Genomic DNA, 52,907 nt, shown 5'->3' with positions numbered 1-52,907 from the left:
ACACAGTTTGCACCCCAGGTGGGCAGATATATATGAGAATGAGTATTTTTTACTTGCCTAAATCCATGATCTCATAATTTTGCCATATGTTAACCAGTTACATATGGTTTTTAATGGAAAAACAGATTTTGATTTTAGTAGTAAACTTATGGTATTTGATGTAATCTTTGCAATTAATAGCTAGACACAGATAACAATTCTTGAATTCCAAAGCAGACAGTAGAATAGTCAAAAGATTCCCCACACAGCTCTGATAATTTATTTGAGTCCTGTTCCTTTTATTTTTTATTGAATAAGTTGACTTTTCAGCGAAGGGTCCCAGTGCTTGAAGTTTTCTAGATTTAAAATGGATTTTATTTTATTTTATATTTTTTTTGGTTTGTTTTCTAAAGATGTCTATGTGCAATTGAGGTAAAATTCTCTAAAAAATTGTTTTAATATTGTGGAAAAGTGTCGCTTTTCTTCCCTTTGCTGATCATATTGAAGGACTATCTAAAATTGATCAAAACCAACACAAACTAAAATTGGTTCCTGAGAAAACATACATTTATTGAGTTAGTGTTAATTTCTTCTTTAGATTATGTTTGGTATAGGTATGTGCCGTTTCTGCGGTGGTACCTTTTTTAAAGATACCCTAATTAATAGTCTTCCTATTCCCCCGACCCTCAACAGAATTTGTAGATTCGGTGCTAGAACCAACTAAAGTGCCACAGCATGCTTTGCCTAATTTTTCTGTTAAATTCTCCAAGCATGGCCTGTTCTTTGTCCCTGTTCATGGAATGGCACAACTCATGTACTTCCTTTCACTGGCAGGATGGGCACAGATTTACTCTGGAATAAGCCAACCTGGTCTAGTTGGCAGGGTTTTTTTTAACAGTTCATGTTGTATGTTTTGTTTTTTCACTCAGATTCTCTCTCAGCCTAACCTGGTCCCTCCATTGGTAAGAGCCCCACATACTAACACCTTCCCAGCGCCGGCTCAGAGGCCACCCGTGGCACTGGCCAGCCAGATGCCTCCTCCGCTGACCACAGGCCTCGTGAGCCATGCTCGTTTGCCACATGTGGCCAGGGGTCCTTGTGGATCACTCTCTGGAGTCAGAGGTAATCAGGCCCAGGCTGCGTTGAAGGCCGAACAAGACATGAAGGTTAGTACAGTGGTAACAGCCAGCAGAGCAAAGCTCTGTCTCTGAACCATGTCTTCAGTGCCTCTGGACCCATAGCCCTACATCCAGGCATTCATTGTCTTAGCAGGCTTACCCAAGCTAACTACTCATATTCATTCCTGGGCTTTTATGTATTTATTTGTCTGTTTTTGTTTTTGTTCTCCCTATTTCCCTACCACTACCACCACTCTTTTTCCATTTTTTTTCTTTTTTTTTTTTTTTTAATCCTTTTTGTAATTATAGTCAGGCAATAAATTAACATTTTAAACTCTGTGGCCAAATGAATTGCTTATAAAATGAATATTTGAGGGAGATCTGAGTTTAGATACTACATTTTTTGGAATAACAAAAAAGGAATATGGATCATTATAAGCTTCCCCACTTTCATTTGTTTGTTTGTTTTTTTTGTTTTGTTTTGTTTTTCTTCTTTATCTCTCTCCCCTCCCTGCCCTCTCTACCTGTCAGCTTAAGTTATAAATCATGGTTATGTAAAAACTGGAATGGGTAAGACTATATTGCCTGTCTTGATTTTTATTCTCTTATGAGTCATCCGAGTACAGTTTTCTTCTCAATCTTTTTATACCCATTTTTTGCCTGCCAGTTAAGGTAGCTGTATTTCACAATGGATTATACAGTTGTAGATTAAGAACTCACAAAAGCACTTTGGGATCCTTCATGATGAAAGGCACTGATAAACATGAGGTTTGCTAATGCAGAAGAGTGCCTTTAGGAGTCTGTGTGGGGACAGTTCTTATAGCATAAACCTTACCCGTCTGCCTGTACAGCCAGTTGAACCAGTTTATTTCTGTATTTACTCAAGGTTTTGCCTTAGAGATGTTAGTTATTTTGCCTATTTTTGTCACTACATAAATCAGATCAGACTACAGCAAAGAAAACTTAACTTCTTGAAACAGAGATATGTGCACAGTAATGATTTACTCTGAATTAGAAACATGCTTATTATGATAATTATCTTAGAGAATTGGAGTGACTGCTGAAGTTTCTTTCCGAGTTGACATCCCTTGTGTTTCTGATCCTGAGTAATCAAAGTAACACTCTTAGGCTGCTTGCCTAGGATTTCCATCTGTTTGTCACTATTACAAATACTGGTATTTGAAAATTGTGGGGGATTATTTGGCCTTGGATTCCAGTTCTGCTCTTGGCTCCTCGGCACTTGATTTTCACACATTCCCACGTTGGAAGTGACATTAGCGTTTGATCATCTTAACAGGGTGGAGAAAAGTATACATTTCTTGAAAATGGCTTCCAATTTTTGGGTAGTGCAGGTTACTGTGTAGAACATGGAGGATTTTTTTGGTGTAATTAAGACATAGAAATTTAAGTTCGATTGTGTATGCTACAGTGGTATCATTTACAGATTGGCGTAAGTATGTTCTTTGGGGCACATAGTCAATAAAACTAAAGAATTATTTTACCAGCTCAGAATGTGGTAGGAGCTATCAGAACTTAGTGATCAAGTGAAGTTGTAGTTACTAATTTCTGATGCTCTTCCCCTGCAGAAGAGAGCTGTGGGAAGAGGACTCAGCCACAAGACATTTGGTCCTAGGTGTTGGTAATGCCACAATATAAGTGCTTCCTTTTCATTTTATTGTAGACCACATGTTAATAACTAGAAGTTTAAGTGTTACATGTATGTTTTCAGATTTGTAAGCAGGCTCCCTAATAAAACTGATTATCAATAAGCTTTGTTCCAGAAAAGATACAAATCAGCAGCAGTTTATATTTTATTATTTATAAGAGGGCAGGCTTCGAAAAAATGGTGGGAGGTGGTCCTGTTATTTCTTTTTGTTTGTTTGTTTGTTTGGTTTTTGGTTTTTTGTTTTTTTTTTGTTTTTTTTTTTTTGTCACATGAAATGTTTTCAAAGATAGGAAGGAATCTATGTATTAAAGGCTGGAAGATCAATGAGATGCTTTTGGCTTGTGCCAAAACAACGTGGGGAAACTGATTTGTGATTGGTGAAAGAATGTGAACTGAGATTAATTTGACAGGCCTTGGTAACGCTGCAGCATTTTCAGTTGTTGTTTCTTATTTTTTAAGGCAAAACAAAGAGCAGAGGTTCTTCAGTCCACGCAACGGTTCTTCTCTGAACAGCAACAGAGCAAACAGATAGGAGGCAAAGCCCAGAAGGTGGACAGTGATTCAAGTAAACCTCCTGAAACACTGACTGACCCTCCTGGTGTCTGTCAGGAGAAAGTAGAAGAAAAGCCACCCCCTGCACCTACCATAGCCACCAAACCTGTTAGAACTGGACCAATCAAACCTCAGGCGATCAAAACTGAAGAAACAAAATCTTAAAAGCTGTGGTTTATTACAGGGAGCTAGGGGAGGGGAAGGGGAAACAGAGAGAATGAAGTCAGGTGATGCCAATGGCCAAAGGGTAAGATGGTCTGACATTATCCTGTCCAGAGCTTGGAGATGCACAGGGGACATAGGAGCGATGTACACTGACACACAGCTGCTGCACCGTAAAAATGAGGCTTTGCGAGCTTGCACCTGCTCTGTAACTTGCACTCGATTGATGGCTGTTGCATCTTCGGTCAGAGTTTATATACAAATTGTGCACACATTCCTTGAGTGCATATACTTTAGACTTAAAAATCTTTATGGTTACATGAAACACCAGAAATAGAGGAAGATAGCACCACAGAGGAATAGCTCAGCCTGACAACATGGTGGTCCAGCTAATCCATCAGACATGGTTTCTTTGCTCCCTCGTGTTCTTTGGATATGGTTATGGCATTTGTAGGCTTGGGGGTGAAGAACTGAAGACAACTGGTGCTGGGTAGAGGAGCCTTATTTTTTATTATGGCAGCTTGCTATTTTTATAACATAGTGATGGAATTGAACACAATCATAGTACAACAGTAACTGATCTCCCCTTTTTCCTGGATGAGTGAGTGAGCAGATGGTTCAGTATTGCTGTCAGCACCCTTGAACATATCCAAGTGGGCAGTGTGACTCCTGCTTCTGTTTGAAATGATTCTGTGTTCTGGTTGTGGTCTGAAGCTTCAAGCACTACTTGGCGTCTCCTTTGTTCCACGGAGCTCTCACCATTCAAACATGACAGATTTGGTAAAATACTAGTTAGGTTGAGTCTTGCTAGCCTCTGCTTGGTCATCTTCGTATGAATCCAATGGTTTGTTGGTGGATTTTTTGATTGAATATTTTTTGTTTCTTTTTCTTTTTCTTTTTTTTTTTTTTAATGGTTTTTAGCTGATAGTCATGAAGAGCAGTGAGTACCTAGAACTGTGCCACTAATGAAAGGAATCCTATCTAAGAAAGTTCATTTCTTTACAGAGCTGTGTCATACCATCCTTGGGCCCTCTGCTGGAAAAGTAGAATCAAGTCTCAAATAATGCCTTTTTAATTATATCCTCTAGTATTATAGATGTAGGACAGTACTGTATCATACCTCTGTGAATGTAAAATACCTTGTACCTGCTTTATGATACGTAGTAGTGACCGTGCTTTATCAGAGCTGTTTTTAATGATGTTGTTCTAGAATGTTTTCTTTCCAGATGATGATTCAGAAGCTAATTAAAAAACAAAAATGGTGCCAGGTACCACAACAGTAACAGAACTTTTCTGTTTTCTGGGGGGGTGTTTTGTTTTGTTTTTTATCTTTTTTTTTTTTCTTTTTTCTTTTTTTTTTTAAATAGAGTGTGCCGGATGTCTCTATAATTTTGTTCAGATGACTGCAGAACCTGGAAAAGCTGTTGCTGCTATTGATGCATAACATACTGCTATTATTGGTCTTTTTATATAAATATATATGTATATATATATATATACATATACATATATATATAATTTGAATTTTTGGAAACTTTAGCTGTGCTGTCAACTTTGGAAAAAGTATCCCAGTTTACTGTGTTGAGTTGGCATTGTACAGAAATTAACAGCCATATTGGTCTAGAAACGTTAAACTTAATTTTTTTCCATTTGTACAGGGGTAACGCACTGTATTAAATATGTAAGGTCTTATCTACATGGGTTTGATTACAAAAACTAATAAAGTATTCTCTAAATAATGAATCTTGGCATTTCTAATCCATTCCTAAAATCTGAAGTAAAAAGGTTTGTCAGTGTACCAAAAAGGATGGTCAGGAGTACATTATGCTCTTGGAAAAACTTATCATCTGAAGATGGGATTTCTGGTCATCTAAATTGTATTCAATCTAAGAACTGATGTAGAGAATAATAGTCATGGCCCCTGTTTTCAGAGTAGCCAAATTGTTACTGCAACACAGTCTGCCAAGGAAGGGAGAAAAGTCTAATTTTGCCCATAGGATGCATATACTCACCAGAGACAGACACAAGAACACAAGGGGAAATCACTGGTATGTTTCTCAAATTGCTGGGTCTGAGACTCGAGCCATGCATTTGGCCATGTGGGATCCAGCTGCCCTTAACCTCTGTGCCACCAGCTGGCCTAAGAAAAGTTCTTGATGGTGCAGATTACAGAGTGTGGAAGAGAGTTTCACCATTCTTCTGGGAAGAAAATAAAGGGCCAGAAATACATCTTCATATTATTTACATTTGTATTTTTCATAATTTTGGTAAGACATTCGTAGAGTTTACCACTACAGCTTTCTCATTTCCTCAATTTGTTAAGTGAAATACTGAGATGTTTTAGTTATTTATTCCAGAATTCTGCACCCAGGACACAGGGCTTTAGATGCAGCTCTAGGAGAATAAGTCAGCCAGTCACTGTTGGAACAGGTGCTTTCTTGACCCATGGGTCTGAGATGCTTTTGTTTGTTTTGCCCTTTTTTTTTTTTTTCCTGCCATAGGACACATGGGCTCACTAGAGAGATGGAAAATAACCCCTCAAGAGGGATAGCCATGGTGCAGTCCCTTCTCCTCTGTTCTCTAAGGATTTGGGGTACATGTGTGCATGTGTATGTCCATGGTCAACCACGTGGGAATCCAGTGCCTTAATGACCACGCTACCTGCTGACCCATAGGCTCTTAAACACTTAAAATTCTCAGATTCTAGAATCTGAGAGTTGTCACCACTTCTATACTTGCCTTCTTGCCAAGTCACCTCCATTACTACTATTTTTCATAGTCTCGTCCTTAAGTGTCAGCCTCCTAAATGTTAGGACCTAAAGAGTGACCAGCTAGCTATATAGCTTGCATTTTTCATGTGCAAGGCAGGTGGGTGTTGCTTTGTTGGTTATATTAATATGTTACTAATAACTTGGAGTCTTTGTAGGATCTGTGATGGAAAATGGCAACAAACGTCTTCAGTAAAAGTAAACTATTTGTGTCAGTGTTCCTTCATGGTTTGGTCATCACAACTTGTCTCTGGCTTTACTGGCACTTGGCAAGATAACCCAAGAAATGTCTCAGTTAATAGTTAACAATAGGGACCAGCAGTTAGCATAATGTCTGTGTCGCTGGACTTCCATGTAGTCTACCACGGTTTCAAGTCCTGGACCCGGTGGCTTAGACTCACGCCTGTTGCATGTGTGTGCGTGCCCAAGATCCCGAGAAGAGAAGGAATTGCGGCGTGGCCATCCTCCCTTGGGGGGTGATTTCTCACTTTCTGTCTCTCTGTCTCTTTCTGGCGAGCGCACGTGCCCTATAGCAAAAAGCTCTCCAAAAACAAACAAAATAGTTGACAGTAGATTTGGTCACATAAATTTAAGAACTTTCTCTGTTCCCTTGAGCTACTCTGGTAAGTAGAGGAGGAAGGGAGCCCGGGTTTGTTTTTAGTTAATAGCAAATTATGCCCACGATGAACTAAGTAATTGGAGATAAGGATGGTTTTGGGAATGAGAGGAGTATGTAGTTTGAAAACTGTTTTACCTGTTTTTATAATACAAAGTACAGAAAGTACAACTCCAACAGACTCTTGGCTGGAGGCAAGATATGGAAGGTAGAATAAGAAGGTATCATAGGTTAAAGAGTTAAGAGTGGGCTGTCAGAACCTAGGTGCCGGCAGGTGGTGTGGTAGTTAAAGGTGCTAGACTCCCGCATGGCTGACTGTGGTTCAAGTCTCAGAACTGGTGGCTTGCTTTCTCACTTTCCCTCTCTCTCTCTGTCTCTCTCTCTGATCAAATTGGGAAATAATAAATAAAGGTAAATAATAATTCTTAAAAAAAAAAAAGAAAGAAAGACTGTCAGAACCTAAATATATTGAGGATGTCTTTTTCTAACAGGTTATTAGTGATTTTTCGTGCAGCCCTTTTTCCTCCCATGTGGTTAAATATAAAGCTTTAAAAATGCATCTTAATTTACCAGACTTGAGAATTTTTTTTAGATGCTTTAAGAAATTTCAGCTAAAACCAGCCTGTGGCTGGACCAGACAGCTGGATCCCAAATGGCCGGCTCTGTGGTTGGAGTCACAGACCTGGCAGCTTGAGAACTGTGCCAAGTATGTGTGCACAAGTGTCCAAAGAAGGGGAAAGTGGATGTGAGAAGGGCTTGTAGTGCAGCCATGCTGGGGGTGGAGTCGGGTAGGATTGGGGCAGATAGCTTTCTTACTTTCCCTCCTTGAAAGCACATGTGCCCTCTGGGAAATTTTTAAAAACAACCATGAAATGTCTACTTGTGAAATGAAAAGAGGAGGAAAAGGGCTTTAATGTTACAGTGGCCCACCTTAGGATTTACGTGTTGTAGGCCCCTTTCCTTCTTGTGCTTTATCTTCATTTGTACTGTCTGGTTTCGGGCTGTCTGTTTTTAAAGGCCAGAGCCGTGGCCCTGTATGATGGTCTCAAATATCCAAAAGACAGTGACAGCCGATTTCAAGCCAGAGAGGTACTGATTTTTAGTGTTTCTTAAAACTCATTTCATAGCATGAACCTGACGATGTATCACTTGGGTTCCTGTGGATGTCCTCAGATCTTTCTGGACTGGTGGTTGATCAGTTAAAGTGGGCAACAATGTGTAGACACCCTATTGCCTGAATTGAGAGTTCTGCTAACCAGTATCTTGAAAATACATGATCTGTGGTTTTCCATTTTGTATTTTTAATTTTTTCCTTATTCATGATAGATGATTTGCAGGTACACATGAGGAAAGGAGACACAAGCCCCCTGCCCAGGGGCTGGTTATGTTGCAGTCTCCTTCATTCGTTCCTCTAGCCTCTCGGATCTTAGGCACTCACACCCATGCCCAGTGTGTCTCAGACTGACCAGGCTGGGGATCTGACTCCTGACTTCTCTAGAGTAATGTGGGCCCCATGAATTTTTGGTTTTTAGATGTTTGCCAGAAGGTACATGCACTCACCAACGAGAGGGAGAAAGCCCCCTACAGTGGGGCCTGGTTATGTTGCAATCCCATTTCTGTTTCTCCAACCTGTTGGGATTTTTGTCACACATGCACATGCCCATCATGCACACTTTCTTAAGCTGCTCGGGCTGAGATTTGATCCATTCATTTGGCCACATGCAATCCTGTTTCATAGCCATGAGACCGTGGAACCAGCCCAGTTTTGTTTTAGGGCTCATGATAGTGAAACGATCTGAAGTAGAGAATTCCTTTGGGCTTTTATAGATGTTATCTCTCAATTTTCCCCATATCTCATTTGACAGGCTTTACAGTAGAAACTAGAAATAGAAACCAAGCTAAGTAATAGACTAAAGCACTTAGCAGTTACAGACATCAGTCAGTATTTGTTACCTAGCGAGTGGTTAAAGCTCGGTTAATACCACTAGTTTAGTCCATATTCCAGTGGGATAATTATGGGGTGGGCAGAAAAGTCATGACACTTTTTTTTATAGAAAAACCTCATGACTTTTCTGATGACCCAATATTTTTAAATAAAGTTGTCCTTGACAGGACAACGGGCTATAGGAGGAAAACCAAGCTGAGTTTGAGTAAGCACTAGATGAGGCTGGGTCTCGCTAGGCAAGGTATCAGGTGTGAACTGTACATCAGCTCCCTGTCTCTGAATGTGGTCTGCTCAGGGAGGTCAAGATACATGTGGCACTTGAGATCTTTCAGGTTTCCATCACTGTCGGCTGGCCTCCTGTCTAGTCCAAACCTCTCCCTACTCCACTGCTTAGCTTATGCTGGGTATACTTTTTTTTTCTCTTTTAAAGAATTATTCAGCAGATTGCATAGTGGTTATGCTGCTGGACTCCTGTGGCTGACCACGATTCGGGTCCTGGACCGGGTGGCTTCAAAATCACGCCAGGCACACATGTGTGTGCCCACGCTCCCAAGAGGAGAATGGAAGAGGAGGGATTGTGGCGAGGCCATCCCCCTGGGGGGTGATTGTCTCTCCCCAGCAACCACATGCACCCTGAGGCAAGAACCTCTTCAAAAAAGGAAAAAGCATCATTTCATTTTGTTTATTTATTTTTTAATTCACCAGTGAAAGAGAGGACAGAACGTGAGAAAGCAAGCTGCCAGATCCAGGACTCAATCACGCTTGGCCCTGTGGGAGTTCAGTACCATAACCAGCTGTGCCACCTGCAGGCCCCGGCTCTGTGTCCTTTCTAAACATTGAACTCTTCCAGAGGCTTTTTGGCCATCCTGATTTCACCTTGTTTCCCACCACTTGCTGACACACTGGCTAATTAGTAGAGACAATGCAAACTTAGATTGTATTCATTTTTGAGCAAAAAAAGCAGAAGTCAAAAGAGTTTCCTCATCTGAATTGGAAAGAGAGTTTCCAAATGAGCTCATATTTTGTGGAGAATAGAAGGAAGAGATTTCTTTCAGCAGAGCCTGGGGTTGTATGCCTTGGGTTCAAGAATAGTGTGGAGAGACAGAGATGTATTCCAGCCTTCCAGAGTTGGGTTTGCCAAGAGGCAGAATGCCTCATTTCAGCTCATTTCAGAAAGTTTTGTGTGGAACTTTGTCACATAGTTTAAGTGTGGTTTTCAAATAGGAAGTACACATACTATTTGAATTGGTTTTGCTTGACTGAAGGATTCATAGAGTTTATTGATTCTACTCAAAAAATAAAAAGGAAAAAAATAGGACCAGGAGGTGACATAATGGTTATGGCACTGGACTCATATGTAGTCAACTGCAGTTCGAGTCCTAGACCCAGTGACTTAAAACTCAGGCTGGGCATATGAGCGTGTGTGCCCAAGATCCCAGGAGAAGAATGGAGGAAAATGGGTTGTGGTGTGGCCATCCCCCTGGAGAGTGATTTATTTCTTTCTGTCTCTCCAGCAAGTGCACACACCCTATAGCAAAAATCTCTCTCTCAAAAATAAAGGGGAGGGGGGGCTTATGGGTTCCAGGGAGAAACTGCACTCAGTGTGTAGTATGAGATGCAGAAGAGAACATTGCACCTGACGTAAAGCCAGGCTCTTCACAAGCTGATGATACCCATTGAGGGGATTGATCGGCTCTTGTATGTCTACAGCCTGATAATGCACGTGGGTGTTACAGGGTTTCCTGGTGCATGGCTCCATTACCAGAATTTTATTTCCAGCTTACAGTTTCAGAGGGAAACAGATTTACTTCCCTCTCCTCCCACACCCAGCAGCCCAGAGTCCGGGTGGTTCTGGTGCTTGAATTTTTGCCTTCCTCACCAAGATGCAGTGAGATGAAATCAAGAAATGGGATGGCTACTAACTGGGTCTCCCGCTTTGGCAGTCACACTCCTTCCACAGAACAAGTCCACATACTCCTAGAGCATTTGCTTAGCCCCTCACAGGGCAGCATTGTGCATGCTGGGTCCTAAATGATTAAAGCCAAGCCACAAAAGATCCTCCACCTACAAGAGCTTGGAGTTTATTCAAAAAGAAGACTGGAAAGGTGCCTTCCATGCTCTGGTAGTTTCAGGTACTGAGAGGAATGGGACCCGGTCCCTAGCGCTGGACTGTGTTTGCACTCCATGAGTTCCTGACCACACAAAGGCATCTCCTAGGTGTGTGTTGAGCACAGATCACAGGGAGGTAGCCAGTGAAAGTGCAGCAGCACAGGGAGATACTGTTGGGCCTGGCATATCCAAAATCACCTTCTTTAGTCCTGCCATTTCTGCATTAAAATAGCAAATACTTAGGACAGTTTGCCAAGCACTGTCTTTAGAGGTTTTTGCTATAGGGCGCGTGGGCTCCCCAGAGAGATGGAAAATGAGAAATCACCCCCCAGGGGGGATGGCCATGCCACAATCCCTTCTCCATTCTCCTCTTGGGATCTTGGGCACACACACACAGAAAGCGAGAAATCAGCTCCCGGGGGGATGGCCATGCCACAATCCCTTCTCCATTCTCCTCTCGGGATCTTCGGCACACACGCACACATGCCTGCTGTGAGTTTAAGCCACCGGTTCTGGAACTCAAACTGTGGTCGACTACACGGGAGTCCAGCAACATAGCCATTACGCTAACTGCTGGTCCCCACCAAGCACTGTTCTAATGGGCATGTTTCAACTGACTCTCAACACCCTTGCAAGATGGATAATGTCTTCATTTTCCTTTACTCATGAGAATGAGACAGATAACTTGCCCAAGGAGACATAGTAAGTGGAGAAGGCAGGATTTGGTCCAGGCCACGTGGAGAACAAACTCTAACTACTGAAGTACTCTGGCCTTGAAATCACTAAGTAGCTAACCTAAGTATCACTCAATGTTTATGTCTCAATTTTCCTAGCTCCAAAATGGAAATGATTCTGTCTCCCTCAGGGTTTTAACGAGTAAGTGAAATACAATTAAGGTTTTTTTTTTTTTTTTAAAATTTTTTATTTTCTTTTATTTAGTAGTTTTTAGTAGTATTTTTTAAATTTGACCAGAGAAAGGGAAAGTGAGAAAGCAAGTTGTCAGGTCCAGGACTTGAACCATGGTTAGCCATGTGGGAGCCCAGTGCTTTAACCACCATGCTACCTACTGGTCTTGCTTAACTGTCTTGTTAAATATGTATACCTTAGTCTACATTTGTGTCCTTCAAGAAGCTGGAGTGTCCTAGAGTTAACTTCTGTAAACATGAGGTATGTTTCTCTTTCCCATTTAAAATTATACTGAGGAGTCCTAGGTCCCTCAGAAGTCTTACTGTGAAAGAAAAGCCATGCTGGTAGATAACTATAGGCCCTGTCTCCACTTCCATCTATGTTTTGAGGTACAGCAGAAAGTCTAACTTCAAAAATGTATTTTACACAAAGGCTTAAAACTATTGATATCCCTTCCTGTTCTCTGACTTTTAACTTCTTTCTCTTTCCAAGGGGCCGACTATGCCCAAATTCGGCCCTGGGTTGTTCCCTGCCATCCAACATCTGACATCTCTGGACTCTGGTCAGCAGCCAACATGTTTGTCTTGGGTCAGGTCCCACTGGAAGCCGTGCAAGACAAGTGTGTACAGGAGCTTCACTGGGGCCTGCACTTGGTACTAGCACCATGAGGGAGCGAAAGACAGGCTGAGGCAGAGAGGAGCTGAAGTGAAACTGATGAACTGCTCTGGAATAGGATGCTCCTTCAGAATGACCTCACCTTGAGGCAACCCTCCTATTGTCCAGTTATTGCCCCAGAGTGGAGGACAAGGGAGCACACTCAGGTGAGGCATTCTCACCCAAGGGCAGTTCTTGGAAAGACACAGACTCAGAGCCAACACTGCCTGCAGCTGGGAGTCCAGAAGGACATCTAGGTGGTGCTACAGCCTCCGCTATAGCACCCTCTGACCAGTCAGGTGCACCAGCTTCATAAAATAAGCTCAGAATAGCTCCTGCAGATTCTGCTTGGGCTCTTCCTGGAAAAACTTGGTTAGTGGGTAGAGTAGGGTCCCAGCCATTGTAGTTGGTCTCCAGGCCACAGCTAATGTCCTGTCTCTTTAGATCTAGACCTACTCTAGATCTCCCTCACCCTCAGCTCACACCTGTGCTGGTCTACACAGACACAGACCATAGTCCCTGAAAGAATCTGAACTTTGGTCACCGTGCCTTTTCTACAACTGGCAGGTGCATTCGTCTGTCTTCTGTTGAAATTGGACATGCAAGTACCATGGTCATCCATAGATAACCTGAGTGTCATTCTTCTCAGGCCCAACTGTCTAAGAGCAGCCCTGTCTCCTGGTGACTAGAGTCAAGTATTCCTGTTCTCGGATGACTTCTTTCTTACCTGCTCATCTCTTGACAAGATAAGCCCAAGGTGACCAAGTGGGCATTGTCATTTAAAGCTTAACAGGGTTCCTCCTGTGTTGGGCGCATGTATCCCCTGTCTGTCAATAGAAACCTCTAACCTACAGGACCTGAGTTGGCAGGGCTGAAACAAATTCTCAAGTGGTCACTGAGAGTAGTGATAAAACAATCACCTCAGGTTCCTATTCCTGTATAATAAGCTACCCCCAAACAGTACGTCAATACAGGTACTTATCTCAGTTTCTGTGGGTCTAGTATGCCTTTGGCTTAAGGTCTCCTGAGTTTGCAGCTGAGCTGTTGAGTAAGACCAGTATGGGGGCCGGCAGGTGGTGTGGTGGGTGGTTAAGGATGCTGAACTCCCATTTGGCCGACTGTGGTTCAAGTCCTAGACCTGGCAGCTTGCTTTCTCATTCTCTCTTTCCCCCTCCCTCTTTGGTCAAATAAATAAATAAATAAAGTTAAATAAAATAATTCTTTACGGGACCAGCAGGTGGCATGGTGATTAAGGTGCTGGACACTCCCACATGGCTGACCACGGTTCGAGTACTGGACCTGGTGGCTTGCTTTCTCACTTCCCCTCTTTCTCTCACCATCCCTGTGTCTCCCTCTGTCAAATTAAAAATCCTCCCTCTTTGGTCAAATCAATAAATAAATAAAGTTAAATAAAATAATTCTTTACGGGACCAGCAGGTGGCATGGTGATTAAGGTGCTGGACACTCCCACATGGCTGACCACGGTTCGAGTACTGGACCTGGTGGCTTGCTTTCTCACTTCCCCTCTTTCTCTCACCATCCCTGTGTCTCCCTCTGTCAAATTAAAAATAAATGAATGAATAAATAAATAAAATTGAATAAGTAATTTTTTTAAAATAAGAAAGAAAAAAAAAAAGAATGAGGAACTTGGACCAGCAGTTAGCATAATGGCTATGTCACAACTCCCACATAGCTGACCGCGGTTCGCATCCTGGACCCAGTGACTTAAACTCATGCCAGGTGCGTGTGCATATGTGCCCAAGATCCCGAGAGGAGGATGGAGGAGAAGGGATTGCTGTGTGGCTGTGCCCCCTGGGGAGTGATTTCTTGCTTTCTGTCTCTCTGTCTGTCTCTGTCTGGTGAGCGCACGCGACCTATAGCAAAAACCTCTCAAAAAAAAAAGAATGAGGAATTTGATAACCTAATTGCACTCGCCCAATGCAAGCCAGGTTGCTCCAATTAGACTGCCCAATTACTCCACCCCCCTAATGGGAATTAGGGCATTGACCAAAACGCTTGCTTTGGTCTTTCGATAAGAGAAAAATCTATGAATCATCCCTGTGTGCTTCCCTCAGGCTCCAAGGAAGGAAGATGGCAAATTGCCTCGCCCAACTTGATAACCTAATTGCACTCGCCCAATGCAAGCCAGGTTGCTCCAATTAGACTGCCCAATTACTCCACCCCCCTAATGGGAATTAGGGCATTGACCAAAACGCTTGCTTTGGTCTTTCGATAAGAGAAAAATCTATGAATCATCCCTGTGTGCTTCCCTCAGGCTCCAAGGAAGGAAGATGGCAAATTGCCTCGCCCTCCTGGTCCCCGGAGCTAGATGAGCCTTTCACTTTCCTAGTAGGGCTGCCCACTCATGGCTAACTAACTGCCTACCATAGCCTGCCCGGTAGTATATGATCCTTCCTCACGGGGACCTGCTTTCTCTCCCAGTAGGTTCTGAGTTCGGAAACTGAGCAAGGGATGACTTTTTATTGAGGTGGCCGCCTTCAGCCTTTTTATCATTAATTTCTTTTGAGTGTAGAAATTGATGAATACGCAACAGTTTATCATTCCCGCAAAGGCTGTTCTCAATTAACCATGTCTAAAATTCACCTTGCTACTAATGATGGTAATCTCCATCTTGTTCTTGATCGTATAGAAGTCAATATTGTTCTCTTTTTATTTGTATTCTGCAAGAGTCAAAATATAGGTGCTGAATATGTGGACTTTGGTGTCAAGTAGTCCTTTGGAATTCCAGCTTTATTCCATGTTCTCTCACACAAGTAGCAGATTTCTTTCTTATTTGTTTTAGGTTTTTACCCTAGGGGGTGTGTGTGCTAAGAGGGACAGATAAACAAAGGGAAAGTGAGAAATCATCCCCTGAGGGGGATGGCCATGGCCTACACAATCCTCCTCCATTCTTTTCTTGGGATTTTGGGATATGCACACACATATGCCTAGCATGATTTTCCAGGGCTCAAATCACAGTTCACCATGTGGGAGTCCAGCACCTTAGCCACTATTCCATAGCAGATGTCTTTTATTGTGGTTTCATTATCATACATGTAAATAAAAAATAGATGTGGGACCAGCAGATAGTGTAGCAGTTACGTCCCTGAACTCCCATGTGGCCAACCATGGTTCGAGTGCTGGACCCAGTGGCTTGAACCTCACGCTGGGTGTTTGTGCGTGTGTACCCAAGATCCCAGGAGGAGAATGGAGGAAAAGGGATTGCAGTGTGGCCACACACACACGGTGGGGGGGGGAGGGGGTGTTCTCACTCTCTGACTCTCTGTCTCTGTCCTGCGAGCACATGTACCCTGTAGCAAAAGACTCACTAAGGAAGGAAGGAAAGAAGGAAGGAAGGAAGGAAGGAAGGAAGGAAGGAAGGAAGGAAGGAAGGAAAACACAGACGCTCTGTTGTTTACTACTTTAGTAGAGGGCCTCTCTTGGGGTGAAATGTGAATGTCCTGTTTGGATGTCAGGACTCAGAACGTCTCTTATGGCAGGACAGCTGGTGTAGGAGTTAGTGTTTCTCCTGGATTCTCTTGTCCTTGTTTGTCACTTTAGATGCGTCTGAACCATCGCAAACTCCCCCAGGGTTCCTAGCCAAAGCTCAGACTTTGTTCTCCAAGCTACAAACCAAAATCACAACAGACTCAGCAAAATAGACCATTTTTAGCAATCAGTACAGTTGCTGCAGTTTTCTGAAATTTATAGACAATAAATGCTTCTGACAATTCAAGCACAGTGCAAAAATTTGTCTATGCTTTGAAAACCCTTTATCGTTTAGAGACTGGGAAGCACAGGGCTAAATGAAACTAACGGGAATGTCATGCTTCTGATGGTTCTGTTTCAATTAAGTAGTTGTTGGGTGTTCTAGAAGCCGAATAGCACCAAGCCCTGAACTAGGAGGTTGGGAAAATAGAACTTCTGCTTTCAAAACGTATCTAATTGGCTTTGACGACAAGACTTAAACTGATGATACTGTAAGAGGAAAAATCTCTATTTTACCTATATATGTATTTTTAATTGTTCTTATTTTATTTTTTTATTTAACTGTATTTTTAATTTATTTTTAATTTGACCAGAGAGGGACAGAGTGAGAGAGAGAGAGGGAAAGTGAGAAAGCAAGCTGCCAAGTCCAAGACTCAAACCATGGTTGACCATGAATTTTAAGCCACTGTAGGACTTGAACCACATTGACCACGTGGGAGTCCAGCAATGTAACCATAACACCATCTGCTGGTCCCTATACATATATTTTAACCCATATTTTTGGACTAAAAGCACATATTTATAAGCATTTTTTAAAATGCAAAAAAAGATCAAAATTAGGGATTTTTGCAAATATTTCTCAATCCTTACACTTGCCTTGGCGACAGATAGTATTACTCCTTTTTTTAAAAAAAAAATTATTTAATTCTACTTATTATTATTTTAATTTGACCAGACAGAGAGAGAGAGGGAAAGCGAGAAAGCAAGCCACCAGGTCCAGGACTCAAACTGCGGTCAGCCATGTGGGAATCCAGCACCTTTATCCACCACACCATCTACAGCCACCTGCTGACCCCACTATGACACCTCTTTTGCAGGTGAGAAAACTGAGGCTCATAGAGATTAAAGTACTTGCTCAAGATCAGTCAGCTCAAATGTGAGAGTTGTGCAATCAACTCCCTTATCTCCAAGCAGAAGCACCTGCCCTCCCGACAGACAGGCGCATGATGAATTAATCAGGAAAGGGCAAGATTGTGGAGGTGTTGGGAGGAGGGGCGTACACAAATTTGCCTTTTATACTGTAGCCCATGGCTGTTCCATCCAGAGTCCTGTCTAGCAGCATCCAAACTTTCCAGGTGTCCCAGGTGCAGAAAGCTCTTCTGCCTATGCTGACACCCGTCCTCTCCCTGCGCTGTTTGGGGGAATTTTCCCGGGGCATGGCTGCAGAGAACATTGGTGTCAGCTGCTGCTCCCTAAGGCTGCAAATCAGTCCCACAAACTGAGTGCCTGGGGGAGACCAATTGCAGGAGCATAAAAGACTGAGGAGGAGGAAGCTGCTGTTGGTAGTCACTTTTGTGGCTTCTTCTCTGAGAAGGTGGAAAAGGATATCTCTTCATAAACAGAGGTGGAGCGTGGAAACCGGCTGGGATTGGAAGGTAAGTCAGTCTGCATCTTTATAAGTGCACCCTTTCCAGCCAGGTCAGGCTGCTGAGCTCAGGCCGTCACAATTCCTGCTCTGAGAATGGTAGCGTCACCACCCGTGTGTTGCCTGGGACCCAGGAATGGGGCTTACTCTGCGTTCCTTGGGGACAGCTTGGCCTTGTGACAGACCTCAAGGGATGCTTGGCCTGCTGTAGGGAGAGCATGGTCTCTGAATCAGCAGGCCGTGATTCAACTGCCTGTTTTAGTTCCAGCTCTGTGCCTCCTAGGGAAGTGACCTAATTTCTCTGCTGCTCAGTTTCCCCCTTCATTGAGTAGAGGTCATAACACTTGTGGATTACTGTAGTTATCCAAAAAGACCATGTAAAAGGGTGTCCCATGCTTGGCTTCTGTTCTCAATGCCAAGCCTCCAGTGTCCACACCGCGTGCCCATCTGGACAAGCAATCTGGCTCCAAGCCGCAGCTTGTTTGTGTCACTTTCCTGTTCTTTCGAAGGTAGAGGCCAGCAGATGGCAGAGCAATTACGTTGTTGGACTCCAACCTGGCCAACTGTGGTTAGAGTCCTGGACCCGGTGGCTTGAAACTCATGCTGGGCATGTGTGCATGCATGCCCAAGATCTTGGGAGGAGAATGGAGGAAAAGAGATTGCGGCTGGCCATCCCCCCTTGGGGGTGATTTCTCATTTTCCCTCTCACTGTCTCTGTGTCTCCCCCCACCCCCAACTCTTCCCAGAGCACACACACCCTAAAGAAAAAAACTCTTAAAAAAAAAAAAAAAAGGTAAGTGCCCTGGAGGAAAGCTCTGCAGGTGTCTGTCTTGATGCTCAGGTAGCCCTGGGGGAGGGCTGCAGGGCCAGGGCCTGCTGTGCAGTCTGGGCAGGCAGTCCACCTCTCTGGCTTCCGTTCCTCACCATCACCAGGGGGGTAGTGATAGCTGCCCTCGGTTCCCTCGTTGCATGATGGGAGTAATCATGTCTGTCATCTACCGATAAATAGCCAGTGAGGATCTTGCCCTTCCCCAACTCACTCTCCAACAGCTGGTATTTGAGAAACTATCTGAGCCTGACTGGGGTGGGGATGTGGACTCTGCTGCAGGGAGGGTGCCCTGAGAACATGGCAGTGAAAGTCCTGTGAGCTGCTCCCAGCTGGGGGCCCTCCCCGATGCCTGTGGGTGCTGTGGTTTAGATTCGCAGGTGCAGCAGATCGCAACCCCTCCAGGCCTCTTGAGTGCAAAGCCATGGCTCAGAAGAACCCCAAAGACAACGGCATTACCTTCCCCTACAGAGACCTGGCCTCCGAGGTGACCAGGCGCAGAGTGACCATGACCACGAGGTACCTCCTGTTGGCTCCCCACAGGTTTGGGTGGGGTGTGAACGTGACCACTGAGCCCCACCAAGTTCCTGAAACTGCAGGAGGCCCTGACCCCCATAAATCCATTCAGCCGCTGCTGCAAGGTGCAACCCGTGGATGAGGAAACTGCTTCATCCCCTCTTATGGGAAACTGACCTTTCCAGAGGCCCCTGGGTGTGGGCCATGGTGTGGTGGGATGGACTTCACTGCAGTGGCTCATAATGGGGCTGGGGGTCACCTGGTTGCCTTGGTAATGTGATGGAAGCTGGGATGTGGCCCACCGGTGTCAGATGCAGTCCTTCACGATGTTGGGAACGGCCTGGGCTCCCTAGAAGCCCACCCTCATTCCCAACGAGGCCATCGCTCCCTGTGGGCAGGGGCTGTGTTAACCTTCTCTGGCATGTGCCAGGTGCGGGAACTGTGCTAGCGGACAACGAAAGAGTGAGTGGCCAGTGAGTCCTTAGAGGAGACCTGACCCAGCCTGATGAAAGGGAGAAGGCTTTGCCAGGGATGGGGCAGGCAGCTGCCTGTATGTCATGCTCCAGTTCTCAAAGGCCTTGGCCGTCCGAGACCTACCCCCACGTGGTAGGGTTGCAGATAAAATATAGAAAGCCCTGTTTGATTCAAATTTTACTTTTTAAAATTCAAAATAGTAGAGCGAGTGTGCATTCATATCAGGGAGTGATAGGGGGCGCTCTCCACAGGGTCTGATTACATCAGCATCCCCTCCTCCAGTCAGCCAGCCTCTGAGACAGGAGGGTCCTAGACACTCACACCTATGCCCAGTGTGCTTAATGCTGGCCGGGCTAGGGCTCTGAGCCATAGCTGCCTTGGGGAATTCAATTTCTCTAGAATGGTGTGTCACAGAGCTGGCCATAATTTAAATTTTTAGTGTATGTGCTGCCAAAGCAAGCAGGTTAACTTGGATTTTAGATAAAAACAATTTTTGGTTTAAGTGTGTGTGTACAGTAGTGTAACACGGATTATTATTTGGGATGATATTTAAATTATTTTTCTGGGATTCAAATCTAACTGGGTGCTCTAATTTTCTTATGTTTGACAAACGTAATGATGTCACTGGGGGAAGGTACTGTCTCTGGTCTGAAATCTCCAGATCTGGGAGTGGGGGAAAGGAAGTGCTCAAGATATCCCATAAAGGTGTATAAAGAAAAACTCTGGTCTCCAATTTATATGAAAACTGAACTCCACTGAAATGGCGTTTGGTTAGGCATACCGCCCTCCGGTGCGTCAGGTGATCCTGGGTGGGCTGCGACCCGCTCTTAAGGGTCAGTTGGGGCTGTAGGCTGAAGGAAGGCTAAGGTGGGGGCCTCCTCAGCCACGAACAGCAAATGTCATTGTGTTGTGATTCACTCGGGTTGTCTGTTATCTAGTCTTGAGGAATATAACTCTCAGTGAGATAAGGGACCTAAAAAAAATCTGCCAAGAAAGCTTAGGTGGAAGCAATTCTAATGTTGCAAATAAAACCAGACAAAAACTGGCAGAGCTGACACTTTGAGCTTGAACTCTTTTTGGGCACATGATGGGCTTAAAAATAATGATTTTATGCAATCTGATAAGTTGGCAAAAAAAAAAAAATCTGTTTTCTATTTGAAATATAAATTTCCCTCCAATATTGTTCATAGTGCTCCTTGGCCTTAGTTTATTGTGATATAAGATACTAGTGAGTTGATAGACTTTCTTGGTTAACATGCATATGAATGCTGAGAACCTTTACTGACAGAGTTGTGTGGCCAGTTCATCACCACGGGCTGAAACTGTAGGGCTTGGCATTGCCTCCAGGAGGTTGTGGTGTTGTGCTCCAGTGTCTACCCAAGAAGGAAGGTTGGGCACAAATCTGGGGCCTTGCGTGGGCTCCCAACTATCCTCTCTGCATCAACCCACGTCACTTAGCAATGTTAGTTAGGGTCAGCTCAGATTGAGATGGCAGCAGCAAACTCTGTCTAGGTCCAAAGCTGTGGAAAGATTACAGTTGCGCCTTTCCCGCCCACATGATCCAGGTAAACCACCTTCTACGTCACCTTTCTCAGCTGAAAGATTGATTGTGGAGTGTGGCGGAAAATCTGAACATAATCTGGTTCTTGTTTCCAGCTGGTTTCCGGTCTCTGTGCCCAGTGGGCATTCAGAGAATGTTAAATCTGAATCTGTAACAGCTGGACAGGTTAGTCCTATTCCCTTAAAGGCAGGGTTTGCCTAACCCTGGGCAGGTTGCAGAAGCCAGGGTACACTTCAGAACAGGAGGAGATCCTGTGGGCTGGGGAGGGAGGAAGGTAGGAAGAGGAGAATGTAAGATGTGCCCGAGACTGGACTGGCCCCATGACTAGCCGGGCTGCAGCAAGTGAAGGGTTGAAACTGAGCCTGTCCAGGCTGAAATGTGCAGAGCTGGTTGGCAGAGGATGGGGAGAGCCAGTGATGAGATGGCCTCCTGCTCCAATACCAAGAGACCCTAGGGGTGGGAGTGGACCTCAGCTCTATTGGTTCCTCCAGGCCAGTTGGGACAGTGATGCTTGCTGTGACAGGAGCTGTAGACTATGTAAGTGGACTAGCTTTTGTGTTTGCAGGTACTCACTCTGCAAGTATGGGCAGTGGGGTCTGGAAGGGTATCCTCCAGTGCTAAGTGGTTTTCTTTAGGTGCTGTTATCTGGGCTGGTTCTGTTGTTCTCTCTTCCTGTCTTATAAAAAGTCCTATCTGTATTCGAATAGCATTCAATGTGCTTTTTTTTTTCCCTAGAGAAGAGATAATTACCAAGGAAAGTGATGACGCTAGGGAGATGCACACTCATGAGGATTTGGAACGAGACCCTTCCCCCAGCATGGCTCATCCTACGGTCCCCCACGCCCCACCTCCTTCTCCTGCGGAGGATCCCACAGCCTCCTAAACATAGGGAAGCTGTTATTTTGAAGTGGACTCTTACATAACACTTCAGGAAGCAGCTTTAGTGACGTGCTTGGGGTTGTTTGAAGACGGTCTTGGAAGATCTTTATTCCTCCCTGGTTTCCTCCTCCTGGAGCCAGTTACATGTTGTCTATCCTCACCAATGCACTTGGAGTGACTGAGTTTTTCAAGCCAGGTCTCTGATGTGATAAGTCTAGAGATGATCTTGAATTTCTGCTTTGCTGCAGAACACTTACTGTAGTCAGTTACATATGAATTAAAAAAATGATCAAGCCTTGTTTGTTACTTAATCTTATAAAACAGCCATGTGGGGCCAGCAGGTAGAGTGGAGGTTAAGGCACTGGATTCCACATGGGCTTTGAACCATGGTTCAAGTCCTAATCCCAGCGGCTTGAAAAACACACGAGGCACAAGTACATGTAAGCCCAAAAAAATCCCAAGAGGAGAATGGAGGAGAAAAAATTGCAGCATGGCCATTCCCTCTGAGGGGGATTTCTTTCTTCCTCTCTGGCTCTGGTGAACACATGCACCCTATATATTAAAAAAAGAAAAAGAGTTCTAAATGATTGAAATATGTATAAAATTCTTCAGTAGAAAATTCTACCCTAAAAAGCTGCAAGAGCTGTCAGGTGGCATAGTGGTTATGGTGCTGGATTCCCAAATGGTTGACCATGGTTCAAGTCCTGGACTCGACAGCTTGAAACTCACATCAGGCATATGCGTGTGCATGCCCAAAATCCCAAGAGAATCGAGGAGAAGGAACTGTGGCATGGCCATCCCCAGTGGGGGGAATTTCTCACTTTCTGTCTCTCTCTAGCTTTCCAATGAACACATGTGCCCTATAGCAAAAATCTCTTTTTAAAAAATTGCAAATGCAGAGTGATTTAGTTCGGGCAGAGTACATTACATGGGTGCCCTGCTTAAGCCTCTGGACAGACCCCGAAGAACCTCTGAGAACTCTCGGGACTCTTTTGAAAGCATCCAAATGTAACAATTCATGTGGCCAGCCAGTGGTGTGGTGGTTAAGGTGGCTGGATCTCACATGACCAACTACGTGGTTCGAGTCCCAGACCCAAGGGCTAAATATACACTAAGCATGTGTGTGTGCATGCTCAAAATCCAGAGAGGAGAATGGAGAAGAAAAGACTGTGGTGTGGCCATCCTCCCTGGGGGGTGCTTTCTCAATGTCCTCCCCTCTCTCTCCTTCTCTGTCTCTCCCCAGCGAGGGTGTATGTCCTATAGCAAGCTTTAAAAAAAAAAAAGTAATAATTCAGATATATATATGGAAAATGTCCTTACATGACATCTTTTATCTGCTTCTCTGTAAGCTCCTTGTAAGCATTCTATCTCCAGGCCTGCTCCTAAAAATGTGCTCTGGGGGACTGCAGGTGGAATAGAGGTTAGTGCTGAACTTTCACATGGTCAACCAAGGTTTGAGTCCTGGACCTGGAGGCTCAAAACTCACGCTGAGAGTGTGTTCATGCCCAAAATCCCAAGAGGAGAATGGAAGAGAAGGGACTGTGGAGTGCCATCCTGTTGTGAGGGTGATTTCTCTCTGTCTCTCTGATGAGCACATTCGCTCTATAGCAAAAATCTCTTTTAAAAAGTACTCTGGTCCTCCCAGCACCAGTGGCTGTGCTGTTGGCATGGACGCCTGCTTTCTTGCTTGCACGGGTGTGGGTAGGGCCTGCCCTTGCCAGCTGGTGCCTGGCATACACACTGCTGCCACCTCGGGTGCCAAAACAGACCTGCACTGGCCAACAGGAGAAACACTAACCGCAGGTGATTACTTACATTTCAGTTAATTAAAATTAAGGGGACCAGTAGGTGGCATAGTGGTTGAGGCACTGGACTCCCACAAGGCCAACCATGGTTCAAGTCCTGGACCTTGCGGCTTGATATACTAGGCACATGTGTGTGTGTGCCCAAAATCTCGAGAGGAGGATGAAGGAAAAGGGATTGCAGTATGGTCACCCCCCCGGGGGATAATTTCACACTTTCTGTCTCTGTCTCTTTCTGGAGAGTGCATGTGCCCTATAGCAAAAATCTCTCTTAAAAAAAAAAATTAGGGACCAGTCCCTAGCCTAGTGAGTAAGAGAACTGGTTCCCACATGGCTGGCATCAATTCCAATCCTCGCCCTTGTGGCTTAAAAAAACAAAAAATATACCAGGTATGTAAGCTTGCATGCCCAAAATCCGGATAGGGTGGAGAAGTGGAAGAAAAGAGATTGCAGCATGATCACACCCCATCAGGGAGTGCTTTCCATCTCTCTTTGGTGAGTGCATGTGTCCTCTGGCACTTAAAAATTAAAATTCAGTTCCTTAGCCCCACTAGCCACATTTCAAGTGCTTAATAGGTGCATGTGGCTGGCAGTGGCCCTACTCGATGTGCAGATTTCACATGTCACAGAAAGTTCTATCAGGCAACGCCAGGACAGAAGTTAAGCCAGCTGTCCAAGGTCGCACAGCCAGTTACACCAGAATCGAGGGCCTGCCCCATCGTGCACTTATTATTGCTGTGGAGAGGAGTTCAGATCCTACATGGCCCGCCAGGGTTTGGGTCCTGGGCCCAGCAGGGTCGCACATACGTACCGAGGATCCTGATGGATGAGAACTGGAGGAAAAGGGATTGTGACACGACCAGGTCCCATTAGGGGTGTTTTTCTCCTTTCTCTCCTTTTCTCTCATGCTTGTACACATGCCTTATGGCATAGTAAAAGAAAAAAATGGGGACCAGCGGTTGGCACAATGGCTATGTCACTGGACTCCCATGTAGCCGACCATGGTTTGAGTCCTGGACCCAGTGGCTTAAACTCGTGCTGGGCATATGTGTGTGCGTGTCCAGGATCCTGAGAGGAGAATGGAGGAGAACAGATTGCAGCGTGGCCATCCCCTCCTGGGGGGTGATTTCTCTCTCTCTGTCTCTGTCTTTCTGGCGAGCGTACGAGCCCTATAGCAAAAACCTCTCCAAAAAAAAGAAAGAAAGAAAAAAATGCATTGAGGAGACGGGGAGGAAAGGACTAAGTTTTGTGTTAGTTTTATTTCTAGTTTTGTTTCTGAGCATGTTCCAGAATGTTCTTTCAGTTTATCTGTCCAGTAAATATGGTTGAGCACCTCCCATGTGAGCCAGGACCGTTCTAGGAATATATCCCTGTGCAGAGCACTCAGTCTCTGAGACTATGGAGTTTACACTCCAGTGGGGGTAGACCAACATATTCACAACTTGAAAACAGTGTATCGTATCATAGAGGAGATCTTCCAAGATTTCTTGGAAATGTGTATCATGAAAAATGTATGCATAAATTAAAAAAAAAATTTTGAACTTAAATGTTTAATTCCATTTTCCCACAGACTGTTCAGGGTCCCCCTCATACATCAGGAGATGATATTGAAAAAGAAATTCTGAAATAGTCAGATGAGGTAAGGGAGATGGGATGTGTCTGAAGAAGTGGCGGGTTACCCTGTTTTAAATAGGGTGGTCTGCTTAGGCCTCCTTAAGGTGACATGTGAGCAAAGACGTGAAGCCAGTGTGGAGTTAGGTATGTGACGGCAGGACAGAGGCAAGAGGCAGGTTTGAGCCAAGTGCTGAAGTTTGAAGGCAGAGGTGTGTCTGGTGTGTTCAAGGGTGAGCAGTGAAAGGACACCGATAAAAGGTGATGTCACAGTGGTGAAGAAGGGACCTCTGTCCTGTGGGCTGTGGAAGGACTCTGACTTTGACTGGCTGAGATGGGGAGCCCTGAGCGTTCTCAGACAGAAAGGGGTATGATCTGGTGTGGATTTTAGGGGGTTGCGTTGGCTGTGCTCAGAGCAGGTTGGGGTGGGAGTAGAAATGGTCCAGATGTGATCGCAGTAATCCTGGGACCAGAGGATGGTCGTTAGGGCCAGTAGAAGCAGGGTGATGAGAAATGGGTCGGATTCAGGCTCTCTGTATTTGAAACTGGAACTAACAGAAGTTGCTGATGGGTTGGCTATGGGGTATGGGAAGCAGGGTAAACGACAACACCCAGGTTTTTGGCCTTAGTTGCTCAGTGCGACTTTGACGTGTCTGGGGGTGGAGTGGGGTAGGGAAACTCAGAAGATCAGTGTGTGGTAACTTGATGCACCTAGTAGACATCTAGGGGAGATGTCAAGGGGGCAAATAAACACGTGGTTTTGGAGTTTGCATGTAATGGCTGGGCTGAGAGGTGGGCCATCAGTCTCGGCCTGCTACTTACGGCCCTGATACAGGTGAGAGCACAGAGAAAGGAGTAAGGAAGTGACCCTACACAGAACCTCGGCACTTCAACCTTAAGAGGTTGGGGCTAATTACCAGCTAAACTTGCTATTGTTAGATTATTTAAGAAATTGTGTGATCATTAAAATGTGGGGGGGGAAGGAATGGAAGACAACTGTAGACACCAGAGATAGTGTGAGAAGAGGGTGGGAAAGGGCAGAGGGTCAGACATGGGGTAAATATTTATATAAAACTAGAAATGGAAAATTATTGATGATAACATACATGATTAAGCCACTGTGCAGTATATTCTGGATGGGAACTACACTTTGTATACTGTGATGATGATTAGGGGATGAATGTAAATTAATCAATTAAAAAATGTTTCAGGAGAAAAATACAAAAACCGTTTTTCTTGAAATAAAAAAAATGCTTATTTGATGACCGCAGTAAGCTATATAGCCCCAGCTAGGTGCTACTTTATAGTATGTTCATTCTACTCCCTGAGGTTTATGCCTAAAGTCAGACTTGTGTTCATGGATATGTATATATCAGCTGTGCTTGCTATTGGAAATATTTAGATGAATTCAGTTCATTAGCAAATCAATAAAATAGGGAGGAAAGGCACAGAAAGCAACCCTGAATACTAGAGACAGTGTGGGAGGAGGGTGGGAAACGGCAGAGGGTGAGAGATACGGAATCAAGGATGGCAAAAAAAAAAAAAAGGCAAAATATACAGGAAACAATAAATGGTAAATTATTTGTTGACGATAATACGTATGTTGATGTGCTTGATCGAGCCAATAAACAGTGTATTCTGGATGGAAAATTTCATTTTGTATGTTGTAATAATGTATAGTGAATGAATGTAAATAAATAAGTTTAATAAGAAAATAAAAAGTAAATAAAAAGAGGTTGGGGCTAAAGGGAGAGCCCAGTCGAAGAAACAGAGAAGGAGCAGTCGATGATGAAGATGTCTCCTGTTCTGGAAGCTAAGCCAAGAAACAGTGTCTGCCATCTTTCCTTCTCCCTTCATCTTCTTTCATCCCAAAGCCAGAGAAGTATTTGAGGGAGAGAGAAAAGGAGCTGTAGGTATAGGCTGTGCAAGGGGATTCTCATCACCTGTAGGAGAGTCGCCTACTCGCCCAAGGGTGTCTCCTCACCTTCCACTTGCCGACCAAACACCTGGCAGCTACAGATGCTCAGGAGGGAGGAGTTCATGCATTATAACTTCTGCCTTTTCTAATCTTTAACAATCTGGGGGAACATCTCAAGTGAGAGAAGTAAAGAAGAAACCTTAAACTGAACCCTGGGGTTGGGGGCTGAATGTGCCCCATACCTGCCTCAAATCATAAATCAAAGTCCTAATCCCAATATCAGAATGTAGACTCTCTTTGGAAATGGAGTCTTCAGTTCAAATGAGGCTATTACATGAGCCCTTGTCCAATATAACCATTATTCTTATAAAAAGAGGAGATTAAGACCACCAATACACAGAGAAAACCATGCAGAGATAGTGAGAAGGTGACCATCTGAAAGCCAGAGAGAGCCTTCAGAAGAACCAACCCTGCTGTCACCTTGATTCCAGACTCCCAGCCTACAAAAGTATGAGAAAATAAAACTCGATCATTTATGCTCTTCACGTCTTTGTTACGCAGCCTGAGCAGACTAATATTCCCGTGGAGAGCCCCTTCCCTACTCACTCACGGTGTGTGTAGCTTCCATGAGAACTGACTACCAGCAGAAAAGAAAAGTCAAATGCTTGGCTTTACCTTCCAAAGAATAGTTTTTGGAACTCATGGTAGGGAGAATTATCTTTAAAGCCAAGGCTTCAACTCCTAAGATCTGGTTCTCTTGGCCTGCAGAGGCTGAACCCTGGTCCCATGAACAAAACCTACAAAGAAACACAGGAAGGGTTAGAATGTCCCGTCCTGCAGGCTGAATAAAGTTTGGGAAGCAAAGGTACTAAAAAGTGAGAAAGCAAGAGACCTTAGATTCTGGAGACTTTCTGACAGAACCTCCTGTCCCAGCAGGTTGGGAAGCAGCGGGGACGTGAGCTGTTGGCAAGTACAGCCTGTGTAAGTAGCAAACTTCCAGCTGATGTGCCCATGTGCCAGCTGGGGGCAGCGGCACAGTCAAAAGGAAACTGTCTTTGTGCCACTGGCTCCTGGGGTGTTCCCACATTTTGGGGAGGGCCGCATGACAGGCTAGGAGAAAGCAACATGTCTAACAGGAGGACGCTGGACCTGAAGCTGCAGAGAGGATGTGGATGTCAGGAGAAAACACTGGAGTCTGTGCTGATGGCAAAGCCCGGCCCTGGCTAGGGCCTCCCTGCACTGCCTCAGACACGGACCCTCTGTGAGGACAGGAAAGAAAGGAGAGCCGGGGCTGATGGACTGAGGGCACACGGAGGAGCAAACTCCAAGCTGAGCTGGCAGGACCAAGTGTTCTGCTGTTCAATGTGATAGCAACTGAGGACAGCAGTTAAGTGCAGTTATTAAAAATCATGCTAGGGAACCAGCAGTTAGCGTAATGGCTATATCACTGGACTCCCATGTAGTCGACCACGGTTCGCGTCCCAGACCTGGTGGCTTAAAACTCAAGCCGGGTGCGTGTGTGTGCGTGCCCAAGATCCTGAGAGGAGAATGGAGGAGAAGGGATTGCGGCGTGACCATCCCCCCTGGGGGGCAATTTCTCGCTTTCTGTCTCTATGTCTTTGTCTGTCTGGCGAGCGCACATGCCCTATAGCGAAAAACCTCTCCAAAAAAAAAAAAAAATGCTATATGGGAGCCAGCAGATGCTGTGATAGGTAAGGCACTGGATCCCACATGGCCCACTGAGCTGTTTGAGCCCTGGATCTGGTGACTTGAAAAAATCCCACTGGGCATATGTGCACACATGCTCAAAATCCTGAACAGAGAACGGAGGAAGGAATTGTGTCATGGCCATACCCCTGCCCCGGGAATGCTTTCTCACTTTCCTTCTCTCTGTCTATCTCTCTATGGTGAGCACACATACCCTACAGAAAAAACTTAATCATAATAATAATGCCCTGAGCCTGGAGGAGAATGGGGAGCTATAATTTAAGGGGTGGAAAGTTTCGGTTTTATAAGATGTACTAAGTTCTGGAGATGGACGGCGATGGTTGCACAGCGGTGTGTATGTATTTGATAACACTGAGCTGTGCACTTGAAAATGGTCAAGAGGGACTACAAGGTGGTGTGGAGGTTAAGGCGCTGTTTCCTATATGGCTGACTACACTATTGGTAGATTGGGAATCACTGTGTGTGCGTGTGCACGCATGTGTCTGTGCGTGCGTGTGCGTGACCAAAATCCCAAAAGAGTGAAGAAGGGATTGTAGCATAGCCATCTCCCTGGGGAGTGATCTCCCACTTTCCCTCCTTCTTTGTCTCTCCCTGGCGAGCACCTGTACCTTATGCAAAAACTGAAACAAAACAAAACAAAAAAAAACACGTATCATGATAGGGCCAGCCAGTGTCATGGTGATTAAGGTGACTGGACCCCACATGGTTATGTAGTTCAAGTCCTGGACTAGGCAGCTTAAAAAACACAGGGTACATGTGCATGTGTGCCCGAAATTCTGAGAAGAGAATGGAGGAGAAGGGATTGAAGTGTGGCCATCCCCCCCCAGAGAGTGTTTTCTCACTTTCCCTGTGTCTCTGCATGTCTCTCCTCAGCAAGTGCACACAGCTTGTAGTAAATTAAAGAAAAAAAAGGCAAGATGGTGAATTTTGTTGTTTATATTTTACTGCAATTTATTGCAAATTGGGAAAGAAAAGAATGTTATAAATTTTGCCCCCATGAGGTTGTGACTTACAGATCTCATATCCAGGGCAACAGATAAAAGCCAGAGTGGAGGCAGAATGAAGAACGGGTGAGTCGGGGAGGAAGAGGAAGGTTGTTCAGCAAGGGCCCAGAGTACCAGGAGGTGAAAGTGGGCAAGTGTGGATTCTACCACTTGCCTGGCTTCATTCTGGGCAACTCCTCAAAAGCAGGCACAGGAGTCTGTCAGTGGTGCAGCAATAACAATGACATGGGGACACTCTGGGTTTACAACCAGAGACATGACGTGCTGCTGTCCCTAACAACATCAGGTACACATGTGCTTATGATTTGAGCTGGCTGGAGCTGTGGGTGGATTGTGGCATGAAGACCCAACTAGGGGTGCCTGTCTTGCACCCAAAAGAATAAATAGACTTGGGACCAACAGTTGGCGTAATGGCTATGTCGCTGGACTCTCATGTAGTTGACCACAGTTCAAGTCTCAGATCCGGTGGCTTAAACTCACGCTGGGCGCATGTGCATGTGTGCCCAAGATCCCAAGAGGAGAATGGAGGAGAAGGGATTGCGGTGTGGCCATCCCTCATAGGGGGTGATTTCTCACTTTCTCTCTCTCTTTTTCTGGTGAGCTCACACGCCTTATAGTAAAAACCTCTCCAAAAGAATAAATAGACTTAAAAAGACCAACAGACACAGCCTCTCGGTTATATACATGCATGCACCACACACACACACACATCTTCAACCTTGTGCAATCACATATCCTCCCAGCCTGAAGGGCTTATCTGATGGTTGGAATCTGCGCTCTTTTCTTAAGCAAAGGTTCCCACAAGAGTCAAGGAAGACAATGTTGAGCAAGATCATTTTATTTCACAAGGCTCAGGGTTACACGATACCCACTGGGTCCTATCTAAAGCACCGGAAGCCAGCGGCAGAAAACACGTCCTACGTGTGGGCAGGCTGCGCCAGAGCTCACCCTCTCCCCTTGGGAGAGCGCTTGTGATATGGCTCTGCCCGTCATGCAGTATGCAAGAGCAGTAGCTTTCGTGAAGGAACTAGTGCCTCATAACTTTTGCCCCACATGACCGGAAAACCTGAAGTCTTCCAGTTAAACATTCCTCTAAAAGCTGCTAGGACAGGAGAATATCTGTTATAATATGAGACTGTTATGTGCCCATGGCTGGTCCTGCAGTCAGGTGGTGAGGTGGGCGAGGCCCTTCTGCACTAATGAAGGTTGGAGAGCTGTGTGAAGCTGCACGGGCTCCTGCTGCCCCTCCCTTCAGCCTGCTCCCCTGGGGCCCTGGACATCCCCCTCTGCCTTTGCTGGATCCCCTCTGGGCTTTCACATCTTGGAGAGCCTGACGTTGTAGGTGACCATGTTGAAGTTGTCCCAGGCGAACAGCTGCTTCAGCAGGGGGTTGTAGTCGATCATGCTGCTGTAGCGGTACCGGTTCCTGAATGGGATGCTCAGGGCCTTGCTGCTGCTTGTGCCTGTGTCGTAGGCAAAGTTGATGGTGGCATTGGCTGAGGAGTAGCTGCTGACAGTGTACAAGGTGCCACAGATGACAAAGGCGTTGGCTACTGACTGCTTGCGGATGTTGGTCTCCCAGGTCTGTTCCAGCTCCAGGTTCTCTGGGTTCAGTCTAGAGAGGACAATGGCGCCTTTGGCCTCCTCGGTGCTGTAGATGACCCAGAGGTCTGTCTCATCCACAGCCAAGTCGATGTCTGTGTAGCCGCCCCAAGAATACGGGAACTGCCCATGGTAGCCGGCCCCAGGGATTTCCTTCTCGGCCTTCACCGTCTCGGTGCTCAGCTCATACCTGATCACCATCCTGGACGCGGCCCCCTGGAAATAGAAGCTCCCCTTGTACACCACGGCGCCGGTGCTTTCCAGCGGCCGGGGCAGCACGTGAACCTTGGAAGGGTAGCCCTGCGTGAACTGGCTGATGAGGCTGTACTCAAACACCTGGCGGATGTCGGTGCCCACAGTGTCGACCCTCCATGTGGTCTCCTGCGTGTAGGGGTAGGTGGGCTTGGGGTCTCTCATCCACACGCCGTACTTGCCAGTAATGGTTTCAGCTGTTCTCACAGTGACAGGCTCCCCAACCCACACGAGTTCTCCACATCCTGGCGGATAAAATAGCAAAATGAAACACCGCTTAGACATCCTCTTTATGAATACAGAGACGGTCTAGAAGTGGGCCCTAGAGACAGACGGTCTGGGTTTAAATCTGGACTTTGGCACCCACCGACTGTGTGGCTTTCAGTAAGGCACTTAGCTCTTTAAGATTCCGTTTTCTCAAGTGTTTTGGGTAGCGGGGCGGTTGTGCGCTTTAAGCCTAACTCCAGGTGACGAGAGAAGTATGCAGTGACTGTCCCGTGCTCACGCTGCCATGTAAACCCAGCTCCTCGGTAGCAGCTGTAAAGGCAGAGGTTGCCCAGAGACTCTGAAATCATCTGCCGAAACTGGGCAGGGTGTTCACTGCGTTGCTCTTTAAAACTTCCCTGACTGGTTTATTTCTTTATTTAAAAAAAGGAAAGAGAAAAATGAACCTAGTTGGAGGAATAATCTCCATACAACAATTTTTTGAGCCCTAACTAATAGGCCACATATTTAATGTATCATTTTCATACCATAAAATCTGAACTTTTTTTTTTTTTTTGAGATTTTGCTAGAGAGAGTGTGTGTGTGCTCGCTAGAGACAGAGATACAGAAAGTGAGAAATCATCCTCTTGGGGATGGCCATGCAGCAATCCCTTCTCCTACATGCTCCTCTTGGGATTTTGGACAGGCACGCATATGTGCTTAGTGTGAGTTTGAAGCCATTGGGTCTGGGACTTGAACCGTGGTCCACTACATGGGAGTACAGCAACTTAGCCATTATGCCATCTGCTGGGCCCCCTGAACATGTATTTTTAATGTAGCAAAGAGATAGCTGAATATTTTGATTTAGCAGAATCACAGTAAATCTCTGTACGTGAATGAGCACCTTCAATTTCCTCCCAGAAGGTAGACACTCTTTGCTGCTCATATCACAAAGAATCATATTTTAAATATTTCATCATTCCCATCCCTGGAGCTGGCTACCATGGGAAGTCCCATATTCTTGGGGCAGCTTCACCAACATGCTAGCAATAAATATCAAGCACATGGATAATGAAAGTTTCTAAAAACTATAGTCTTAGTCTTAAATTTAGGCTTTCAGGGAACATTGTAGCGGGGGAAAGATTGTACTTTTCCTAAGTGACTAAAATTCAGCAAAAATACCTTATTTTTATACTGATATACAAAAATATCTGACAGACCGATATGGTGGTGCGTGGTGTGTACCTAGCCCTAAGAGAGAGGTGCGAAGGTGCTACTGGAAAATGCAGTACCTCAGGTGTGGTCAGCTCCATGTGACAATCAAGCAGGGAAGCAAACACATCGTATCTTCCTGGAAGCAGCCCAGCCCAGCATTCCAAGGGTGGAGGCTGGGATCCAGGGCTTTGCTCGGGTAAAGCTGACTTCCTGTAAACCTTTCCTGACAAACGCCCTCCGTTTCCTGTCCTCTGTTTTCCCTGGCAGGGTATGTATTCTATACCAGCTCTGAGCACAGAATCAGAGCTGGATATAAAGACCGCACAAAAAGAAAAAATCGAACTTCATACCACTGTCTCCTCCTTCAGTCCTGGGATGGCCAGATGAGCTTTCCTTCAAGATGTGAGAAGCAGGGACTTCTGTCAACTCCGACTTCAGTTCTTGGAAGGCCAAAGTGTCCAAATTCCATTTAGCAACTGCAATAAAAGAAAGAGACAGAATGGTGCTATGAGAAGCAATGGCCCAGGGGTCCACCGTACTGAGGATGGCATTTAAATAGGCTCTCAGAGTGTGTGTGTGCTCGCTAGAGACAGAGATACAGAAAGTGAGAAATCATCCTCTTGGGGATGGCCATGCAGCAATCCCTTCTCCTACATGCTCCTCTTGGGATTTTGGACAGGCACGCATATGTGCTTAGTGTGAGTTTGAAGCCATTGGGTCTGGGACTTGAACCGTGGTCCACTACATGGGAGTACAGCAACTTAGCCATTATGCCATCTGCTGGGCCCCCTGAACATGTATTTTTAATGTAGCAAAGAGATAGCTGAATATTTTGATTTAGCAGAATCACAGTAAATCTCTGTACGTGAATGAGCACCTTCAATTTCCTCCCAGAAGGTAGACACTCTTTGCTGCTCATATCACAAAGAATCATATTTTAAATATTTCATCATTCCCATCCCTGGAGCTGGCTACCATGGGAAGTCCCATATTCTTGGGGCAGCTTCACCAACATGCTAGCAATAAATATCAAGCACATGGATAATGAAAGTTTCTAAAAACTATAGTCTTAGTCTTAAATTTAGGCTTTCAGGGAACATTGTAGCGGGGGAAAGATTGTACTTTTCCTAAGTGACTAAAATTCAGCAAAAATACCTTATTTTTATACTGATATACAAAAATATCTGACAGACCGATATGGTGGTGCGTGGTGTGTACCTAGCCCTAAGAGAGAGGTGCGAAGGTGCTACTGGAAAATGCAGTACCTCAGGTGTGGTCAGCTCCATGTGACAATCAAGCAGGGAAGCAAACACATCGTATCTTCCTGGAAGCAGCCCAGCCCAGCATTCCAAGGGTGGAGGCTGGGATCCAGGGCTTTGCTCGGGTAAAGCTGACTTCCTGTAAACCTTTCCTGACAAACGCCCTCCGTTTCCTGTCCTCTGTTTTCCCTGGCAGGGTATGTATTCTATACCAGCTCTGAGCACAGAATCAGAGCTGGATATAAAGACCGCACAAAAAGAAAAAATCGAACTTCATACCACTGTCTCCTCCTTCAGTCCTGGGATGGCCAGATGAGCTTTCCTTCAAGATGTGAGAAGCAGGGACTTCTGTCAACTCCGACTTCAGTTCTTGGAAGGCCAAAGTGTCCAAATTCCATTTAGCAACTGCAATAAAAGAAAGAGACAGAATGGTGCTATGAGAAGCAATGGCCCAGGGGTCCACCGTACTGAGGATGGCATTTAAATAGGCTCTCATAAGATGCTTGAGATTTGCTGTAGGATAATAATGTTGGTGGGAAGGAGAAAGAAAGATAAAACATGTCTGCATGATGCCAATAACTATTGGAGCTGGGTGATGACTATGGCAGAATTTATTTTGGCCTCTCTATGTTTGTGAATGTTTGAAAAGTTCTGTAATGAAAAAGCCCACCGGTTGGCCCCGTGGTGCAATGGTTGAGTGCCGTGCAGAGGAAGCTAGATTCCACATGGCCAAGTGGGGTTGGAGTCCCAGCTCTGGTGGCAACATGCATAGCACATACACATGTGCTCAGGATCCCAAGGGGATGGAGATTTGAAGGAGAAAGGATTGTGGCATGACTGGGCCCCTTTGTGGGGTTCTCTCTGTCAGTCTTTCTCTTGTAAGTATGTCCTGTGGAGGAGAAAACCTCACAGGCCCAGCCTCAGTGGTACAGGTGAGAGCATACTGAACTACAGTGCTGGAAGCCATAGGGTCAGCCATGAGTTTGGATCTCCAGCCTGCTCAAGTCAAAGCATGCCAAGTGCATGTACTTGGGCCCAAGACCCTGTTGAGCAGGAGGACCAGGGGAAAGGATTGCACCATGACAAGACCCTGTCAAGGAGGCCCCTCCTGTTCATACGCTATCATGGATTAAAAGAAAAAAAAAAAAACTAAAAAAAACTCACAGATAATAAATTACCTAACAATATGCCTAGCACTGTGTAGGGCATTCAAAATAAAGTGACATAAAGTTTTACACAATTAAAAAATCATTATGTGAGAACCAGCAGTTAGAGTAATGGCTATGTCACTGGACTCCCATGTAGTCAACTGCGGTTTGCATCCCGGACCCGGTGACTTAAAACTCATGCCAGGCGCGTGTGCACGCGTGCCCAAGATCCCGAGAAGAGAATGGAGGAGAAGGGATCACGGCGTGGCCACCCTCCCAGGGGGTGATTTCTTGTTTTCCATCTCTCTGTCTCTGTCTTTCTGGCGTGCGCACGTACTCTATAGCAAAAACCTCTCCAAAAAAAATTCATTATGTGACTTAGTTCTTACTGTGTGCAAATATTCCTATAAGAAGTAAAATGTTACATCTTATACACTCCATGGAAGAATTCCATTAGATCTCCTTTTTGAGACCATTTTGCAGGGCATGTGGAAGAGACTGTGTATTTTTGTATACACAGGAATTTAGGGAGACCCAGTTGGTGGTGTGGTGGTTAAGGTGGCTGGATCCCATATGGGGGATCTCAGGGTTCAAGTACTGGACCTGGCAGTTTGGTAAACGCACCAGGCACATGTGCCAAAATCCAAAGAAGTGAATGGAGAAGACTTTGCAACATGGCCATCCCCCTGGGGAGTGCGTGCGCTCGCTCTCTCTCGCTCTCTCTCTCTCTCGCAAGCACACACAGCCTATAGCAAAATTTTAAATAAGAAGATAGAAAATTTGGGGCCAGCAGGTGGTGTGGTAGTTAAAACACTGGACTCCCACAATGGGTGACCCTGGTTTGAGTCCCGGATCTGGTAGCTTGTTTTCTCACTTTCCCTCTCTCTTGCTTTCTGTCTCTTTCTGGTGAGCTAATGTGCCCTAAAGCAAATTTAAAATAATAATAATAATTGGAACCAGTAGATGGCATAATGGTTACATTGCTGGTCTCTCATGTAGTCAACCATGGTTTGAGTCCTGGACCCAGCAGCTTAAAACTCATGCTAGGTGTATGTGCGTACATGCCCAAAGTCCCAAGAGGAGAATAAAAGAGAAGGGATTGCAGCGTGGCCATCCCCTCTGAGGGTGATTTCTCATTTTCTGTCTCTATCTCTCTGGCAAGTGCACATGCCCTATAGCAAAAATCTCTCTCTCAAAAATAATAATAACAATAAATAAATGAAATAGTCCTTAAAAATAAATTTAAAAATGAAAACAGACAATTTTAAAAAGTAATTTGGCACTGGGAGGGTTTGAGCCATGGAGAAGGGAAGAGGTGTAGATGACGTTGGTTCGACATCCAGGTCACTGTGTACTGCACCTCTCTGCTTTTGTTTAGGGTTACAGTTTACAGCAGTTTGTTTGTTTTGTTTGTTTGTTTTAGCAGATAAAGGCTTATTCTATTTAAACGATGATCTGAGTAACTGCCAATGCCACTGTACAGACAAGAGACGGGGAGCTTTATTTCTTGGTCTCTTCCTCCTTGGACAGAGTATTGATGATCTCTTCCCTCTTGGCCTGGAGGCGCTCCTCACGGTGCTTGAGTACTTCCTTGGTCTTAGACCTGCCGGCCTCAGCCTGGTCTGCTAGGAGCTCCTTTTGCGGGCCTTGTCTGCCTTCGGCTTGTGGGTGTGCTCCATGAATCCACTTGTTCTTGAACACATTCCCCTTCACCTTCAGGTACAGGCTGTGATACACGTGGCGATCAATCTTCGACTCCCGGTATCTTCTGAGCAGCCGGCGCAGGATCCTCATTCTCCTCATCCAGGTCACCTTCTCTGGCATTCTCGCATTGGCCATACCCTTTCACTTCCCTGTGCCCATATGCCTCCCCTTCTGGCAGGCCAAGGTGTTTTTCCAGCATTGAGCCCAGGAACGGACAGTCACAGGCTTGCAGACAGTCAACCCATCCTTGATCAGCTTCTGGATCTGCTGACGGGAGTTGGTATTGGCAACTGAATTGGTCTCATTGGGGTCCAACTAGACCTTCTTTTTGCCACAGTGGAGAACACTAGAGGCAAGCCTCTTCTGAAGCCTGAGCATACACATGGCTGTGGCCACAGTGCTGAAAGGGAAGCTATAGCAGTTCTTTAAAAAAATGTATTTACTTTTATTTATTATTTTTAAATTTTATGAGAAAGAGAAGAAAGCAAGCCACCAAGTCTGGGACTCGAACCATGGTCAGCCATATGGGAGTCCAGTGTCTTAACCACCACACCTCTTTCCAGCCCCTACAGCAGTTCTTGAATACAAGGATGAAGCAATAGCCACAAGGAACAAGCTGGGCTGCTTTAAAATGGAGGTTTTGCTATTATTCAGGTATGGCAAGACCAGGAGATCAGGAGACAACGGCCATCAGGGGACCAGCAGTTAGCGTAATGGCTATGTCACTGGACTCCCATATAGTTGATCACGGTTCAAGTCTCAGACCTGGTGGCTTAAACTCATGCCGGGTGTGTGTGTGTGCATGCCCAAAATCCCAAGAGGAAAAAGGAGAAGGGATTGAGGCGTGGTCATCCCCCCTGGGGGGTGATTTCTCACTTTCTGTCTCTCTGTCTCTCTCTCTTTCTGGCGAGCACATGAGCCCTATAGCAAACACCTCTCCCAAAAAAAGAAAAGAAAAGAAAAAGAAAAAGAAAGATAGCCTGAGGCCAAACTGGGGTGGGGGAGGAAAATCAGTGTTGCTGAGGAATGGGGAGTGATCTTTAGGGGAGTAAAGATTCCTCTGATACTGTATCGTGGGTTCATGTCATTGTACATTCGTCCAAACACAGAGACCACACAGTGCCAAGAATGGCCATAGAAGAGACGAGTGGGTTCTGATGATGGTGGGACAGTGCAGGTTCCTGGGTCGCGACCCATGTTCCACTCTAGGGGGGGAGGTCGCAAACGGGAAAGCCTAAGCATGTGGGGGTGGGGCACGTAGGAAATCTCTGTAACTTCTGCTCAGTTTTGCTGTGAACCTAAAACTGCTCTGAAAAAAGAATAATAAGGGACCAGCAGTTAGTGTAATGGCTAGGTCACTGGACTCCCACGTAGTCAACCGCAGTTCGTGTCCCAGACCCGGTGGCTTAAAACTCACGCCGGGCACGTGTGCATGCGTGCCCAAGATCCTGAGAGGAGAATGGAGGAGAAGGGATTGCGGCATGGCCATCCCGCCTCGGGGGGTGATTTCTCACTTTCTGTCTCTCTGTCTCTCTCTGTCTGGCAAGTGCACGCGCCCTATAGCAAAAACCTCTCCAAAAAAAAAAAAAAAAAAGAAGAAGAAGAAGAAGAAGAAGAATATGGTCTTAGAAAAGTAGCTTGTGGAGCCAGCAGGTAGCATGGTAGTTGGGGTGCTGGGCCCTCCAAAATGGTCGATATCAGGTTTGTGGTTTGAGTCCAGACCTGGCAGCTTGGCTTCTCTCTTTCTCTGATGAGCTCATGTACCCATAGCAAATTAAAAATAATAATGCTATATAAAATTAAATAAAAAATTTAAAGTAGCTCATTGGGGCTGGCAGGTGGTGATTAAGGTGCTGGACTCCCACATGAGTGACCCCAGTTCGTGTCCCAGACCTGGAAGCTTGCTTTCTCACTCTCCATTTCTCTCTCTCTCTGGTCAAATGAGGAACAATAATAATAAATAAAACTTAAATAATTATTTTAAGAAAAAGTAGCTTGTTATACTCAGAGATCCCAAGGGGAGGGGGCACACCAGGCCATGGGTGTCATCTTGGAGAAGCACCAGGGTTGCTCCGGAGGCAGAAGGAGTGAGGGGAAATGCAGAGACTTTATGGTTCTTTCCATGGAGAAGAACGGGGAGGCTGGCGAGCAAGCTCAGGGTACATTAGCTTGAGTAATTTCAGGGCTCTGGACATAGAGCTGTCCCTGGTTGTCTGGTACACCTGGCCTTCAGGTGGCTCGGGCAGGAGGTAGTGGCGCTGAGAGTGAGAGCTGAGCCGGACAGCAGGTAAAGGAGCTGTAGCCATCCACCAGCCTGGGAGGAGTCTCCTGCCCCCACAGCAAGGCCAGCGGCAATGCCTCAGACGGCGAAGGCGAACTGGGGCTGTGACCTCTTCAGTTGCTGGTCATCTCAGTGTTCTGCCCTTTGCATGACTTGGCTCCCAGCTGAGGATTTTTAGTGTCCAGGACGGAGGCGGGAAAGTCAGTGCACCGCCCAGGACCAGGCGTCTGCACGCTGAGGACCTGAGGACGCTTGCTGCCTTCTCTCGCGTACTCGCTCCGTCCTCCTAGGTTGAGTTTCAGGCCCCGAGGACCACAGTGGAACTCAGGGTGTGCCGCATTTCATCAGTCTCTGCCACGTGTTCTCCTGCATTTTCACGTCTCTGGAATCTGGGTGGCCTTGGGTTGCTGATGTTCAGCTTCAATGAGTTACAGTTCTAGAAAAAAATGTCTCCTCGGAAGGAGGTGGAGACAGCATCTAGCATCCACGCAGCCCTCAGGCTCAGGTGGGCCATGGGCCGGGGGTGGCACTTTGTTATGGTGGTTCAGGCCTTCTGCCCACACTCAGTCACCTCATCAGCTGCCCTCTCTGTGCCCCACTCCTGCCTCTCTGCAGGTACCAGCCTCCCAGAGAGTGTGACTGCCCTGGGGTCTGGGTGGCCATGTAAGCAGTCCAGACCCTAAAGTCAAAATATAGAGGCCACTGCAGACTTCCTGGCTATGCACCCCACGCTCCTGGGGTACTTGGGAGTACTCCAGGAACGGGTCATGCCTTATGCCTTGTTGACCAGCAACTCAGGTGCTGGAGGTAAAAGGTGAACAGGCAGGTGGGCCTAGGATTCCCTGGAGGAATCCGTGGCCTGGCCAAGTCCTCTTGGCTGAAGAGTAACACGGGTTCCCTCCAGGCTGCTACGGGAACCAGGGTCTCTTGGACAATCCGGATAGCTCTGGAAGAGCCCTCGAAAGTTTCTTTAGTTCCTAACCCTCCTACCCCTTCTTCAGGGATCTGTGGAGGCACAGAAACCCCTCCTTTCTTCATCCTTCATCATCATCGTTGTATTCGTGATAAAGAGCGCGTGTGTGCACGAGCACAGAGGGCAGAGAAGCACTTTCCACAGAGTCTTGTTACACTGCGACCCCTTCCCCCAACCTTCAAACCCCTCTGGGTTCTGGGAACCACGTGTTTCTAGCATGTTTCCAGGCCAAACTGGAGACCTGAACCCGCTGTTGGCCCTGTGGCCTCCAGCTCCGTAGTCAGTCCACTACCAACCGTGCCAGAGGCTGGGTCTCTCTGCTTCTCATCTTTTTATTTTTTTGAGAGATTTTGCTATAGGGTGCATGTGCTCTGCTCACCAGAGAGACAGAGACAGAAAGCAAGAAATCACTCCTCGGGGGGATGTCCACGCCACAATCCCCTGTCGGCCATTCTCCTCTCGGGACTTTTGGGCACGCAAGGACATGCATGCTGGAACCTCAGTCAACTACTGGCCCCTGTTTTTCATCTTAAAGATTGACTTGGCTTTGGAGGGAATGAGGCAGAGAGACCAACCCACTTCATCAGATGGAAGCTCCCTGAACCCCTGGGACCACACCGGCCACTTCCCTCTGCCAGGAATTGGGATGGGATGCTCCCGGGATAGGAAGGAGCAAGGAGCTTCTCTGGATCCAAGGGTGGCGAGGTTGTTTGTCACCACCTTCCCTGCCCTTCGTCTTCACTGCATGCCTTCTCTCTCAACCTGAAATGGCGAAGACCGAGCCAGCAGTCAGCAGCGGCCCAGCCCTGTCCTACCCCTGGCCAACTCCTGCAAGGAGCAGGGGCTCATCCAACGTGGCAGCCCCTTGTCCAGGCAAGTTCTCTGACTTGGGTCATTAGCAGGTTCCCCACGCCTGAGCTCTCCTCGCCTTTGTGCCTTTCCCTGGGCCACCGCAGCTGCTCTTCAGGACAGTCAGACTCCTTTGCTAAATGTCCCAACTCTCAGGATCCAGGGGCTGGCTTCAGAGGGGTGGGTGAGGTGAGGTGACACCTGTACAAACAGTCGGGAGACTCACCCCCAGCCCTGGCTCCCTGCCTCCTGCTAGGTGACCTACAGCTGCCATGCAGGGGTCAGGGCAGGTTCTTCCTCGCTGAATCTGATGCAAATCAGCTTGTTCTGTGAGGCCAGCCAGGACGGTTATATAATTCAGTGACTTCCTGAGAGGAAGCTGTACATTTAGGAAAAACGGGGAGTGCACGCTGCAAGTCAGTGAGAGGAAAACGAAGACCAGAAATACCCTTTTCAGCTGCAGAGGAAATACAGAGCGTGAAAGCAACAAAAAAAGCCAGGCATTTTCACAGGTGTCTTCATCGAAGATGGCTAAAGCACTAGCACGGAATACTGAAAACAGCTTTTTTGTGTGTGAAAAGAGATGATTAACAAGCATTTATAGCTCATTCCATAATTCAAAGCATTTTTATATAAATTATGTATGTGATCTTGAGCCTTCAAAAGATTCAGAAAAATATAGTGAGGCGTTTTGGGGCTGCAGCCTGGACCTAATGAAATGTAACAACTGCCCCCCCCACACCCCGACTAAGTGCCAGGCCCTGTGCTGGGCACCTGCTGCTTGCTACCTCTGTGCCTCATAACTGTCCTGAATGTGCACACTGCCATCCCCTTTGGCAAAGGAGGAAACCAAAGTTCAGGGAGGTTAAGTAACTCGCCCAAGGTAACACGGCTAGTTAAGTGGTAGAGCTGGGACTTGAACCCATCTTCCAAGGCCATGGAGGTTGTGAACCTTTGCAGTTGGTGGCAGGGAAGTGTGTCAATTATGAATATATTGCCTCTCGCAGCTGACCGGACCTTTCCGTAGATGCTCTCTGAAGAACAAGGCATTTCTCCGTTAAAGTGAGCATGAGGTTGAGCGATCCCACTAGAGGGCGCCAGAGGGTCGCTGGGAGGAAGCAGCTCTACGGCAGTTCTGCCCACTCTACCCCACCCCCTGACCTGGGCTGGTCAGCCCTGCAAGTGAAGACAGTGGGTGGAGCGTCCCCAGCCAGAGTGTCAGGACTTGGCTCCTCTGTGACCTGCTGGCCCCAGCCTGGCTATCCCCTTGCCACAACTCTCCTCACGAGGAAACCAGAATCCCGGCACGGAGCCCGGGTGCTCTGCAGGCTCCTACCCCTGTGGACTAGACTCTGCTAGGGGGAGGCCTATCTGCTCATGACCCTCACTGCACCAGGTCACCGCATCTGTCCGCCCTCCCCCGCACACAGCAGGTGGCCCGTTGCAGCTGCAGAGTGGCTCAAGCCCAGGCAAATTAGCCATCTCTTGGCCTTTGGGGCCCCACTGTCCCCAGAGTGGTCTGTTGTGGTTTCAGTGTTTGTCGCCTCCAAAACTCAGGCTCAGATTTGATGCCAATGTTATAGCATTGGGAGGGGTGCTTTAAGAGGTGAACAGGCCACGAGAACCCCACCATCGGGAGTGGCCCTTCCTCTCTCCGTGGAGTCTCTGGCCCCTTGGCCTCCTGTCATGGGCTGATGCCACACTCGACCTTGGCCAGATGCCCACGCCATGCTCTGGGACACCCCTGGCCTCCAGAACTCTGAGCCAAACAAACATCTGTGCTTTATAAATGGCCCCATCTCGGGTGTTCCCTGACAGCAGCACAACAGTGACCAAGGCAGAATGGGAACCCTTCCCCTAGTCCCTCCCAGTGCGAGGGCCACGTGGAGGTCACAGATTTCTTACAGGTGCTCGCTCGTTGAGTTAGTGGTTCCTGATGATGAACCTCCCCGGCGAAACATACTGTGTAGATTCTCTCTCCTGGGTAGACCCGGACTGCTACAGACTTTCCCAGAGCCTGGAAGATTCTGTTCGACCCTTGGGGAATGACCCACTACTGGAGCTGAGCTCAGATCCAGGAGGTGCCCAGCAAGCACCCTGGGAGTTCAGCCTTCCCATCAGCCCTTCTTCCTCCACTGCCACAGAGGAGGTGGCTCAGGGTGCTAGGAGTTCCTCACCTGGTCCCACCAAGGCCACCAGGGCTCTGAGCAGAGAGCCCTTCAGCTGGCCCTCTCTCTGCCCTCTTTACTCTTTGCAGCTACCACGCCTCGTGTGTCTTCCTTGTGGTAAACAAGAGCCACCATAAAACAATGTTAGGGAATGGCTTCCAGAGTGACCGAGAGCCAGTTCCAGTTGGCAGGTGGGCTGTTCAGACTGTGAGCCTGCTGGCTGCTTCGTGGTCACGTTGGCCGGGAGCATCTGGCGATGGTCAGACTCCCAGAGCAGAGTGGTCTGGTGTGAGGGCCCAAAGCCCGAGCTAAGGAAGCAGTCCTGCAAAGGGGCCGGGGCTGAGCAGAAGTTGTGGCTTCTGGGTTGAACCCTGCCTTGAACCAGCTGTGCGACTTTGGGCAAATGACTCAACGTCTCTGAGTCCCTGTAGTCTGAGCTGCACAAACGTATCAAGTCGTTTCGAGGCTTACATAAGAAACTATAAAGGCTCCTTGAGAAAGATGTGTCAAAACTAAAATTTTCCTGGAATGTGTCAAAATCACTAACATTTCACTTCTGAATGTAGAGAAAAGACAAAGATTGTAAAAATATTAACGATTATATTGTCAGGCAGTTAAATTTTTAGCCTTTTTATTTGTTTTATATTAAACTTCAATCCTTCTGTAGTTGGAAGGTTCATGTCTATTACAAAATTCTGGAATGTTCTGCCCTTACCTTTATAGATTCACATTCTAGACAGCTCGGCCTAGAACAGAAATTGAATTTATTAACTCATTTGCCTGTCGGCAAATGAAGTACTGATTTGTGGACATTTTTTGTAACTGTTGGAAAGTTTGGTTGATATTACATAAATGAAGAGAATGATGAAAAAGAAAGGTGCCAACGTATTTACAGACTGCTACAAATCCTTTAGCAACGTGAAGACTAAGGCCAGCCCCATAGTGCAATGGTTAAGCCCTGTGCATTGGGAGCTAGATTCCACATGGCCACCTGTGGTTCGAATCCCAGCTCTGGTGACTTGAAAACATGCTAGGTGCATGTGTGCACATGACCAAAATCCTGATGGGAAGGAAAAATGGAGGGAAGGAATCGTGGCATGACTACACCCCCTGGAGGGCTCGCTCTCTCTCTCTTTCTGTCTCTCTCTTGCAAGCATATGTACCCTCTGGCAAAAGAACAATGAACACAGAAAAGTGAAGATTGGCGAATAGACTATGGACCTGCTGTTCCAACACAGACCGCCTCTGTGTTACAGATATGCCATGTGTACACTGAAGTTTTGATGGTTGAATGACACTTTAAAACCACAGTGGCACTGAAGCAAAAGCAGCCCTTGCAGTTACAACCCATTCCCTGGCGGGAACTCTGTGCCCGGCACTGCACTGGACATGTCACGTGTTCCTTCTGCTCTGTATGACCCTAGGAGGCATTATTGTCCTCTCCTGTAGGTGAGGAAAGGGGCCGAGTGGGGTCGAACAATTCGGTGCCCCCCCAAGTCCTGCCCACCTCTTTCAGCCATCATTATGGCAACATGCCCCTCACAGGTGCCACCTGCCCCAGCTTCTCTGACTCTGTAAGTAGGACGTCAGTAAGGACAGCCCGACCCTGCGTCCATTACCACGGGGGTGTGATGGACACCTGGGGTAGCCCTGGGTCAGCAGGGTGTCAGAGCTCTGGATGAGTGCTCCCCTCTTCTGTCACCTTCGACACAGCCCCTTGGAAAGGCTTGGTGGGGTCAAGCCCTGATGCCAGCTGCAGCGACCAGCTGAAGAAGGCCCTCTGCTGCTTTTCCTTCCTTCCCTGCCTCACTGTCCCTGTCCCCATGTCTCTTCCTTGGGATTATGACCCACATGAATCTCTGCCCCACACACAGCCCTCAGCCTCCGCTCCAGTTTGTGGGGTCATGAGGACCAGGCAGGCGCTAAATAGAAGCAAAAGTGGGCTCTTTTGTGACAGGAACAACTGCTTCTCATTTATCTTTTGATCATTTTCCCCACTTTTCTAAAAATGGTGGTAAATTGTATTTTTCTACTTTTTTTTTTTTACATATATATATGTTCATGCATATACAGAAGTCATGGAAAAATGAAATTAGAGTATCAGTTCATTTTGGTTCAAAAAAGTTTTAAAATCTAGGCATAGTTTTCTTTGGAGTACACATCTTTCATGACATTTTTGAAGACTTCTCATAAATATGTAAACTTTTATGTAAACCCAAATTAGGAAAAAATATTGATACAACTTTGTCGTGATCGTTTTGTGGTGGAATGCTGGCCGTCACATGATCTATATGTATGAAGGAGTGATTTCCATGAGCCTAAGGAAGTTTTCTCTTTTTTTAAAGAAATTTGCTGGAGGGCACATGTGCTTGCTGGGAGATTGGGGGGGTGCAGAAAGAGAGAGAGAAAGCACCCCCCATGGGGAATGACCATGCTACAATTCCTTCTCCTCCATTCTCCTTTCAGGATCTTGGGCACCCATGCCTGTACATGTGCCTGGTATGTTTTTTTCTTTTGCTTATTTGTTTAAACTGATATCCTAAAGTGTGGTTTTATTCCAAATATTATATTACATAGACTAGAAAGTGCCTGCTGTGTTTTTCAAGCCTCTGGGTCTGGGATGCGTTGGCCACATGGGATCCAGCCGCCTTCACCACCGCACCGTCAGCTGGGCCCAGGGAGGGTTTTTGCTATGTAACAATTACACAGTGAAGAAAGCGGTGGTGCGGGTCTGCACTACAGGCCGTGAGCAAAAGCTCCTCTCAGCCTTCCTTCATGCCCTCAGCCTTCCGCAGCTCCCTCCCCCAACGCTCCACACCCAGTGCTTGCTGCTCCTGCATGAAAGCATGTCCACACTCAAGTCCCAGCCCCCAAACAGCCCCTACTCCCAAATCTAAACTGAATGACCATGCTACAATTCCTTCTCCTCCATTCTCCTTTCAGGATCTTGGGCACCCATGCCTGTACATGTGCCTGGTATGTTTTTTTCTTTTGCTTATTTGTTTAAACTGATATCCTAAAGTGTGGTTTTATTCCAAATATTATATTACATAGACTAGAAAGTGCCTGCTGTGTTTTTCAAGCCTCTGGGTCTGGGATGCGTTGGCCACATGGGATCCAGCCGCCTTCACCACCGCACCGTCAGCTGGGCCCAGGGAGGGTTTTTGCTATGTAACAATTACACAGTGAAGAAAGCGGTGGTGCGGGTCTGCACTACAGGCCGTGAGCAAAAGCTCCTCTCAGCCTTCCTTCATGCCCTCAGCCTTCCGCAGCTCCCTCCCCCAACGCTCCACACCCAGTGCTTGCTGCTCCTGCATGAAAGCATGTCCACACTCAAGTCCCAGCCCCCAAACAGCCCCTACTCCCAAATCTAAACTCCAAAGCTGAACTTACGTTCCAAGCATTTCTGTTCCTTCCTGTCTTTCATCTGTAGGGTCTCTATAAATAAAGGTCAGCTGGGGTTGCGAAGGTCACTGAGCCTCAGGAGAAGAGGCCAGAAGCCTAGCGCTGGCTCTGCCACTAACCTGGCTCTGCCACTAACCGGCGAGATGGCCACGGGCTCCTTGAGTAATTCTGGGGCCTCAGTTTCCACATCTGCAGAAATGAGCCAGTGGCACTGGATGCTTGTTAGGTCTGTTTTCAACTCTACACTCCCGTGCTAGGATAACTTGCTGCTCACAGGGGCGCCCACTATTAGGAACGAGCGTCCAAGTTAGCAGTTCTCTATGATGGGATGTTGCCTTATTTCAGAAGTAGAGAGCTGGCAAGGACAGAAAGCAGTATAAAATTAGAGATTGCATCTAATAAATTCAGACTTGTTGAATGACTGTAACACAACAAATGACCAAAGGCTGCCTCTATTTTTGTGCACACATACCACACACCTGTGCACACATCACACATACTATGCACACACATGCCGTATACCTACACACATATGCACCACACATAGCACATGCACATATATACCACACATGTAACACACATGTAACACATGCAAATGCATGTGCTATACTACCACATACATACACACACCATGCACACCACTGACATATGCACATGCCACACACACTACACACACACCTCATACACATATACCACACACAGCACATACATATCACACATACAATGCACATACATGCAAATGCACACACCACACTATCACATACATGCACATGCCACACACACTACACACACACCTCATACACATATACCACACACAGCACATACATATCACACATACAATGCACATACATGCAAATGCACACACCACACTATCACATACATGCACATGCCACACACACTACACACACACCTCATACACATATACCACACACAGCACATACATATCACACATACAATGCACATACATGCAAATGCACACACCACACTATCACATACATGCACATGCCACACAAATATGCACACATGACACACATATTCCCCACACATATGCAATACACATATCACACATGTATACATACACTCATACAACTCACATGTATGTACCACACACTCCACACATATAACACACATAACAACACCATACAGGGTTTTCTGAGGCTGTAACTTCATTTGGTTAGTGGTCAGAAATAAGTAGTTGCTCTTAACACCTCTGGTGGTAGAGATCCCTCCATCCGTCTTCTCAGACTCACGCTCAGGCTCAGCTGTCCTGTCCCCCATCCATGTAGCCTTGGACCCCTCAGCATCTTAGGATGCTAGGTTGTCAAATTCAGAATGAAATCTCATCCAATTCGAACAATCTAAGACTTAAAAGAATAGTTATTTATAGGGGCCAGCAGGTGATGTGGTGTTAAGATGCTGGATTCCCACACGGTGGACTGCAGTTCAAGTAGGGTACGTGTGCATGCGTGCCCAATGCGAGGAGAATGGGGGAGAGGTGATTTCCCACTTTCTCTGTCTCTGTCTGTCTCTGGCTAATGCACATGCCACATGGTAAAACCCTAAAAATTTTTAATTTAAAAAGTCCCTTACGCCTCATAGTTAACTTCATTTGAATCCCACGAGATTTATTATGTATAGCAGGGAATTCTTTGTGGCCGAGAGAAACAAAGGTGCGGGTCGTTAAATGACTTGCCCGTCATAACCAGGCATCGACTCAGGTTTTCTAGCCTCACTCCTATGCAGATCTGGCCTTCAGTATGAAGGCTTCTCAAGAAAATATTTTCCCATCATTTCATTGGGAAGATTTTCAAACCTATAGAAAAAAATGGAAAGAATAAGATGATAACCCCCCCACATCCTGTTCATTAGATTCATTCACTGATCATTAATATTTGGCCACATTTGTTTTATCCATCTTTCTCTCAGTCTCTGTATATTTAGTCTTTGCACAACCACTTGAAAGCAAGGTGCAGATATCCTGGTTCTCACCTCTAAGTCTCTGAGCATGTGTCTCCTTCAAACATGATATTCTTTGTAACCACTAAACATTATCTCACTAGGAAATGACCCATGACCACAATAACATGATCTACTTAGCACTCCATATTCACATCTCCTCCCTTGTAGCTTTTTTTCCCAGATGCAAGAGTCAGTCAAGGATCACACACTCAACCAGAGGACCATGTGTCTCTGTCTCTTTCAGTCTAGAACAAGCCCTCCCCCACTCCTCCTCCTCCTTTCTCAATGCTGACATCTTGGAAGAGCCTGGACTAACTGTCCCACAACTTGTTTTTGCTTACTTGTTTCTTCCCAATTAGGAAACTTATTAAACAGCAAATTTGGGGGAGCACAATTTTCATAAAGAGGTGACACCAATGTCACGTTCCCTGCTAATGAGAAGAGGGTGCTCCTTCCTTGACACACACTAGAGGGCTCACCTCCAAGCCAGCAGGGGACAGGGCAAACAGAGGGCATCTTGGTTGGAAAAAGCCACTTCAATAAGTTGTCCAACTTAAAAGCAGCAGTTCCCAGATCTGACAGAGTAGGAAAACTTCCAAACAACAAGGTGACAAAGTACCGTCACCTCTTTATCTTGCATAGGAAGAGTATTATAAAACAAAAACAAACAAAAACCTTCCCACTTAATTCATAAATCCATTAGCTTGTCATAAACAGAGATCATTGTAAGATCAAAAGGTAGAAATAACAGTCTCTGAGCCAAGATTCAAGGAAAGGGCAGTTGGTCACTTTCTATGGATCCTGCACAGAGATGTCTCACTTGGTCCTCATATTCCTCACATGGCTGTGCACTGTGAGACATCGCTGTAGAAAGGCACCAACCTAAGCGAAGCTCTCAGGAGCTAACTCACTGGGGATAGCAATGTGGTGAAGGTGCCTAACCCACCTGTGTCTACTGGGAGACAGAGCGGGCAGGAAGGGAGTCATGGGGCACCTATTACAGCTTGTCATGGACCATGTGGGACCTAGGGTCTTCCACCTGTGTTCTTACCTTCCCTGGAGCCTGGTGGCACATCCCGAGAGGGGTCTTGGGTCTGGGGACACTGGCCCCTTCTCAGCCTTGCCACCTCCTGGCTGGTGCTCTCCAGCCTCCTGGCCAGATCCTCATTTTCTTGCTGCAATTGCCTCTTTTGTTCTTCGAGAATTGACTTATCCCGGAGAAGGTTGCTGTGTGCAGCCTCTAACTCCCTGGCTTGGGTTTCCAGCTGCTCTCGCTCCCCTCGTAGGGCACCCAGCTCCCTCTGCAGCCCTGCCTGGCTCTCCTGGGGCCCTGCAGCCTGCCCCATGGTCAGCCGGTGGAGGAGGTTCTCGAGGGCACTAAGCCGGGCTTTGGTGGCCTCCAGGTCTGCGCGCTGGGTGCTGCTGTCTCTCTGGAGATCCTGGATGGCAGATGTGGCCTGGCCCTGCTCAGGGCAACTGGACTCCGTGGGGCTAGCCACACTGAAGGTATATTGGCATCGGCCACTCCGGTCGTTGGCTTTCCGGAGCTTGGCTGTCATGGCCCCCACGTCCCACACCAGGCAGGCCAGGAGCAGCAGCTGGACAGCTGGCATTTTGGGCTGCAGCTGCAGCGTCAAGCACAAGAGAGCCTCAGTGCAGAGGCCAGGCGAGGCTTCCCGTGGAAAGCACGGTTGCTTGGCGAGGTGTCCAGTGGGTGGCCTGCTGGCTCCAGCCAGGCTCCAGAGAGGTTTATATATTCTGGGGAGCCAGCCCTGCATCGGGGGAGGAAAAGGTGGCCACGTGAGCCCGGGCGGGGCTGTGCATAGGGGGTTGCTCTCCCAGTGCCGGCATGATTCCTAGAAAATAACCTTCCAGAAGTTTATTTGGAATTTCTCTTAAAAGAGAATGTCCCACTTTATGCACCCAACTCCCCTAATAATAGACTTCATGCCCCACCTCATTGTGCATGTGTGCCTTCTCCCAGGCCCCTACCATCCCCCAGCAGGCCCCCGTCTCCTGGTGAGCTGGCTGTGGTAAGGATGCATTTCCAGTTTGTATTTCTACTGGCTCTGCGAACTGCGTCGAGAACCTAATCTGTTACAGGTACAGGGGTGGGGATGCGGACGACCTAAGATAGAGCTCTGTTCCTATAGCAGGGGCAAACGGCAACCAGAAAACCACAAGCACAGTGCCCCCAGGCTGCAAAAAGCAACTTTCCTATAGAGGCAGCAGGAAGCAGAACTCTCCCTTTTAAAACAAGTGTGGGTGTGTCTTGGGGAGACTTCCTAATTCCAGTCTTGCAGTTGCCGCACCGTCAGTGTTAACCTCTGGACCAGTTCTCACAGTGTGCCTGTGTGCTTGCACATGAGTGTACATGTGTGGGGACCAGGAACCACACAGGTGAAACCTCTGGAACCCTTCTCATAAAGATGTTTTTACATACATACAGGAGAAAGGATGAAAAAGAAAAACACATGGTATTGAAATACAATGATCAGATTTTTTTCCAGATTTGAATTATTCATAGGCTCATTAATACATTAAAAACAGGATCTAGCAGGGGATCTAATTGCAAATAGTTTTGAGAGTGAATGATATTTCATATCTGTAATAACTGCAATGTACTAGAAAATGTGATTTCTTTTGATAGAAACTAACATCACAGGTGTTGTTAATATAACTTTAGGTTTATGGCTATTTCCAGAATGGAATGAAATGTTAAATTTAGTTAGAAGTTGGTGTAAATAAAGATGTCATTTTGGGGTCCTACCCTCTGGCCTAGTGGTTGAGGGAGCTGGATCCCACGTGGCTGACCATGGTTTGAATCCCAGCTCCAGTGGCTTCAAAGCCATGTTGGGTGTGTGTGTACGTGTGTGCCCCAAATCCTGACTGGAGGGAGAATGGAGGAGAAGGGTTTATGATGTGAGCACATCCCATTGGAGGCTATTCTCTCCCGCTCTCGTTTTCTGGTGAATGCACCCTCCCTCTGGCAATTGAAAAAAAAAAGATGTAACTTCTTCCCTATCCAAATGCATACACTTTCTGGACTGTAGGTTAATAATCCTTGCTTTACATAAATAAACCCAAAGAAAAAGGAGCAGAGAAAAAAAAATCACTGAATATACCAAGAATCATAGGAGGTTCATGCAAATCGGTGTATGTATGGTAGCCTTATCAGTAACTCAAAATAATAATTTGCATTTGACCAATTATATGTTGTTGGATACCACTAATATCGTCAATATTTGTGAAGTAAATATTGATGTGCCTGGCAGACCCACATGAAGGCCAGAAAAACAGTTTGCTATACAGATTCTGTTCTTACCTGACTATCTAAAGTTAAACCTGAACTTGAGACGTTTATGGATTGGTGTCTGTTTACACTGACTAAACGGTACTGTTCCTGGTTCCTAAATCAGAGTCAACATCACTGAAAGGATTTAAAAATAAATAAATCGTATAGTTAGCAAGAACTAGATTTATCTTTGGTAGGCTTTATTCTTAAGAATGTTTTCTTTCTGTTAAAAGGACAAAGATCATTCTTGTGCCACTAGCTCCAGGAGGAAGAGAATTTTTGACTTGCTTGGGATAAGTCTACTTGTAGGAAAAAGCCCTTGGCTGCCTGAACTCTGCCTCCTCAAGTAGAATCTCAAAGAAGTGTTCCCATGGGACCAGCAGTTAGCATAATGGCTATGTTGCTGGACTCCCATGTAGTCAACCACAGTTCGAGTCCCGGACCTGGTGGCTTAAACTCACGCCGGGCGTGTGTGTGTGCATGCCCAAGGTCCCAAGAGGAGAATGGAGAAGGGATTGTGGCATGGCCATCCCCCCTGGGGGGTGATTTCTCACTTTCTGTCTCTCTGTCTCTCTCTGTCTTTCTGGCGAGCACATGTGCCCTGTAGCAAAAACCTCTGCAAAAAAAAAAAAAAAAAAAAAAAAGAAAAAAAACGTTGGTGGCGG

At 46.3% G+C, this 52,907-nt stretch overlaps 3 protein-coding genes and 1 pseudogene across 3 annotated transcripts; 2 read left to right on the top strand and 2 right to left on the bottom strand.

The window, feature by feature from the left end:
- Positions 1–4: 4 nt before the first annotated feature.
- On the top strand, positions 5–3,480 carry LOC106733864 (protein PRRC2C-like; the record flags this gene model as incomplete). Its single annotated transcript, XM_027767843.1, has 3 exons — positions 5–18; positions 2,684–2,732; positions 3,223–3,480. Coding segments are annotated over 3 exons (321 nt in total), but the record flags the coding sequence as incomplete, so codon positions are not given.
- A 14,007-nt stretch (positions 3,481–17,487) lies between these two features.
- On the top strand, positions 17,488–22,242 carry MYOCOS (myocilin opposite strand). Its single transcript, XM_027768118.1, has 3 exons — positions 17,488–17,619; positions 18,808–18,954; positions 21,722–22,242. The coding sequence occupies exons 2-3, from the start codon at positions 18,860–18,862 to the stop codon at positions 21,867–21,869; spliced, it is 243 nt and encodes an 80-aa protein (XP_027623919.1). The 5' UTR covers positions 17,488–17,619; positions 18,808–18,859; the 3' UTR covers positions 21,870–22,242.
- Positions 22,243–31,063: 8,821 nt separating this feature from the next.
- Positions 31,064–50,698, bottom strand: MYOC (myocilin). The gene is made up of 3 exons (XM_006142359.3): positions 49,999–50,698; positions 34,740–34,865; positions 31,064–32,027 (listed from the first exon to the last, which is right to left on the bottom strand). The coding sequence occupies exons 1-3, from the start codon at positions 50,558–50,560 to the stop codon at positions 31,243–31,245; spliced, it is 1,473 nt and encodes a 490-aa protein (XP_006142421.2). The 5' UTR covers positions 50,561–50,698; the 3' UTR covers positions 31,064–31,242.
- LOC102475975 (60S ribosomal protein L19 pseudogene) lies at positions 37,090–37,696 on the bottom strand (annotated as a pseudogene).
- Positions 50,699–52,907: the final 2,209 nt, after the last annotated feature.

The sequence above is a fragment of the Tupaia chinensis genome, unplaced genomic scaffold, assembly GCF_000334495.1.
Source record: "Tupaia chinensis unplaced genomic scaffold, TupChi_1.0 Scaffold000074_1, whole genome shotgun sequence".
In the NCBI taxonomy this organism is placed as follows: Eukaryota; Metazoa; Chordata; class Mammalia; order Scandentia; family Tupaiidae; genus Tupaia; species Tupaia belangeri.
This window is presented reverse-complemented; position numbering and strand designations above follow the sequence as displayed.

Coding starts and splice junctions, on each gene's coding strand:
- MYOCOS (XM_027768118.1), top strand. CDS start 18,860: ATGGCTCAGAAGAACCCCAAAGACAACGGCATTACCTTCCCCTACAGA. Junction 18,955..21,721: donor AGAGTGACCATGACCACGAG/GTACCTCCTGTT, acceptor TTTTTTCCCTAG/AGAAGAGATAATTACCAAGG.
- MYOC (XM_006142359.3), bottom strand. CDS start 50,560: ATGCCAGCTGTCCAGCTGCTGCTCCTGGCCTGCCTGGTGTGGGACGTG. Junction 34,866..49,998: donor GCCACCAGGCTCCAGGGAAG/GTAAGAACACAG, acceptor CTTTTATTGCAG/TTGCTAAATGGAATTTGGAC. Junction 32,028..34,739: donor GACTGAAGGAGGAGACAGTG/GTATGAAGTTCG, acceptor TTTATCCGCCAG/GATGTGGAGAACTCGTGTGG.